Consider the following 55,939-nt stretch of genomic DNA (forward strand, 5'->3'; position numbering starts at 1 on the left):
TTATAAATTAATAAAAGAATAATTACTTGGAGAATATGGCTGTTTTTTCTGAACTAATTGATTTATTAGGAATAGCTCAATACTAGAGTAGAACTCTTCTGGTGACAAAATATATAAAATTAGTAGAATCATAAATAATATTATAACAAAACTAAATGTTTTTTTAATAAAAATAAAAAATAAAATGTTGATATAGCTAGTAATTATGTACGTATTATTCTCACACTATGGTCCTTTCACATTAATAAATTATTATAAAGATAAAAGTAAAAGATGCCCAAAGGGTTTTTCTACATTAGTAGGTAAAGCTCACCAACCTTGGCATTCAATAATTGTTATTTATATATACATATGATCATATTATATAATATATGAAATTTTGTAGTATACCTTTTAAAAGAGTATTTTGGTACACCCTAATCAGCTTTAGTATCTATTAAAAAATTAGTTTAATTTTTTTAGGGTAAATACCATTTTGGACCCTGTGTTTTGCAAAAGTTACAGATTGGACCCTGTGTTTTGTTAAATGACAAAATGGACCCTGTATTTTCTAAAATAGTAAAAATAGGACCCTGAGCTTAATTTTTGACAACTTTTTTTTTAATACAACAACTTGAAGACAATGCTTAATACGAACAGATACAAAAAAATGTAAACAGTTTTGTCATAGCACTTTTAGATCGGATTATAATTAAACTTTATTTTGACAAAAAATCAATTCAGGGTCCTATTTGTACTATTTTAGAAAATACAGGGTCCATTTTGTCATTTAACAAAACACAGGGTCCAATTGGTAACTTTTGTAAAACAGAGGGTCCAAAATGGTATTTACCCATTTTTTTATAATCTTTTACTTTGTACTTATTTGAAATTACTTATAATTTTTTAGAAAATTTCAAATAATTATCATGTCAAAATAAGGTTTAAACAATTATTTAATACATATAAAAAAGTAGCGCTTGTAACTAAATATTTAAATATTATTTTTGATATTATAAATTACTCAAAAAATTTTAAAAATTTACAAATAGTGTTAAATAGTCATAACATACGCAATCATGAAAAAAAATAAACTAAAAAATCTCTTAAATGTTAAAACAGATCGAGAGTCCACATGAACACCTCTTTAAGGGAAGTACTAAAAACATATCGATAATATATATACTACATGAACATTGTTAATTATTTGGTACCAGTGGTGCATAGTACTTTTTAGACGTATTTTTTGTGATTGGTTAGCGATATTTTCTAAAAATTATTATATTAAATTATATGAAACCCAATATATACTTAATTATACCAATATATATCACACCCAAAAAAATTATTAAGCATCACTAATTCATTTTAATATTTTTCATATATACTATATTATATAGTACAACTCTTTTGATGATGAGCTATGATTAATTAAATAAAGATCAAATCCTTGACCATATTAATTAGTAGTATAGTATCATTTTTTAAGGAGTATTATATAATCATCATCTATGCTGTATATAAAGGTGTGGCTCAATATATAGGTTTTGTTCAATTATTTATTTTATTTTAATTTAAAAAAGGGATTTTATTCTATAATGATATATCATATATATTATTGTATTTTATTTGTAGTGCTTCATTTAACAATAATTAAACGATCTTTATCAAAAGAAAAAACTATAATTAAACTAAGAACAACATAGTTCCAGCATAATTTTGATAGCTCATAAATATGCACATAATGTGCACATAATAATCTCAAATAATAATAATAATAATAATAATAATAATAATAATAATAATAATAATTGAGTTTATTAAAATTAGTTTCACATTAATACAGAAAAATAAAATAAAATGCAACAATGATTTTTTTAATATTATCCCCTTAAAAAATTTGTAATTAACACCTATTTTAATTAATTTATATTATATGCAAGATTATCCATCGATTGTTTTTTTTAGTTGTTTATCTAGTTATTTGTAAAATCATTATTTTGACATCTATATTTCTTCACTCATACCATACCAGTATAACTTTAATTTTTTTTTAAAATAAACAATATTTATAAATAAATAATTAAATATCACTGATAGATTATAATTAGTTAGATATGAGAGTGAGACACTCTCTCCCTCGCTTTAAATTTAGGGGTTTTCTTCTTTTCTTTTGGTTAAGACTGTCGCTGGCTTTGCGATGCAACTTTTTTTATTTATTTTGATAAGCAAGTAAGAATATTATTGCACAAAAAAACTTTACAAACAAAAATTAGTGTAACTAATTAGTTACACTCAATCTCTCTAACTAATCAATATCTTCTATACTTATGTTCTCTCTTTTAAAATTGCGATTTATTCTTTATGACATTAGCTTTAGACTGTTTTCGGCGGGGTCTGTCCCATAGTGTTATTAAGTTGGCATGAGTTGTGGTTATTGATCTTGTTTTTGTGAGAATTGTGTGATTTTAGTTCGGTTTAATTTTTTGGGCTTGGTTCCTTTACCCCTTAGAGTGACATAAATTATTATTTTTTTTTACATAATGATTAAAATCACTAAAGGAATTTACGAAGCTGACATTCACCATTGAACCAGGATAGTTTATTGTCTAATCAAAAGACATGTTTTATCAAATTCATGAGCTGCAGAAGTAAGAAAACTATATGAGGCAAAATTACATTTGAAAATTTAGATAATAAAACTATAACGTCTTCAAATGCACACGAAAAAAAGCTAGAGCTTCAGCTTGTAACACTGAAAAACTACTTGAGACATCACAAAACAAAAATCAAAATATAAATTGTATCAAGTAATACTAAATTCAATATAATAATATGTCAATAAAACACTAAACTTTCAAATCTTCTATCAAGTAAAATAAAAACTAATAAAAAAATTAAAAAAAAAATTAAAAAAAATATCAATGAATTAAGGCTTGGTAATTAAATATAAATGTTAGTATGTAGTTTTCGTACATAATTTTTAATTCTTTAAAAATGTAAATATTATTTTAGACTATGTATTTTGGAAAAATTATTAATTGGACTATATATTTTGTTAAATGACAAAATGAATCTTATATTTTCCAAAATTGTATAAATAAGACTCTAAACTATTTTTTTTATCAAAATAAAACTTAATAATTGATAATCTGATCTAAGATGTTGTGACAAAATTAGTTATATTTTCTGTATCTATTCATGTTAGAAATTGTCTTAAAGTTAGTCATATTAAAAAATAAAATTGTTAAAAATTGAGCACATAATCCTATTTTTACTATTTTAAAAAATATATGATCTATTTTATCATTTAACAAAACAGAAAATTCAATTAATAATTTTTGCAAAACACAGTCTAAAATAATATTTACCTTATTTAAAATTATAAACTTTATAAACACTATGTAACATCCAACTTATTAATTAATTATTTAACTTATTACTTTTATGGTTGAGTGAGCCTAATCTAGTAACTTAAACTATGTATATTTATAGAGTTTTTATAATGAGACAAAAAAACGTGAAGATTTATTCCAAAGCAGGTGAAATAAAAAACAATTAATATAAGGTTGATCATAGAATTAATATATTTAATTTATTATTATTGTTTTTTTCATCAACATTTATTATATTAAAAATATCAAGGAGAAAAGATCACATAAAATGGACAGCTCAGCAACGACGGTTGATCACACACCACGCGTATGTCACGTGCCTGCCAACGTCTGACACATTATACTCAGACATTTGCTTCGTGTCTCCCCATGTAATTTTATTTATTTTTAATAAAGAAATGGAAAATTCTAAAATAGTTCTACCAATAACAATATTGACACATAAGAGGGTGCAAAACAATATCAATGTCTTTTAACATTTCTCTAAAATGTTTTCATATCTGAAAAATAATTCTAGTCTAATTTTTTTTAATGACCGTTCATATTATAGTTATTTAAGATATTCTGTAAAATTAAAAAAAAAAAAATTAATATGCTGAAATTAAGATTCAAACTGTCTATGTTATAATTACAATGTTATCTCTGTAAAATTTTGAATAATTTAGAAAATAATTTATCACGCATGTTTAAAAAATTTCAAACCTATTTTCAGCATTATAAACTATTCAAAAATTTACAGAAATAATATTGTAACAAACATCAGTATGAAAAAATTAAAAAAATATATTTTAATATGTATTTTCAGACCCATAAATTAACTGCAAGGTTATAATAAGAGGTTAGTAACACTCCTCATATATATACCTATTTTTTCATATATCACAATACATATGCGTATAGTATAATTATACTTATATTGGTGTCTAATACTTTTGTAAATTATAATAGTGTTATTAGTATAATTTAATATCACAATCCTACTTGTTTTAATTTAATAAATATTATAGAAAATTACTAACTAATTATATGATAATATTTTATTGTGGTGTTAGACATCATGAGTTTTATAAGAAAAATGGTAAAAGATATTACTGGCGCCTAATATTCTTTTCTATGTCATACTACTATTAGTTTAATTAAATATCGGATCTTATATAATTTAAAATACAACATTTAAAAAATATCGCTAATTAATTTTATAGTGCTATTTATAAAAGGTGCTGAGCACAATAATAATGCAATGTTTGGTAGTTAATATGTAATAATTCCACCTGGTGAGTGGAGAGTGGCCACTAAGGAAGCTCAAAGGTTTTTGATAATTGAAATTGATGGGTGAATCATCAGCTGGTGAATCTATCCATAATCAAAACCAGTGGGAAATGTGTATGTGGACACTCAAAAACTATGAAAAGATGCTTCCAATTACGACCATTATTATTATCCAGACTTCTCTCACGTGTTATGCACGTGCCACTTCAAGAATAACCCACATCCATACTTTGTGTTCATACTACGTACGTACGTACGTACGTACAAATCAAAATTCATATTGGAATTCATAATAAAGTGTGTGTTGTTCATTTTAAAAACATTGGAAGCTTAGTTAGTTGGATGTTTGGTACACCGTGGCATGTGGTCGACACGTGGCTGGCACCCAACTATGCGTTCCCCCTTTTATGATCTTCTCAAAGTATTTTCTTTTTAGTGCCTTTCAATAATAGTATTAATAATATAGTAAATATTTTGATGAAAATTTAACTCTAATTTATAATTTAATAAAATAAAAAGTTTGATTGATAATTTTGTAAAACTTAATTAAAATTTTTGTTATTTTAAGATTATTAAATTGAAGATTTTTTATGAATTTTACTAATGAAAGTTTGACATAGATAAAAATTTAGAGAACATAATTTAGTATATATTACAATTTAGAGGGTACAATTTGGTAGATGTTAAAATTTCGGGGAACGCTTTAACACATAGACAATCACTACGTTAATAAAATTAAACGAAATTGGATAGAAGTTCTTAGATCTAATAATCTCAGTTAATATAGTTTGAAAAAAAATTTTAACAACTTACAAAATTTAAGAGACATGATTTAATACATACGTCAAAATTCAAGTTGCGAAACACAAAATCTAAAAACCAAATTAGTATTTACCCCATATATTAAAGAGATTAATGGAATTCATAATAGAAAAATGTTAAAAGACACTGTGATGTTTAACATTTTTCGAGATTTAATATCGTTATTAATGTAATTAAGTATTATTAACTAATCACAAGATGCAGTGTTAGGCACCAATAGGAATGCTCTTTATAATAAGTGTGTAGTTGATTTTAAGAATATCATTACTATGAGGTAGTAAAGTGTCTAACAGCATTATAATTAAGATAAACGCAATATTGAAATATACCAATAACGATATTACACCTCATTAATGTATTCAGTATCATGTGTGCCCTTTGGAAGCTTAATTGGACTTTGGTCCAACGTGGCATGTGGTTGACACGTGGCACCAACTACACATTTTCCTCCTTTTATCTTCTAACAAAAAATATTTTCTTTTTTCTTACTTTCTTTCTTTTGGAGGGAGACACTCTCTGATAGAGAATAAAACCCAAATCAAAGGAGGCAAGGATTTTGCAATAAAAACAGAGAGAGAGAGAGAGAAACAAAATAGACTGAAATAGAAATTGAAAGAAAAGACTTTTCCCCAATTTGGGAATGATTTTAGGGTTTTTGGAAATTGTACTAATCCTTACATTTCATTCCAATTCTCATCTCAAAATCCTATCTTTAATTAATGACTACGCCATTTTCGAGCAGTGATGGTGGTGGTGTGGCTGTAATGGCTGGTCCAGTTAATCCTCTCGATCCATCTTCATCGAAGACTTGTTTCAATGACTCTGCTATCGAATCCCCTGTGTTAATCTTCTTACTTTTTCATAAAGCTATACGCTCTGAGCTTGATGTTCTTCATCGTACTGCTGTGGGTCTCGCTACCAACCATGGAAATGGTGCCGATGTTAAGCCTTTGTTGGAGAGATACCACTTTCTTCGCTCAATTTATAAGCATCACTGTAATGCTGAGGATGAGGTGATGGTTTTGTTTATTGAATTAAAACTTGTTATTCTTGACCTTGCGTTGTTGTAGTTAATAGATAGTTGTGTAAAGTTTGAATTTTGATAATTCTTTGATGTTGTTAGAATTTTTTATTTGATTGGGGAATGAATGTTAGCTTGTAAGTTTTTCTGATTACATTTTCTGCATATAAGAAATCCACATGATTGGTCTTGAAGTGATGAGTATTTAGTAAGAGATTAAATTGAAATTTTCAACTCAGACACCATTAAGTGTTAATGTTGTTAAAATGCCAGCAATATTGAAAACATTAGTAAGTTCTAAAAAATATAGAATTGTTTTATGGTTAGTAAGACTAGCCATCTTTCTAATTCACAATTGCATGGATTTTGCAATTGATCAACACTGGAAGGAACTAGGCATTGCTGACATAAACATTCTATTAATGTAAGTTATGGTGCAATGAACCGGTGCTGTAACATTTTGCTATTCTAAATTGTAGGTCATCTTTCCAGCTCTGGATATACGTGTAAAGAATGTTGCTCGAACTTACTCTCTTGAACACAAGGGAGAAAGTTTTATTTTTGATCAGTTATTCAAGCTTTTAAATTCTGATGTGGAAAAGGAAGAAAGCTATTGGAGAGAATTAGCCTCTTGTACTGGAGCCCTTCATACATCAATTAGCAAGCACTTGTTTAAGGAGGAGGAACAGGTACTTGTTTGGTTTACTGTACTATTTCTGTTTTTTTTTTTGTTATCATTAGTTTTCATCATGCTTCAATAGATATATTGATAATATTGACCTTATACTACTTTGCAACAGTAGAGTTTATGAGAAATCAGGAACTTCCGATAGTTTAGATTTAGATCTATGTGCTCAGTCTACAAGTATAAATCGACTGTGGATGTAAGCGGTTTAATACACTAACTTGTTTTTAATTTAGTATTCTAGTACCATAGACAGAACACCTTATTTCTTTAGATGTAAGCTATTAAGTGTTCTAGTACCTATGCTTTTGAATTGGTATGTTTTATTCATTAAGTGGTATCAAGCAATGATTCTTTTTGTTGTCACCACCTGGAGAGAGTACATCTGACCTGTCAAGGTTGATAGGCTTTCATTTCGAGTAGGGGTGACTAATATAGGGAGATAGTGTACATGTTTATTAGTAAGAGATCTCTACTTGAGTAGGGCACAAATAGGATATAGCTACTTCACGACCCTTATTATAAAGATTCTACCCATATGTTATAATTTCAACTAGTAGACATGTAGGGTAATCATGGGACCATGACATGATAGGGTGAGCCGAGTATGCTAGAGCTTACTTTTGAATTTCTCAGGTCCTCCGACTGCTTATGGAGAAGTTTTCACATGAAGAGCTGGCTTCTCTGGTCTGGCAGTTTTTGTGCAGTATTCCAGTTAATATGATAGCAAAATTTCTTCCATGGCTTTCTTCTTCTATATCATCTGATGAGCATCAGAGCATGTGCAAGTTGTTGGGCAAGGTCATACCAGAAGAGAAGCTTCTGCAGCAGGTAAGGACTCTTACATGGACTTAATAGTATAGTTAATTAAACGATAATGGGCTGATCTTCACATATAACATGAAGGTTGTATTTTCCTGGATGGAAGGGGTAAAAACATCCGATACTCATAAACCTAGCAAAGATAATTCCACAGGTCAATGCCATGCTGTTGGGCCTAATGCTGTGGTCCGTCAGACAGAGATGGGACACAATGCATGTCAATCCTCCAAGATTGGTAAAAGAAAGCATATTGAGATGAATTGTGATCCAATGACTTCCTCCGTTTTAAGTCCTATTGATGAAATAATGCTTTGGCATAATGCTATAAAAAGAGAGTTGAATGATATAGCTGATGCTGCTAGGAAGATCAAACTCTGTGGACATTCTGATTTGGCAGAATTTAATAAGAGGCTACAATTCATTGCAGATGTCTGCATTTTTCACAGGTTCAATTTCTTGCTATGTTTCTTTTCTTACCTCATCAACATGCCTTTTATGTAAAGCAGCAAATTCATTGCGTAAATGCACAAATATAATAATCATCTTCATGGACAACATTTACTAATAGAAAATCTTTTTTCTGGATCATGTGTACTGCATGTATTAATTTGTCACCCCATTGGAATGTTTGATTCATAAATTGTTCTGGTTCTTTTATAATTAGTAAAAAACATGGTGAAGCATACTTTTAATTACTTAACGCTCTTATGAAATATGATTGCCTAAACTTTGTGGAATAAGTTGAGTTTATCTCTTTGACTGCAGCCTTGCTGAGGACGAAGTTATATTTCCTGCTGTAGATGCTGAAATTTCTTTTGCCCACGAGCATGCAGAAGAAGAGATTCAATTTGATAAGCTTAGGTGCCTTATAGAAAGCATCCAAAGCGGTGAGGCTAACTCTTCTTCAGAGTTTTGCTCAAAATTGTGCTCTCGAGCTGATCAGATAATGGCCAACATACTGAGGCACTTCCAAAACGAGGAAGCTCAGGTTAGTGGTCTCTTTGTTCCAATATAACAACGAGCTTAGATTATTAGTGAAGAAATTTAATTCACATATTTTCTTAGTTTCTTGAAATAGTAGTACCATAGGTGGGAACAAATGTGAGAATGGAAGAGTCAAAGGTTTTGCTTAAGTCAAAGGAGCTTGAAACCATGTAATTTGCTTACATTTCCTGTATGATTTTAGATATGATGAAATAGTGTAAACCGTTAAGGCTTCCAAGGGGTAGATGTGGGATTCGTAACTCATAATGTTTTCTTATTTGCACTAGAGAGCTGTAAATCATATAGAAATAAAGGAATTTTAGATATTTCTATATCTACAATGACCCTCTACTATCATGTTGTGCTGATAGGTTCTTCCACTTGCTAGAGAGCATTTTAGTCCTGAAAGACAGCGGGAGCTTCTCTACCAAAGTTTACGTTTGATGCCCTTGAAGTTGATTGAGTGTGTGTTGCCGTGGTTCACAGGATTACTAAGTGAAGAAGAAGCAAGTTCTTTCCTTCAAAATATGCAGATGGCAGGTTTTGTATTAGTTTTCAGCTCTTATTACTTTAAAATATCTTTAAAAACTCATCATGCCACCAATTTTTTTTTCTTTTAATAGAACCCCTTTCTAGTGTAATCTGACTTGCATAGTCATCCAATGCAGCTCCTGCATCAGATTTGGCGTTGGTTACTCTTTTCTCTGGTTGGGCATGCAAAGGTCATCCTACAAATGTTTGTATATCTTCAAGTATAATTGGTTTTCGCTCTACAAATAAGCTGAAGGGAACTGATGGAGGTCTTGGCGAAGCAGTTTCTATGTGCAACCCTGTTTGTTTCACCAAGGAGGAATCGTTAAATAATCAAGCAGATAGGGGATATGACAGTGTAAGGCCTGCCAAGTGTCAACACTTGACATCCTTAGAAGATACTGTTTCTTGTTTGCCAGGAGAAACGGCAAAGCTGCCTGAATTATCTTGCAGTAACCAGTCATGCCATGTACCTACGCTAGGTGTAAATGGGAGTGATCTAGGAGTGAGTTCTCTGGCTTCAGGAAAATCTATGCGTTCATTGGCTTTTGGACCATCTGCCCCATCCCTAAACTCGAGTCTGTTTAGCTGGGGAACAGATATAAGCTCTAGTGAGGATGGGTGTGCCAAACGACCAATTGATAACATATTTAAATTTCATAAAGCCATCTGCAAGGACTTGGAGTATTTGGATGTTGAATCCGGAAAACTTGCTGATTGTGATGAGTCTTTTCTTCGGCAGTTTACTGGAAGGTTCCAATTGTTATGGGGTCTATACAAGGCTCATAGCAATGCAGAGGATGACATAGTTTTTCCAGCATTAGAGTCTAGAGAGGCACTTCACAATGTTAGCCACTCATACACTCTGGACCACAAGCAAGAAGAAAAGCTATTTGAGGATATTTCTTCTGTACTTAATAAGCTTACACAACTAAATGAATGTTTGAATGGGGAATTTGCATCTGTCGATCGTAGTGATACTCGAAGAGAATATAATGAGCTAGCGACGAAGCTTCAGGCTATGTGCAAATCTATAAGAGTAACACTAGATCAGCATGTTTTCAGGGAAGAGCTTGAATTGTGGCCATTATTTGATAAACATTTTTCAGTGGAAGAACAAGATAAAATTGTTGGTCAAATCATCGGTACAACTGGGGCTGAAGTTCTCCAATCAATGTTGCCATGGGTAACTTCTGCTCTTACTCAGGAGGAGCAAAATAAAATGATGGACACATGGAAGCAGGCTACCAAAAACACGATGTTCAATGAGTGGCTTAATGAATGGTGGAATACAACTCCTGCTTCTTCACATACCGCAGTGTCAGATAATTGTTTATCAGGTTGGGAAGTTAATTAATTTTTGAGTTAAATCATTCTTTATTGTCTTGTATTTTCTCTAGGAGATTTCACATGCAATAAATTCGTATTATTTGAACTCCGATTTTTAAATTTCAGGGTCCAGTGTCAGTGAAAGCTTGGAGCGCAGTGACATCACTTTCAAGCCTGGATGGAAAGATATTTTTAGGATGAATGAAAATGAGATTCGATCAGAAATTAGAAAAGTCTCTCATGTTTCAACTCTTGATCCGAGAAGAAAAACCTATCTAACTCAAAATCTGATGACCAGGTATGTTTGTGTATTAACCATTTTGATCACTTTTGGCACACAAGTTCACATGTTTATGATAATTTTATGGGTTATATGCCAGTGGATACATAGCCTCTCAGCAGAAATCAACTCTAGCAGCTGATTGTTTGAACGGTGAAGACTTACTTGGATGCTCTCCTTCGTTTCGTGATTTAGAGAAACAAGTTTTTGGGTGTGAGCATTACAAGAGAAATTGCAAACTCCGGGCTGCTTGTTGTGGCCAGTTATTTACATGCAGGTTTTGCCATGACAAAGTCAGCGACCATTCGATGGATCGGTAACCTTCTATTTTTTGTTTCATCTGGCATCTTCAATTATTGTGCAATATATATATTTGATTGAGGATGTTATGTAATTAATGTGCAGGAAGGCCACAACCGAAATGATGTGTATGCAGTGCTTGCAAATACAGCCTGTTGGACCATTCTGCAAAACACCTTCCTGCAACGAATTCTCAATGGCAACGTACTATTGTAGTATTTGCAAATTTTTCGATGATGAAAGGTTTTTTCCTTGACTATAACCTTTCCACTTATAGAAATAAAAACATTATTAGATTTCAGATATGACGATATGAATTATCATTGTCCTTTCTGCAACTTATGTCTTCCTTTTGTCATATCAGGGAAGTTTATCATTGTCCTTTCTGCAACTTATGTCGAGTCGGAAAGGGACTTGGTACTGACCAGTTTCATTGCATGAACTGCAATTGTTGCCTGGGGATGAAAGTCCCCGAACACAAATGTTGGGAGAAAAGTCTGGAAATAAACTGTCCCATTTGTTGTGACTTTTTGTTCACGTCAAGCGCAACTGTGAGAGCTCTTCCTTGTGGCCACTACATGCATTCAGATTGCTTTCGGGTTGGTTTTTTTCCTTTCAACATATTCGTTTTTGATTCCAGTTCTCATGGTTGTTCCATATTTTTTCCATTTCTTGAAACCTTTTGAAAATGGTTGATATGTGATTAAGCTATTTTTTTCATCCTGTCAGGCATATACTTGCAGTCACTACATTTGTCCAATCTGTAGCAAATCTATGGGAGATATGTCGGTACGAATAATTTTAACTTTAACACATTCATTCACATTACAAATGTCTTGTGCTAAAATGTGTTATTTCTGGCTTTCGTTTTCTTTCAAGGTTTACTTTGGCATGCTCGATGCGCTAATGGCTTCCGAGGAACTTCCAGACGAATACAAGGATCTCTGTCAGGTAAATATTTCGGAATGACCCCAATGCTTTATCCTCATTTTCATCAGCTGAATCCCCGATAACTGACTTGTTATTGGCGTTTTTACAGGAAATACTCTGCAATGATTGTGATAAGAAGGGGAATGCTCCCTTTCACTGGCTCTACCATAAGTGTAAGTTTTGTGGTTCATATAACACCAAGGTAATTAAGGCCGAACCCGATTCCCTCTGCTCGTTGCCAAACCAGTGAAACCGGGTTTTGTCGAGGCTTTTATCTGTTCTGTTCATCATCCCACAATAAGGGCTGGTGAAACCTTGGCCCCTTTGTATGATCTTTAGATGTACCCCCAACATCTATATAGAAAATGGAAGAGTTCTTGCATAATTACGAAAATCTTTTTCGTATACGAAATTATCAATCTAAGCTTTTGAGCTGAGAGACTTGAACTTACAAAAATGGTGGAATCCCATGGATTTAGTTTTTGTTATATAGGCTAACTATGAGGAAAAAGGTTAAGTTGAACTTCACCTATAGAAATTTTCATACATCTAATCTAAGTAGTTGAGTTTCTAATGTAAACTTTAAAAAAGGAAAATGATTTTATGGAGTATGGACCATCATTGATACTTATAAGATTGGATTGGTACATACTCACAAGATTTTATAAGGTGATAAATAAATCACTATAGTATCTCTTCTCCTATCATACTCAATAATAGTTGTAAAATATTCCTCAAAAGGACAGCTTATCAAATATTCCTCCTCACAAAAATGTAAAATCGTACATGTATTAATTTAATTCAATTTCTTCCACAGTCCCACTATCACACTACTATCTTTTTTGTGGTGTTTCAATCAACTTTCTTTAGTATAACTAGTCTTAGTTGAAACTTGGGTATAAAAACTTGGGATTATAATGCATTTGTAGTTTTTATGACTTTTCAATGGGAAGTGTTTTTTTTTTATTTAAGCGTTTATATATTACAACATGTTTTACCTGGGACTCGAACCCAGGACCTCCAACACTCACACACCCACCTATGACCATTTGAGCTAGCCTCAAGAGGTTCAATGGGAAGTGTTGAAATCAAATAATTTGGCTATTTAAATTTTTGAAAGAGCACCAATTCTATGTACAATAATAAGAGATGGAAATTGGATGGGTAATGAGCGGGAAATGCAGTCTCCAATCTCGTTCTCACTCCCTATTTATGTCCCCGCCCCACTAAATCCCTAGCAGCAAGGCCGGCCTTGAGTTAAAATGGGATGTAGGCAAAAAAAAAAAAAATTGGACCTTTACTATAAAGATAAATAGTATTTTTAAAAATTATTGAAAAAAATGTGTATATTTTTTAAAAGACAATTTTTTTATTTGGGCTCCTAAAATGAGTGGGCCCGAAGCGCGGGCCTAGCCCGCTTATGCCTATGGCCGGCCCTGTTAGGGAGGCTAGGGTAGGGAAATCCCTATTGAGTATGGGGATCCTTTGGGTACTCATAAAGATTAAAAAAAATTATAACAAAATAATTTAGTGTAATTCAAAATGAAACTGAAAAGATTTTTGAATTTGAAATAAAAATTCTATTTAATTTGTACTTTATATTCTATAAATTATAAATGATATGCAAGTCAGAATAATCAACCACATATATTGACACCATGCTTGTAAGTAGTAACAAATTAAAGAGGATATTGATATTTGATAATGGAAATTGATGAGTAGAACACTATATTATAAAGTATTTATTATGATAGTGATATGAAAGATCAATCATCAACTTTGTAGCTAATAATTTTAATACGATTATACGAATAAATATTTAGAAAATTATATAGAAATTATATATTGCAGGTGAATATTGGGTGGGTAGTATATCCTGATTTGCCCCAAACTTGCTTCAGGTAAATAAAATTTTTCTGCATCCCTTTCCCATAACCTACTAAAGCGGGTACTTCCCGCTCCATTCAAGGTGGGCACCCACGTGTATCAATTCTAGTGGATCAAATTTCTATCTCTAATAATATTTATTTTTAACTTGAAATATAATTTACTTGTTTTAACAAAGTGAAATTTTATAGATAATGTAGGTTCTATTTTTAAAAATTAAACGAAATTTCAAAAAATTTGAAAATCAAATGAATAATTATAATAGCATAAATTAAAATATGATTTTTTTTTTTGCACGATTATGGCATTAAATATTAAATACTAATTTTTTAATCTGAAAAACTAAATTTAGCTAATTTAGACATAGTTGTAAATGTAGATATTATATAAATAATACAAACTTTAGTTTTGGTAATTATACAAATAATACAATTTATATTTTAGAATATAATTCTTCTAAAGTTTAGTTACTTCACTTGTATATATAAATACAAAATTCATTTTTGTTAATTACCTCACACAAATAATTACATTACCATTTTATTATTCTCACATAGAATGAATATTAAATATGTTTTATGACACAACTGAAAAGTTTACATGAATATTGATTCTACAAGTAGAAATAGAAAGTAATTATTTGTTTTAAAATTAAAAAAATAAGGGTGCCTTTGGAAAGCTACAATGTAATTGGATTTGTGCGTAATTGGAAGTAATTACACAATTTGACATGTTTGTCTGACCATGTAATTACACTGTAACTATGTAATTGGAACTAATTGAGGGGTTCTAATTGCACTCTCAAATTCTCATGACCCCCATGAGAATTGAATGTAATTACACTGTGTAATTACTAAAAACTTTCCATATTAAACATTAGCTACTAAAAAATATTATTTTCCCATGTAATTACTAACTATTTTGCCAAATAAAATTTAGAAATTCATATGTAATTACCACCTCATATCCAAATACACATTGCATTTTAAAATATGGTGTAATTACTACACTGTGTAATTACCACCTTAATAATTACTCTACTTAGTAATTACACAGTTACTTCTAAACGCACTCTAAATAAATTAGACAAAATACTTTAATAACATGACATTTTCATATTAATTCTTAAATTCTGTCGACCAAAATGGACAAATTCTGTTGGCTGAAATTACGTAATATAAAATAAAGGTTAAACTTAATATTAGGAATAACCCAATAAAAATAGAGACACACAAAATAACATAAATTAAATTAAAACAAAAAAAAAAAAACAAAATCAAATAAAATTAAAAAAAGCGACAAAAGTATTTATATCTTTCTTCTTCAGCAAAATCAATTTTTTTTTTTGAAAAACCCTAGCTCCATTTCCCTGTAATTTTTTGTTGAATTAGATCTTTTCATTTTCAAGGGGTTTGACTTGTTCATTGGAGTTAGATATATATCATTGCTTTTCTTGATTTCTTTGTACAAGAAAGATATAGCGATCCAATACTGCTTCGAATTCCGCGTTGTCTGCTGATATTATATATATATATTATCAAGTTCTCATTTTTATATATTTTGGGTGCTTGAATTTCTCCATGATTGGATCAATTTCTCCGATTCGGTTGATAATATTGTAGTGTTGAGAGAAATAGGGTTGAAAAGAGGGAGAAAGAAAGAGAAAGAGAGGGATTGCAGTGTATGGGGTTAGGTTCGAAAATGGAAGGAACTTCTGCCCCTGCAAATAGACGAGACCCGTATGAAGTACTCTCAGTTTCGAGGGATTCAACCGATCAAGAAATTAAATCTGCTTACAGAAAGCTTGCTCTCAAGTAAGCTCTTTTTCTTGATGAAAAATTCTCTTTCTCTCTCTTTTAGTATTGATTTGAATTAATTTTGAGATATGGGGTTTGCCAAACATTGCTTATATGAGGACCATTTCAGTTAATTATTGTAAATAAATTTTGCAGATTGTGAGAAAAAGAAAAGAAAAGAACACTTTTTTTTTACTGATTTCAGAGTTATGAAAATAAAATAATATGATTGATTAGTGTGATAATAGATGTGAATTTTTCTTAAGAATTACTCATAGGATGTGTGATGTTCAAATCTCTATTAAAGTAGGTGATGAAATAGTTTTGAGCTGATTGATTGTGTGAAGAAACCTTTCCCATCTATTGTTTTTATAATATAATTAGAAAATTTTAATTAGTGAAAATAGTAGGTGTAGATGTTTGAATTCTTTTTCTTGTGGCTCCTTTTATTGTTATTTCTTTAATTGTTTGTTACTTGAATCTTGGATAGGTATCATCCAGACAAGAATGCTAGCAATCCTGAAGCTTCTGAACTTTTCAAGGAGGTTGCTTATTCTTATAGCATATTAGCTGATCCAGAGAAGAGAAGACAGTATGATAGTGCAGGTTTCGAGGTGCTTTTACCATTTAATTTGTATGAATTTCATTTCTTAACATGAACATGATCATTATTGCTAATATACTAACCTCTGACATGATAATTTATTAAAGCATGCCTATGTGGGCATATGTACAATTTGTAGGAAGGAACTGTTTGATTAGGATTAATTTGGTTCTGCTCACATGTTCTTTAGTAATTGAAGTTACCAAAAGCTTGTCGTATAATTATTCTCTAATTCTTTCAGGCTCTTGATGCTGAAGGCATGGACATGGAAATTGACTTGTCAAATCTTGGAACAGTCAATACAATGTTTGCAGCTTTGTTCAGGTGATTTATTTTGATTCATAAATAGATTGGTTTGGCTGTTATTCCATATTTACATTATTTCAATCTTTTTTTTTTTGTCTATAGCAAGCTTGGTGTCCCTATCAAGACTACAATATCTGCTAATGTACTTGAAGAAGCTATGAGTGGGACTGTTACTGTCAGACCACTTCCAATTGGAACATCAGTCAGCGGAAAGGTGCTTGTTTAGTTTGCTATCATGATGGATTTCACATTCTTTCTTTGTATTCCTTATTCTTATTTGTTTCTTGTTTCAGGTTGAAAAGCAGTGTGCTCATTTTTTCGGTGTAACAATCAATGAACAACAAGCTGAGGCAGGGATTGTAGTAAGGGTTACTTCAACTGCACAAAGCAAATTTAAGGTAATCTATTACAAATATTATCCTTATACTTTGATTTTACCTTTTTTTTTGTCTGCTTCGTTTGTACGGTTGATATGTTAATACTAAAATTACAGTCACATTGATGAAATTTTCCAGTTATTGTATTTCGAGCAAGACGAAACTGCCGGTGGTTATGGTTTGGCCCTACAGGTACTATATCGTCATCTATGATGGTTCAACATTTAGTTTCTGTTCTGTAACTTGAAAGTCGTAATTGTTTAATCTTAGATGACATTGAAGTGTCTAGAACTTTGGTTTCACTTAAAATTTAGATAATATATTTGTTTTTCCATGTGCATTTTTGTGTAGTAATTTAACAATTCAATCAAATGGCTTGGTTTTATAATATTTGGCAATTGAATATAAATATTGCTATGCCATGTCCTCTTTCTATGTTTGTTAGGAGTGGGAGAACATAGAAAGAAGTGAGAAACATATATGATCTAAGGAAGAGGAAGAAAAATTCTGCTTTTATTATGTTAGGTATGAACGGAAGTACAGGACCAAAATTTTCTTCCCTATTTGGTAGAAGGGGAGAATGGAAAGAAAGGATGAACTTTTATTTGTCGAGTGAGCACTCTACCACGTATTGTTTATTTCCCTCCTAAAATCTGTCCAACTTTTGGAATCTTGGACAATTGTTCAAGTTTTGGATTTTTAATCTTGTGCTATGATTTTGTTAACTAAAGGAGGAAAAAGTGTGAAGAGGAGGGTTAAGTGATAGGATTGGAAAAGAGAGAGTATTGATCATGTAGGTATCGACTTAGGTATTCTGTTAGCCATTGATACTTGTGTCCCAAATGGCTTGGGTAATGTCCCTTACTCTTTGCTCACGACCCTTCCTAAAAGAAGTTGGATGAGTTATGATTCTCTGGTTTGCTAAGAAGCATTTGCTTACCATATATGAAGCATCAAGTGATTTGATAGTTTGACTCATAATATTGCATTTGTAAAGATGATTTAACATTGCTGAACTAGCTGAAATTCGGTAAAATCAACCAAGTTTCAATATATTACTAGTTATGTGTGTCAAAACTCGTTTTGTTATCGTGTTCTAAGAAGTGGCTAAAGGTATCGCTCTCTTATTTAACAGGAAGATAGCGAGAAGACAGGGAAAGTGACATCTGCAGGGATGTACTTTTTACATTTTCAAGTTTACAGAATGGATTCAACTGTGAATGCGGTATGCTGATTCTTTATCGTATGAGTTTGTTTCTGTTTCTAGATCTCGTTACCTTTGAAGGGGTTAACTCGAAGTTTGTGATTATTTATCCATATCGTGGTGCAGTTGGCAATGGCAAAGGATCCCGAAGCAGCTTTCTTTAAGAGATTGGAAGGTCTACAACCTTGTGAGGTTTCAGAACTAAAAGCCGGCACTCATATATTTGCTGTCTATGGTCTGTTATCCGACTGCTTCATTATCTTGCTTAGAACTCAGTGTGTTCTTATTTGCTAATTGCTTATGTAATTTTTACAGGAGATAATTTTTTTAAGACTGCTACCTATACGATCGAGGCAGTTTGTGTGAAGACATATGAGGAAACTACGGAAAAGCTTAAGGATATTGAAGCTCAGATTTTAAGAAAGAGAAATGAGCTTCGCCAATTTGAGACAGAGTATCGAAAGGTGATGATCCTTTTATTTTAACTGTAGGTTTGTAATGGCTATTTGGTCATATGATTCTGTGTTTGTAATATTTCTATATAATCTTTCTAGGCATTGGCTCGTTTTCAAGAAGTGACCAACAGATACAGCCAGGAGAAGCAATCGGTAAGTTTCGATTGCTCTCTGTTTAAATTATTACTTTTACTGTTTGGATGCTTGAAACAACTTATTTCACCGATCTTGAGAGGTTAATGAGGTCTCTTTTGGCTTATTAGAATTTTTACCATCTGAACTTTGATATGTACCAAATTGTGCCTTCTGAATTTTTTAGGCCGTTGAAAATTTTTCCCGAACTATAAAAATTGTTGGATTCAAAGATTTTGTCTAATGGGCAGAAGTCCTTGAATCTAACAATTTTAATAGTTCAAGAGAATTTTTAACGACTTGAAAAGTTCTGGGAACAAAAATTCTAATCGGCCTCTTTTTAATGGGATAGGATGCTAGTTTATATAACACCGTAAACCATTATTAAAAGGTTAAACCTTCATATCATTTTATCCCAACCTTACATTGCCACTTTGCTACTCAGGTGGATGAGATGCTGAAACAGCGAGATAATATCCACTCCTCGTTCTCTGTTACTCGGCCTGTGAATAATGGTGGAGGAGCTGGCAGTGGATTAAGTAATGGGAGTGGCAGATTCCCCGGTGAAGATTCGAAGGCAGAGTCTCCAGGGGAAGATGATGGGAAAGACAAATCAGCCAAAAAGAAATGGTTTAATCTCAACCTCAAAGGATCAGACAAGAAACTCGGTTGAAAAGGTGCTTTGAAACTTGTTTTTCCTTTTTGTTTTTCGATTGAAAATGGTGCCTATATCGATCGATCTGTACTTAGCGCCCTCTTCATTTGCAGCAGCCGCCAACAGCTCAAGCAAGGTCTCCTCCGCCTTATATTCAAACGTTCACAAAATGTTGTTCATTATGCTAATTTTCCCATTTTAAGTTGTGTATGCAAAATTAGTTTTATAGTGTTTGTATTAATGTAATTCATATTCATGTTTTTGCATTGACTTGACATCATCATCATTGATCATCCAAATACATGTAGTTATATCAAGCTTTTTGATTTTTGATTTATTTTATTTATTTGATTTTCATTTTTCATGTTTGGTTTGAAGAGTGGTTGGTATATAATCCTGTAAATGGCAAATGCAAATCAGAAAGTAATTATTTGTGAATTGACTTATTGTGAAAATGAACCTTTTTAGGTTTTTTATTTTTATTTTTTCTTGCAGTTATCTCCTTAACATAAATGACAATTGTTTAGAATTTATAGTTTATTTTATTTATTGGTAGTTTTTATTAATATATAACTAGGTAAATATTATTTTGAATTTTATGTTTTGTAAAAGATATTATTTGGATTTTTTATTTTGTTAAATAATAGTTTGAATTTTTTATGTTTTAAAATAGTATAAAATAATATTTTAAATTAATTTTTTGTTAAAATAAAATTTAATAATAATTTGATATAAATGTATTTATATAAAATAAGTTTTGTATCTATTCTTGTTAGAAATTATTTTTATGTTAGTAATCTTAAAATAAATTATTAAAAATTGAGTTTAGGATCTTATTTATTCGAAATATATTAGAGTTCACTTGATAATTTTTGCAACATAAGGAGTTTATAATAATATTAACTTTATACAATTTTATTTTTATTTTTTTGAGAAAAAATATTTTAGTAAAGAGTTATTATTGAAAATTGTGAAAAGATGCTTTTGTATGACATTATAATTTTATCTTTAATGAGGTTATTTATTACTGCAAAAAAAAAAGAAAAGCGTAATCATGTTCAAATAATAATAAAAAAAATAAAAATAAAAGAAGCTAAAATGGTTGGGAAAATTTAATTTTGTTAGTAAAAATGACATTTGACTTCTCTTTGAGTTCCAAATGTGGTTAATGGCCCTTTCAAAAAAAAAATGGTTAATGGCGACACATTCTAAAATTGTTTCACAAATTTAAAAGTAATAATTATAAAGAGCACTATTGTTTTATAATGTTCTAATATTTAAATTAAATTTTTTATCTAAACAAATAGATTTTTTTAATTCTAAAAGCTTAAAAAAATAGGCTATAGAAGTTAACGTAAATATAATAATACACCACCCGAGGCTAGCTCAAGTGGCCATAAGTGGAGTGGGTGTGTGTATTGAAGGTCTTGGATTCGAGTCTCGGTAAAACATAGTTGCAATATATAAACGTTTAAATAAAAAAAAAACGTAAATATAATAATATAATATAATTATATAATGGGTAAATACTATTTTGGACCCTCTGTTTTATAAAAGTTACCAATTGGACCCTGTGTTTTGTTAAATGACAAAATGGACCCTGTATTTTCTAAAATAGTACAAATAGGACCCTGAATTGATTTTTTGTCAAAATAAAGTTTAATTATTATCCGATCTAAAAGTGCTATGACAAAACTGTTTACATTTTTTGTATCTGTTCGTATTAAACATTGTCTTCAAGTTGGTTGTATTAAAAAAAAAAGTTGTCAAAAATTAAGCTCTGGGTCCTATTTTTACTATTTTAGAAAATACAGGGTCCATTTTGTCATTTAACAAAACACAGGGTCCAATTTGTAACTTTTGCAAAACACAGGGTCCAAAATGGTATTTACCCTTATATAATGTACCACTGGTATTTTTCTCTTCTCATTAGTTCTTAACAACTTTTTTTTTTTTTTTTTATTTTGTTTTCTAAGGCTTTATTTTGCTTTTGTATCTCTATTATGGATTATAGTTTATCTCAATTTCTTCTTTTTTAAATTACAACATCACATCGAACTTGTTAAATGGTGTTTTTTCACTGTCTTTGTACCCAGCTTCTGTGATAGAAACCTCTGCCCATGAATCATAATATTCAATTGTGTATAACTCTACGGTTTTACCATTACAAATATGAATAAGAAACATTAACTTAACACAATAGGATTCCTGATACAACACTAGTAAAGTAAAAGAGCTGTCTTTCATAGTAAAGTTCTTAGTTTTCTATTGATATAAGCATTACCACCATAATCAATTATACACTTGGTTTTGTTACTTTGATGTTTTCCTCTGTTTTTTGTTGGTTTGTTCTTTGGATTTATGTATGTTAAAGACCCAGTAGCATAAATTTCAAATACAGATGATTTTGGGATTTGTTAAACCTTTAAGGTTCTTGATATTTTGCAGTATTAGAGTAGTGTAATTTTCTTGCAAGCAAGATGATGGGTGTTGAAGAAGAGAATGGAACACTTGAGAAGATTGTAATCCCGGCTGAACAGGTGAGTTCAACTGCGAGTTTTGTTGAATTTGATAGTTGGGCCACAATCCACATTGGTGTTTAGAATTTATGTTTTTTTTTCTCCTAAATGAAATACTAATTTATGTTTTCATTTCATGTTTCATTTTTTTACAATATTGTTTTGTAATTGCAACAGATATTTGATGAGCTAGACATGAAAAAAAGAAGTATCTTAGAGGAGAAGGTGCTAAGTATAAGGTATGGTTACTTATTTGTCATTCTGTATGGTGTCAGTGCTTGGTTGTTGATTTGCTTAAATCAATTTCCATTTTTGCAGGCATTGAGCGATAAAAAGTTGAAGGGGCAACTTGTGAACAGAGAAGAGTTGTATGGCAAGTCTGCAGATGTTGCTGCCAAGACTGAGAAGGTGAAGCTTTTACTTTTGTAATTAGTCGGTTTGTTACAATATTTGGACATCAATAAGAGAAAAATATTTCAAAACTAGTGTCTATGATATGATCATCTCCTTTTGTTTTCCTCATTTGTTTTAAGCTTATGCCAAGTGTGGAAGGCTTCCTTGAGACTGAAGGAAAAGAGAATTCATGGAGGATCAGACAGGAAGATATTGCTAAAGAAGTCGATCTTTTAAGTTCACGAACACAGTTTGATATTATTTTGCCAGAGGTAACAACAAGAACAACGGTTCTGTTATTGAATCCATAGGTTTTTTCTTGAGCCGTCAATGTTTGTGTTCTTTGAAAACAATTTATGAAGATTGGATAAACTTATAATACACCAACAAACAGTACTAAATAGTCCAAATTTATTGTTTATTTGGTTGGTATTTGCAATTTGATCTTTAACTTAATGTTCATTAGCTTTTGCGGGTGGTTGGGTTCTCGGGCATGTGGGAAAGTAAAAACAAACCTATGTTTGGTATAGTTTTAGTAGAGGGCTTTTTATTTTTGGGGTTATCTCAAATGCCTTTAACACTTGAGAGTTTGAGATGCCTTAATTTTAACTCCTCTCAACTAAAACCAGCCGAGTAAAACTCTTAAACCAAACACCCCACAAGTGTTTTTTAAGAAGGTTTTCCCCAAGGGCCTTGTATCTTGTTTTGGCCAAATCTTTGGGCATTAGTTACTAAGCATTTGCTATTCTGTGATCATTGCTTGAAGGTACTAAGTTTTACTCAATCTGGTGTGTTCATTCTCTTTAATCATTATTTTTCATGCATTTCATATGGTATAGGATCATGGCTCAGTTTTAAGGCTTCAATTTTTGAAGAACCATTTCCTGTTGGCATCAATAAACAAATTTGGACAACTTCATTATCAGGATGTAACTATGGGGGAGATGGTAGGTAATTACAAGACGGGGTTAGGCCGAACTGATGTGATGCAAGTGAATCCATTCAATTCAATGCCGTTGTTGCTTTGGGTCATTCGGGTGGTACTGTTAGCATGTGGAAGCCTACAAGTTCTGCTCCTCTTCTTAAGATTTTGTGTCAGTACATTAGATACATGAACCATTCTATAGTGAAAGGATACCATATGAAGATGTTTTGGGCATAGGACACTCGATGGGCTGGTCTAGCATTCTCATATCATCAGGTTCTGGAGAACCCAACTTTGATTCTTGGGTTGCAAATCCATTCGAAACATCTAAACAACGACGAGAGAAGGAAGTTCGTTCTCTTCTCGACAAACTACCTCCTGAAACAATCATGTTGAATCCCACAAACATTGGTTCAGTGAGGCTAATGAAGAAGAAAAATGTAACGAAACAGGAGAAAGAGGCTGAGATTGAGGCTGCTATTGAAGCTGCCAAAGATACTGAGTTTAAGTACAAAACAAAAGGAAAGAATAAGCCAAGTAAGATGTTATCTTGATTGCATTGTAAATCAGTCCTTTCCTATTGATGGTTTTCCATATGTTTTACTTGTTTGAAATGAATTAATGGCATGTTTACTTAAAGGGAATGGGAATGAATGGTATGGTATTGATTCCTATACCATTGTTTACTAAATTTTGGAAAGGGAGAAAGTAGTGGGACCCACACAAATTTGGGAGAAAACAAAGGGAAAGGTTCTCCCCCCATTTTTATAGGGAATACCTTTCCCTTTCCTAGCTTAAATTATTCTAATTTTAATTTTATTAATTAAAAATAAAAAAGACAAATATGCCCTTTAAAAATCTATAAACAAAAAAATAATTACATATTCTAATAATGGCAATTTTGTCAAATTAAAGCATTCCAATTGCCTTTCCTAGTTATGTAAACAAAATTATATGATTCTGATTTTCTTTCCGGACAGTTTAGTAAACAGCATAATAAAATATTGATTCCGATTATTTTCTATTTTAAACCGATACATTTCTCCCATTGATTATTCTGATTCCAATTACAGTTTAGTAAACGCGCCATAAGTCTAAATCAAAAATCATGCTAAGATGATCTAATTCTAATCCAACACCATGTATTTATGTGCAGACTGCAGAGCAAACTGTTTCATTGGAAAGAACATTCAGAGCAACCAAAGAATGAAATTAAATATAAAATATATCTTATTTCCAATATATAACATAATTAAATTAACAAGTCCCACTGAACTTGCTACAAATATTATTATAAGCTAGCTTGGCCGAAATGTGTATAATCTTTAGTTGAAGTTCTCAGACACATGGTTGGTTTAAGTTTAACACAGTCTTATCATTACTTGCATATTATAGCACTCGTGAATCAAGGTCCAGCAAAAAAACATAATCAAACTCGTAATATAATCACATATTAGTTATTATTATATATTTCAAATGAATAAATATAAATTTTTATGATATAGAGAAAAAATAAAAAAGTTAATGTATGGTGCAAAGTAAAAATTGAAGGTAAAATAAATAAAAAATAATTACATAAAAGATTATTTTTTGTGAAATTTTTATATTTTTACGTTCGATTTTTTTTTTCACTTTTTTATGATGCTCTATAAAAACAGCACAAAAATTACATAGGAAAATAACATCTAAATAACATCAAAACAATAATAAAAAATAACATACAAATAACAACAAATTAATTAACAAGAGTACAACATAAAAATATCGTATTTTTTATAAATAAAATTATGAAAATCATAAAAATGTTTAAAATTTCGTATAACCTTATTTTTATAATATTTTTTTTGTTATTTTTGTATAATTATGAAACAAATGGGGTTTTGGTGATGTATTTTAAAAAATAGAGTAAAACATTGATGTGAGTGCTCCAATTCTTCTTCTGTATCCAGTAGGGATGCACATTTCTCCTATGAGGATGAGGTTCTGCAGGGATCCGCTCCTAATGGAGCGACCATTCTCCGTCTAAATGGAGAATGAGGCGGGGACAGAGATTACTTTTTGTCCTTGAATGTTACATGGGACGGGGACGAGGATCATACTCTCCGTCCCAACGGTCACCCGTTTAGTATTTTTTAGTAATTTTTTATAATTTATAATTTATGTTTGTATTTTTTAGTATATTAGTATTCTATGAATTTTAACTTGTGTTTTTTTAATAATAATTAGTTTATTAAATAATGATCAATGTGTAATATTCTAATTTTTATGTAGTTTTATATTTTTATATATTTAAATTTTTATTATAAACTTTATATTTTTATTAGGTGATTGATCGTCCCATACCCGCTTCTATTAGGGGATTCTCCATCCCATCCCCAATAGAGAAATAGTGGAGACATCGTGATAGTAATTAAAATTCTTGACGGGGATGGGATGAGGAGAAAAGGAGCACTCATATAAGATATTGGGCTTGTCAAAGCGTAGGTCCAATGAAGGCCCAAAAGATATTGGGCCTAGATTATTTGGGCTTGAAATGTAGACCTAGTAAACCCTCTTCCTATATAATGACACCCTTCGCTATCGAAATCTCCATTCTCATCGCCGGTGCAGCATAGGTTAACTTCTTTAACTCAATCACGCTTTTTCTTTCTTCTTTCAATTAGTTTTTGTTCTTGATTATTATTATGATTATGAGAGATTTGGTTTGGTTGCGATGATTGTAAAAATTCCTCGTACTGATTGCCATATGGGCATGACAGACAACTTTACACCCATAGAATATGAGCACCAACCATTTGATTTCTTTCATTTTATATATTTGAGTTGATTCACATGATAATAATCATGGAGCATTTTATTTTACCCATAATGCTTTGTGGTTGAACAACTCGTTATATTAATATATGGGTGGTGTTTAAAGCCCTAATTTAATTTTGTGGATTAGGGTTACGCACGCCTCCATATTTTGATTTGAAAATTGTGGTCGCACATAGATCATCCTTGGGAGCCATGAAAATGGTTTTCTAGGGTTTTATTTGTGCGTATAATGAAATATATATATTTCGTTCTGCTTGAGTCTTCTCCTTGGATTTTAATCAATCAGTGGAGTTGTCTCCAATGTAAACGAATTACATTTTACCTATTTACTGTAATTCCATAGTTTTACTGATTAGTGGAGTTGTCTCCAATTTGGGGGTATGATGGATTTGATGTATTGTTAAGGTTATGGACCATAAGACCTAGGATTGAACTATAAAAATGGAGGAGAGGGCTACTAGTGTGACTCCCTCTTTGAGCTTTACCAAGAGAGCTTCAACTCTGCCCTACATGTTTGATAATGCTCAATTCAAGTGGTTAGTTTGGGGAATGGGTTAACACCAAAAATTCACATATAAGCCATATTCATGTTTGAAGATATAGGAAAACAAGTATGTATTACCACTAGCCCACTTCTTTGAAAATGAAAATAATTGTCAAGACTTTTGGAAAGTCATTAAAGAGATTGCAGATTTGGGTAATGTAGAATGCCTTTTGGGAGAGGAATACCCTTGTTAATAGTAAATCGAGGTTTTATCTATGGACCAATTTTGTGCAATGCAATGCAACAAAAATCATCATTGAACCCACCAGTTCTAAGAAATGATCCAATAAGAAGAGTTTCCTTTTAGCATGTTGATAACAATTTTAGAGCCACTTTCTATTATCACAAAATGAAAGAAATTGCAAACTTGGAACTAAAAACCCCATTGGTAATTTCTAGCCAAGGCCAACACAATTCATCTTTATTCAGTCATCAAGATTGGTGTGAACTTATGCTTTCAATCAAAATATTTAGTAACACTTATAACCCCTAATCTTTTTTTCATTTTATATTTATCTTCAAGGAATGGTGGGTTATCTCCTTTTTTTTCATTTAATATTTTATTAGAGGAAGGAGATTCAAACTTTATGTGTGGTACTACTAGGCTATTTCTGTGACTACATTTAGGGCTCGTTTGGAACCGTATTAAGTCAGGTTGTATTGTATTATATTGAATTGTATTTTATGCAAGTATTAATTTTTATGGACACCTAAATATATAATATTTTAGTATAAATTAAAGTTTAACATAGTATTATATAAAAATATGATATATAATCCAATTCAATATAATACAATACAATACGACTTAATACGGCGTTCCAAACGAGTCCTAAAACAAACATGTAAGCAAACCATAAAGGGTATTATGAAAAAAAAAAAAATAGTAAAAATAGTAAAAATGGTAAATTTCTGAATGTAAAATTAGTTTTGGAGTCCATTATGTTGGAGGAAATTACACTCTATACCCTTTTTATATTGTCTTTTTTTATTTTTACCTTTTTTTTTAAAATCTATCATTTTTACCTCTTTTTTTAAACATTGTACTAATTTTGCCCCTGTCACTTCAAGATACTCTCCATGTGATTCTCTTATGTAAGGGTATTTTGGGTACAATACATATAAAAAGAGGTATGTTTCAATAAATATAAAATTAGAGGTAAATTTAATTAATTGATGAATAAAAGAGGCATTTTTCAACTTATGTTGTTCCTTTTGGGCTTTAGTATAGTTTATTATCTTTTGGGCTTTAGTATAGTTTATTATCTTTTGGGCTTTGCCTAATCTACCCAAATTTGCTGATTCCATGCTAAGTCTATCTTATCTATCCAACTTTCACAAATTTTACATATATTATGGATTTTTTTTTTCTTTTCTGATTTCTTATTTTTGTTAAGAGAAAGTTGGTAAAAAATTTCTAAGAAAATTATCTCAACACTTAATTCCTATAATAGTAAGATGTCACTCTTTGAAATGAACAATAACGTAGCACAAAAGAAATTTTATTTATTTATTTATTAACAAAATTATATAGAGTTTAATTTGAATATAATTATATGACTAATAAATTGACATGTTCATTTATGATTGGACTCAACTATACATGAACTCCAATATTTAGTCTTTGATTAAGAGGAAATTAGGGTAAAGTGTCAACCCTAATTTGTTCACTAATCCACTTCAATATAATTTTAATAATAAATTAAAAAAAAAAACCATTAAAATTTCATCTCCAAACCGACAAGAACACTTGCTAATCAAGAAAATAATAATAATAATAATAATAATAATAATAAATATGTGGTGTTAAGAAAAATGGAATTATTAATATATAAAATATGTGTAGCTATAACTATATATATATAGGTCAAAACAAAAGAAAAGAAAACGATATTAATTAATAAATTAATTATTATGAAATTATTAATGGATTAAAAAGAAATTAAAATATTGGAGATTGTGTTTGCAAACATGGGCAAAACGAAAGATTACAACATGTGTAATATGGAACCTAATAATTATGTTAATTAAGTTATTAGATTTTGTCTTTACTTAAGAGATTAATTAATAATGATCTGACTAGATGTTCAACCACTTCAATCATGTTCCATAATAGTATATATATATATATATAAATATATTTATATATAATTATTTTTTAATTAATTTATTATGGATACGTAAACTTGCACCATATACATATATACCCACAGAGTGTAAATGTGAACAGTAGAATAATATTACTTAAAAAGTACATATATATTTATATATAATTATAATTAACAAGAAACTGTCATGGTAACTATATTTGAAAAAGGAAGAGCACTACAAATTTTGTAATCTATATAAGTATATATATAATATAAATGGTAATATATATAATTCAGGAAAAATAAAGGAAAAGCATACTACAATTTTTGTAATATATATAACTTTTTTTTAACTATATAAATAAAAATTTTATTTATAAATAATAAGAGAATAGTTTGCAAAACATCTAATAATATTATGACAAATTTTATTTCATATTTTAAATATATATATACTATGTAAGAGATAGTAAATGAAGCTAAACAACAATATATAAGTAGGTTTTCTATTTAGTTTATTAAAGCAATATTTAGTCAAGTATATATAAATAATATAAAAATAAGAAAAACATTTAATCCATTTTTCATCTCTAGAAGATCTCTGTTTTTTTGAACAAAAATTTGACTTCAAGTAATAATAATAATAATAATAATAATAATATTAATAATAATAATAAATGTCTAATTTTAATTGTGAAGTAAGTAGGTAAGAATAAATTAGAAAAAACATTTAATTTGTTTGGTTTTTTTGGAGGGGGAGGGTTAGATTAACTGATTAAAAATTGTACTTTATTAATTTCATCCTTAATATTGTGATCTTTTAACAAAACTCCCTTGATGATATCTATATTATTTTTTAAAACTATATTTTATATATATTATATAATTTACTATAATCCATAATTGAGATCTAAATCAAACCCAAGGGATTAGATCACCTATGAGAAGACTGGTCCCACAAATAGAAAGAAGCCAAATAAGGCAGTTGTAAGGAGATTGAGATTGACACTATGTACAAAAATAAAATTAAAATATCATTTAATTTATTATAATAATTATAATTATTAATATTATTCCACTATTTTTTTAATAAAAATACTTTTTGCTAAGGACTTGGGCCTCCATTGGTTAAATTACTAGTAGAGTATGCATGTGGCAAACTAGGTGGGTATTTTAGTCTTCTTGATTACACTTAATTAATCACCCCAAAAAAAGATATTAATTGTTAATTTCTCCGAAAAATAGAATAATAATAATAAATGAGTTTTATTTGTATCTCATCAAATAATAGTACAATTCATTATTAAAAAGAAAAATAAATTTAAATAATTTCAAAAAATTACTCTTAATATTTTTTTAAAAATTTTCCCGATCACATTTTTTTATGTTATTTCAATACTTATTTTGAGTTATTTTTATATATATATATTTTTTATAAATTATATATATTTAAGAAAATTTCATATATTTTTTTATTTTATTTTTTTTTGTCATAATATTTAAAATATAATTTATTTTTATTTGATAGGTATATTTTTTAAGAATATGAACTAGAAGAAAAAACTTAAAAAAACTTAATACAATTAAAGATATAAATTTTATATAAAATAAAAATTATTATAATAGAGTATCTTTATTAAACGTTTTTGGGGTGTAAATAAAATTTTCTTAATAATAATAATAATATGTAATTACTATTTTTGCCCTTTGTTCTAAAATATGAAGTCTAAGTAGTCCAACTTATTCTAGTAGTTGAGAACTCTCCAAATGGTGCAAAAATAGTATATTAGAAGAAAAATGATCATTAAAAATAGTAAATACTATACTAATAATTAATAAGGTTAAGGTTAATTATATAATTAGGTGCTTATTGGGATTGACCAAATTAAACAACAAAAGTAGTACACCTCAGAAAACCATTGAAAATTTAGCCCATATGACTTAATGCACATATACACAATTCTATTTGAAGTTTGAACTTGTTAATTATTATACATTAATTAATATAAAAAACTACATCTTTGTCTTAACTTGTATGTTTAATGTAGTAAACTAAATATATATATATGATCAATTAATTATAGTTTATGTTTTTGGTTTGGACAGATCCACTCACTTGGATCTGTCCAAAACAAATGATAAAAATTCGTCCAGAATTTATGGTATAAAATATATATTTATTTGTTTAAATAAGCAATTATATATCATCAAGAGGGGTTAGGAAAAAAAAATATATGCTTGAAATTAGTTGAAACCCATCTTTGTAAGACATCAATAGACCAATTCACGCATGCATATATTACTATAGTAATTAATAAATATGATCAATATTTTATTGAGAGAAATATAATTGTTAAATAGTATTAATGGTGTTTCGTATTATTATACGTATTATTACGGGTGTAAATGTGTAATAATTTTATTTTAAAATATTTATTTTATTAAATGATAATTTTAACTCTTTAAATTTTTTAAAATAAAATATAATAATTCTTTGAACTCAAAATAAAACATAACAATAGTCAAGTTTCTGTTAAAAACTATCTCCAGATTAATTATTTTTAGTTATATTAAAAAAAATTGAATTCCATGTATTATTATATATAATTTTAAAAAATACATGGATATTAAATTATTTATCAAAACAGACAATACAATTTCCATGTTAACACACAATTGATTTGGAAAATTTTATAACACATTATTTCAACATATTAAAACCCTAGCCTAAATATATAAATATATTACAAATATATTTATTATCCCATTTATGCTTCCTTTCGGTCATGCAACAACCTACTTATATAGCTTTAAATTTAAATAGACAATAAAAAGGAAAACCTATTAATATATTTAATTTAATAAAATTATAAATAAATAAAAAAAGATAGAGATTGTGGTGAAATGATAATATTTTGGATAGACTTGTTGTTAAAACCCATGTGGGGAAAATATATTAATGAAAATATTTGTTGTTGTAGTGTCACTTCTAAAGAAGAGATATATAACTGATTTTGTACATGTAGACTAGAGAATCCAATTAGACAAAATTAATTTTATATATTATAGAATTAATATTATATATTTATATAAATTTTAATTAGTTTGTCATGTCATCATGTGGAGGTGTCCCCTAGCTATATGTATGTGTGTTTAAGCTAAAAATGTATAGTTGTGGGGGATGAGTGTTGTGTATATATAGCCGTCTAAGTGTCCTAATTTGATCATTATTTTAATTATTATAATTAATTAATAAATAAAATAACATTTAATTTTTGTCTCATTGATTGACCCTAAGTCCCCTCTAGTGATCCAAACTTATTTCACGGGACTTCTAATTAGGAAATTTAAATTATTATTTATTTATTGAGACATTCTAGACTATATATAATCTAGGCATAGCATGAAAAAGCTTATAATAATAATATGATTAATATATTAATATTATTGTTAATTAATTAGGTTTAAAAATTAACAAGGGGAAAGTCACTTCACATGACTTAAAGCTAACTCCACCCAACCTTAATTATTATTATTATTATTATTATTATTATTATTATTATTATTATTATTAACTTTTTTTCATATTAAAAGAAGTAGGTAGTGTCACTTGGAATACATGGAGAGGCTAATTTGAGTCTCACACACACTCACTTCACATTCTTTTTAATTATTAATTAATTAAAAAATTAAATATTAATAATGCTTTGAACATATCCAAAAAAAGGGATTTTCTACTTGAAAACTAAGTCATATTAAAGGGCTTATCTTTATTATTATTATTATTTGAAATTATTAATATTATTTATTATAATCCTTTTTGGATCCTTCCAAAAAGTAATGGTTCACAAAAACAAACAAAAGATGATTAGAAAGTTAATGGAGTTACTAATATTTGATAGGATCATGTCTCTCTAATAAGATTAATTAATTATTTTTTATTCTATAATGAATTTATTTATTTTTTTTGGTTAAATTTCCTTTATAAGCACAACTTGGTGGGCCTTATTAGCGATTTGGGCAATCTTTAAACGATAATATCGGCATCATTTCAATCAACAAACAATAACAAAAGAAAGAAAAGCATGATTAATGCTTCTTAAAAGTGTTTAATATTAGATGGTGGAATTTGGAAACCATTACAACAAGAAGAAACCCATTGTTAAGTAGACAGTTGTTTGTAATTAATCATTAACAAGATTAAAACATTTGATTGGCCAATATTTTGTACTTAATCTCTCACCATTTTTATAGTTTTTTTTTTTTTTGACAAAAGAAGAATAAACTTCATTAAATAATCAAATCGTTCATCAATACAGAAATAAACTCCGAGGGAGCATATTGCTCACACTCAAACTACGATCAGCAATAGAACAAGTGAATCTTGCTAAATAGTGAGCTCCGTTGTTTGCAGACCGTTTAACAAACTTTAAAGAAACAAAACAATCTTTCGATTCATCCAACAACTTTTTGCATTTAGTAATACTTCTACCAAAATAAGAAAACATGGTAGAAGAGCTACAGATAGATTGAATAGCAACAAGGCAGTCCGATTCTACTTCCACACGGCTCCACTGTTTATCTTTAATCCAATTCAAAGCTTCATGTATACCAAGAGCTTTGGCAACCTCAGGAGAAACAACTCCTCTTACACATTTAGCTTAGGCTTCCAACAGTGTACCATTATGAGTTCTAGCAACACAAGAGTAGCTGTAACAGCTGGTTGAAGAGAATATTGCAGCATCGGTATTAATCTTAATCGTATCAATGTTTGGTAAGGTCCAATGCTCATTACCATCTTCGGGAAACAGTAATCCTAAAGATGGATCGAAATTTTTATCTTGAGCATAAAGCCATTGATTAAGAACCGTTTGTGCCAAAACTACAACATCCTTGACTTCAACATTCTTTTGATTCCACACCAGTTCATTTCTACTCTTCCAAAGTGCCCAACATAGCATAGCCACCAGCTGTCTACTTCTTCCACTCCAATTTTCGAAAATCAAATTCAGCCAACTAGGAAACGTGCCTGCCACATCAGTAGAAATACCTGGTTCTAACTCTGTCCAGCAAGCTCTAGAGAAAGAACATGTGACTAAAATGTGGTTTATAGTTTCATTTTCGAGATTACAGAAAGGACACATAGCATTGACAACCACATGCTTTGTTTGGAGCTGAGTTTTCGTGGGAAGGCAATTAGTAGAGGCTTGCCATAAGAAATTCTTCACCTTTGGAGGGACTTTTAAATTCCAACACTTCCGCCAGAAACCTAAAAGATCAGGTGTTGCAAGCTGCTGCTTCCCTTCTTGAATGGTAGCATAAGGACTCTTCACAATATAGTGTCCCAAGTTTTCTTTCTTCCAGTACCAAATATCTGGCTCTGTGACTTGAATAGGGATGCTAACAATTAAGTTAATATCTCTCTCTCATTGAAGATGCCATGGAGTATATCCATATCCCATTGATCTTGGTCTATGGACATTAGTTGGGATACCTTTTTGTCAAGAAGGGAATCACTTACAGTGTGCACATAAGGGTCTGAAATATCGGGCGACCAAGGGTCATTTAGAATATTTACTGATGCACCAAAACCTACACGAATGCAGCTCCTTTTTTGAGCAGTAGTTGAGCTTCCATAATGCTTCTCCACACAAGACTTGGGCTGCCACCTATCTCAGAGATAGCTGAAAGAAAAGAGCCATTGGGGTAATACTTGGCTTTAAACACCCGGCTAACAAGAGAGTGAGGTTGTACCATCAATCTCCAACCTTGTTTTCCCAATAGAACCACATTAAAGTCATAGAGATTGTGAAAACCCAAACCTCCTTGCAATTTAGGCTTGCACATACGATCCCAACCCATCCAATGAATATTCTTATCCTTTTTGGAAGAAGAACTCCACCAGTATTTGCACATAGCACGCTCCATCTCTTTACTTGTTTCAATTGGTAACAGAAAGACGCTCATTGCATAATTGGGGAGAGCTTGGACTATAGTTTTCAGCAGTATTTCTTTACCTGCCTTTGACAAAAGTTTTCCAGCCCAGGACTGAATACGCTTTTGCATTTTCTCTTTCAAAAACCCCAGGATTGCTGACTTTTTCCGGCCTATTATATTCGGGAGGCCTAAGTAAGTGCCATGGTCATCAGCCTCATGTATACTCATATCACCACAAATGGCGTCTCTTGTATGAACATCAGTATTTCGGCTAAAAAAGATTGATGACTTGACAGGTGTAACGTCCCCGCTTCAAGCCTCCATTGGGTCCTTACACCCACGGAAATAATGGCTCTTATACACGAGTATGTCACTCTGGCTGCATCATGGACTGATGACTGACCCTACAGACCAACACGAGTGTAAGGGGAAATACCGAGTAAGCTGTGCAATCCCACATCGCCTGGGGAAGGTCAAGTGGGATGATTCTGAGACTATGTAGGTATGGGACTACACAGTTGAAGAGGGCTTAAATGGATTGATTGGTACTACCTATATCAACAAGGTGCATCTTGTTTTTCGGTAGCCCATCTCGAAAGAACTCCACAGTTAAGTGTGCTTGGCTTGGAGCAATTTTAGGATGGGTGACCTCCTGGGAAGTTTTCCTAGGAAGCGTGCGAGTGAGGACATAGCACGCTGGAAACACTCGTGTTGGTCTGTAGGGTCAGTCATCAGTCCATGATGCAGCCAGAGTGACATACTCGTGTATAAGAGCCATTATTTCCGTGGGTGTAAGGACCCAATGGAGGCTTGAAGCGGGGACGTTACAACAGGATTTATCTTTTGTCCCGAAGCTTGCTCGAACACATTCAGCAACGATTGCACATTGGAAGCTTCTCTCTCATTTGCTCTACAAAATATGTAGCTATCATCTGCAAAGAACATGTGGGATACAGTTGGAGCCCCACGAGCAATTTGAATGCCTCTTAACTGCTGTCTGTGCTCATAATGCTTCAGTAATGCCGAGAAGCCTTATGTGCAAATAATGAACAAATAAGAGGATAAGGGGTCTCCCTGACGTAACCCTCTCCCAGGAGTAATAGAGCCAAATAATCGGCCAGCATGAGCAATCTGGTATCTAGCCGAGGTGACACAGCTCATTAGGAGAGAAGTTGTATGATTATCGAACCCCATTTTAGTAAGAACAGCTTGCAAATAACCCCATTCCACTCTATCGTATGCTTTGCTCATGTCAAGTTTGAAGGCCATGACTCCATTTCTTCCTGCAGTTTTTCTCTTCATGTAGTGCATTATCTCAAAAGCAACCATAACGTTATCGGTAATCAATTGGTTAGGAGTGAACGCACTTTGAGTTTCAGATATAACCTTATTAAGAACCAACTAAAATTATTGCTAATAGTATTAAGAGTAAGATCATTGCTAATAGCTACCAATGAGGTCAAAGGTCAATCTTGAGATTGGGTAGGTCTTAAAAAAAATTTATTGGGCCCGATTTTAAAAAATATGTGGTATTTTTAAAAATTAATAAAAAAAATATATATATAAATTTAAATGAAAAATATTTTTTTAGCCCCTAGGCTGGGTGGACCCTAGGCACGTCCGCTTTAGCCCAGAGTCGGCCCTGCATGAAATGATGCCTTAAGAATGATTATCGATATTCTATAAAAATTATTATATTGAATCACGAAGAACCTAATACTTAGTACTAATAGTCTAATAGTGACGTATACTTAATTAATATTACTGGTATCTTTTAATAGAGTAATAATATATGTAAGTATTTATCTAAAATATGTATCAAAATATTATACATAGTGTGGTGATAATTTCTTTATGCTAATTATATTTATTTTAGATGAAATTTATTGTCTAATAAAGCAGTGCCACATCAATGTGTGTCATAACAACATACATGAGGTGACATCTAGCTATTTTTATAATAATTATTAAAAATAATATGTTAAATCTGATATTAAATTATACCAATAATTTTATAATATATTTAACACTAAAGACAGAGAGGTGTGTTTTATTATTTCTCAATATAATTAGTATAATAGTAGTATTAAGTCTAGTTATAATGAGCTAATTCAATTACACTCTTTTCAACAAAAGAGAAACGCTAAAAGGTAACTATTATGTCAAGCAACTTCACCAGGTATCATATTTTTATTGGTAGAGTTGTATATCAGGTCGATCTATTTTACTTTAATAGTAATTATAAGGCTATTTAGAATTTTTGCCTCTTGAACTATGACATATGCATTATTGTATTTTTGGACTTTCTAGCCTATTACATATGGACCCTGAACTATTATGTAAATTAGTCATTTTGTTAAGTTTTGATTACATGTGGCAAATAAAATAATGACATAGTTGTTTATCCAATTGACACATTAGCGCTATGTGTATAATTTAACATTAAAATATAAAATTATGCATTTAAAAAAATCATTAAACTAAAAATTAATTATTGATTAACAAAAATACGTAAAACTAATAAAAAAAATTAAATTATTTTTTTAAAATTAATTACACACGTAGTGTTGACATGACATTAACATGACAACTGATTAAGCCGCCACATCATTATCACAAAAATATTAAGTACCGCTAATACTTAATAACAATATTACAGTCAACAAAAAGAGTAGTGGCTTTATTGTAGGGGCCACTTTAACCCAAAGCAAAGGTTGTTCAAATAGTGAGATATGGTCCAATCAAAGAAAACCCAACTCAACTCACAACATGTCTTTCTGATCTTTCTAATTAACCCTTGATCAGTGGAGATCATGTTGCTATTATAATAATAATAATAATAATAATAATAATAATAATAATAATAATGCTTCTCTTCTAGCTAGCTGTATAGTCTCTCACTCCTCTCCTCAGGTCATTATTTTGTCCTATATATATATATCTAATACTATATATAATATATAGCTTTAGGTACATGTATATAGGTCTTTTGTTACGTAGGAGTACTATATATATAATCTCTCTTTCTTTTCAAAGTTGAAACTAGGGGATCATGCTAATCCAAAGCTTGGTGAACTGATTTTAATAACTGTCGGATTAATGATTGATTAATCGAATGGTTATTATTATTATTAATTATTAAAATTTAAGTGTATATATATAGATATAATAAGCCCTAAATGTATAAATTAAATACTATTAATTTAATAAATAAATATATACATTGCAATTTTTAGTAAAAGAAACAAAATCTTAGTTCATATATATGTCCATTAATTCCTCAATACCTTATCTTTTTATTAAACATGAAACTATCTAATCTCAAATTTTATGATATTTTTGTTTGATTAATAATATATATGTATCATTAATGTTCATATATTTATATGCATGCATGATCCAACAATTTTCTTTAAAAAAATTATCTAATTTCATTATGAATGAATATAACAAACAAACAACTCACATAAATCAAAAGACTAATATTAACAACAAAAGGAAAATGTATAGGTTGTGGAAGGCCTACATATATATATTTATATTTTAATTTTTCTAGTTATAATTTTGTAATTAATTTTATTTTTCATTAAAATTTTATAAGAAAAAGTAGTTCAAAACATACAAGACATTATATGTTTGGTTGTATAATTTCATGTCTTCTTATTTAATTACTAGATAAATCTAGAGAAGTAATAATGACAATTTATATATGTATTTATCGATGTTATTTAAACCCAGGCCGATCTTCAGCATAAGGAGATTAGATCTGTGCTTAGGGTTTACACTTTTTGAGGATTTAATTTTATTTTAGGTAAAATTAAATGTATTGTAAACAATAAATATTCATAATTAATTAGTTATGGTGTATGATATATTACATAATGGTATGAGTTCGACTTCTATATATTATAGACATTGTCCTATATAGAATAAATATGGTAAAATATTGAACTATATATAAAAGCATGACTTATACTTATTATTAATTAATTTTGAAATGGAATCTCATAATTCTCAACACTATAATCTTAAGCACGTATAGTTCAAAACCCACATCTATCTATTATACTACTCAACAATAAAACTCAAAAGAAAAGACTTTTAATTAGAAAAAGAAAAAAAAAAGTGTTCATAATGGAAAAGAGTACACAATTCAATAATAAGATGAAGCCAAGAATTAGAACAAAGTTTAACTTGGCCACCACTGGTCCCAACAACTATATGAACCTCTTCAACCTTTAGGGCAACACGTTTACATTACAAGGTCACTTCATGCATTTTATATATACTCATAAGTATTATTTATTTATTTATTATATAATATATATAATTTTTTATTTAATTTTTTGAGTGGGGATCAACTCCTTGAGCCCCATAGTGGGAAGTAAAAGTGGTCCATATATATAATTATAATTATTTAATTAAATTTAAATGTTTTTGTTGTTCTCTACCATCATCTACAAGAGAAGATCATTAATAAATAAATAAATAAAAATTACAAAAAACATTGGATCCATGTACATATGATAAAAGCAAAAAAGAGGTTAGGTTTAGTAGTACAATCAAAACACATTTATAGGCTTAATTATTTATTTAATTAATTAATTATATATAGAGAGATCCTAATCTAAGTCCCTAAATCTATTTTTATATAATATCTGGCCTCCAATCATTCATGTTTGGGAATTTAAATTATGGACCCCATAATAATATAATATTATTTATATATATACCTGAAAAAAATAAAATAAAATAATTTAAAATCATCACATCATCTACCTGCTTCTACAACTTAATATAACTAAACTACTATACTTATTAATTAATCAATAAAAAAAAATAGTAATCAACCACTGGTTGCCATGACTAATTTGATTAATTAAAGATAATAAATTAAAATTATGGAATCTAACGGTCAGAAAAGAATATAAGCTTTAGTACATAATTATAGTAGTACTAGTCTCCAAAGGTAATGGATCCAGATCATGGGGAAGAAGATATTATATATATCAAATGAGAATAATTATAACTTTTTTTTCTTTATATGGGAAAAATTGACTAAGATCTTATTAGGGTTTGAAAATTAATAGATATCATCAACACATACATGAGAATATATAAAAGAGGAGACAATGGTGGGTCATGTTTTTGAGTTGTGATCAAGACTTTGTTATGAGCTTTTGAATTTGTCTACATACATTATATATATATATTGAAGTGGGAGATGTTATTACAAACCCAATCACACTTTCTTTCTTTCTTTCTTTCTCTTTTTTGTAGTTAGTAAGATTTGGAGAGATCTCTTCCAAAGGAAAGGAAAAGATAATAGGATAAGTTATGTGTTTAATATATATATATTTAGTACTACTATTATAGTAGTAGTATATATTCATAATAATAATCATGATATAATATTAGTAGTATATATTAGTTTAATTTTTTGTTATGATCATGTATACATGTTGTAATAATTTAGGTAAATTTTTAAAAAATTCTGAGTAATTTGCAATACAGAAAAATAAAATTTATATATTTTTTACACGTGTGATTAATTTTTTAATCTTGAGATAAATATTTGTTTAAATTTTATTTTTAACATGGTAAATTATTTTAAAAAATTTAAAAATTTATAAATAATCTTAAAAAAAATTACAACATATGCAATTATAAAAAAATAATTTTTTTTTTTAATATACCAAAATAAATAAAAAAATCTAACCGAATGACTATTTCACTATAAAAAAGGTCATTTTTGCCAGCAAATTTTTGTACTGGTAAAAGTTTGGTATTGCGCTGGTAAAATAGAATTTACTTCTGATGTGTTGGTAAATTAACGTTGGTATTAGAACTTTTGCCAGTAAAAAATAAAAACTGCTGGCAAAAAAGACTTTTTCTAGTACATAAATATGCTGGTAAAAGTTAGATTTTAGCCACTGCAAATGTGTGCCGGTAAAATTTTGACTATTTTATCAGCGTAGTTTGCGAAATGCATGCACTGATAAAAGTAAACCAGTGCAGTAACAAACTATGCTGGTAAAAATTATATTACTTGTTGTGTTTATTACAAATATTTCCTATAATATATTTGTTGTATATATATAGAGATTGATATATATAAGATTTGAACGTCAATCACGCAAATATCTTAAGCAATAATTCATGATAAACACGTAATGGGTTGGGACCCCACTTAAGTAGTGTAAGTTGTCTCTAAAAACAAACATCTTCAATCAAATATTAACATCAACAACTCATGGATTGGATATATAATAATATATTATTTAAAATAAAAATATATATTAATTAATTAATAATGTTGTTGTGTACTTGAAGATGGATTTAATTAGAATAATAACATAGTGTTGATAATTTTTTTATAGAATATGAAGAGGGACATAAATAAAAAATAAAATTGTAAGTGAAATTTATTAAATTAAAAAATAAAAAAGATTTTTTAAGAGATTACATATACATTGCCCACCCTTGTGAACAGTTCTTGATTGTATTCCTAATATTTATTGCTATATATATATATCATATATATTTGTATGTTTCTCATATACAATACAATTAAAAAAATAAATATAAATATATATTAATTACTCTAATTTATATTATAAGTCTTATATATTTAAATTTCAAATAAAAATATGAGATTTGGTATTACATATTAGATCAAGGACAAAATAAGGACCCTTATAATTTATTTATTTTTTCACATTGTATTTTTGAAATAAAAAAAAAATACGTACTACTCAAACAACATTAATATTCATAATATATTATATACAAGTTTTGTGTTAATTTTTCAACTAATTATATATATATATATATTATTGTTCATATTTTTTTTAAAGAAATGATAATATGCTTAAATAAACACTATAATTAAATACAATATTTTTAATTAAAAATATATAATATATATATATATGAAACCGACAAATTAGGATTAAGTTATAGATATTATAGTTTTAATTAAAATAATTAGAAATATTTTTTATTTATCTTAATTAAAAATATTATAGAAACGCTCTTAATAAATATAATATATATTTTTAATTAAGTTACATATATTATAAGTTATAGGATTCCCACCTATGCTGAATAACTTTTATAGCTATTTAAACTAGTTTCAAGTAATTAATTATCTTTTAAATTACATTAATAATAATATAACTAATAAAAGAGTTTATATTAAGGGTGGGTGAGTGTTGATCATGTTGACTTTATTAACCAAAATAATAAGTGGCAAATATAAATATAAGGTAGGAATGTGGAAACATGCGTATCTTAGTAGCTAGATATCAATGATAAATACGATTACGACACGTGGGCCATATATAGTGGAACTGACGGTGCTAGATACATCTCTCTCTCATATTTGTTTAGGATCCCAGGAATCTAAACAACATAATAACCAAACCCCAAAAGTGCTTCCATGCATATATACACATGAGATCTAGAGAGAGAAACAACTTTGACTTTTTATATATAACTGTTCTATGTAATTCTGTATAGAACTATATATATAGAGAGAGAGAGAGAGAGATTAATTATAGTGGGTGTTGTCGGCTCCTGACATTATTAGCCAAACCCAACACTGGTGATCAATAGTGGAAACTGTACTGTAAGGGCAAAATTGGAAATTTATCACTTTCTTTCTTACTTTTATTTTCTTGGGATTTTTGTGTATTTTGTAGTAATATAAGGGCTATTTTAGCAAAAATATATTTTTGAAGGGCTGGACGACAATAAAAGTATTTTGAGGGGGGTAAGAGCAACTCCAAGGAGCCCTCAAATTTGAGGATGCAGTGATTAATCTTCTCCAAGGTAGCACCATTTTGAGGTGATTTATGCAGTCTTTGCTACAGTGCACTGCATATATGCAGTAGCAACTGCATCTTTTTTATTATTATTATTAATAATATTTAATAGCTAATTTTTGTTTATATATATTGTTTAATATTAAAATACTTTATATTTTATTAATATAATAATAAAATATATTTTTTGGTATAAATTTTAGTGTTGTGGTTGGAGTGGAAATATTTTTTGACACCAAATTTAATGATAGTGTAATACCAAATTTAATGTCTCCTTGGAGATGCTCTAACAATTACTATGTATTGAGTACGGGTATTTATCGGTTAGTTTGGTTAAATTATATATAGTGTATATTTACTAACTTAATATAAATATCAGGTTGTAAATTAATATCTAATTATAATTTATTTATTGTCCAATGAAAAAATAAAAAAAAATTTAACCTGTCTAATAATTTTATTGATTTGGTTAGATTAACCCGATATTTATTTATTTATTTGTTTTTTTTTTATTATTATTGTTTGATTTTAGTGTTCAAATTATTGGTTTGAAAAAATAGATGTATAGTATGCATATATTAAGATTAAAAGAGTTATAGTTTAAATTAAGAGTAAATACTATTTTGAACGTTATGTTTTGTAAAAGTTATAGATTGGGCTATCTGTTTTGTTAAATGGAAAAATAGATCCTATATTTTTTAAAATGATACAAATATGATCATAAACTGATTTTTTATCAAAATAAAACTTAATATAATTACCCGACCTAAAGGTGGTATGACAAAATTAGCACTAAAGCTTAGGCACTAGTACTTAATATTCTCCTTAGTATCATATTATTATGGTGTAATAATTAAGTATTAGATCTTATATATAACTTAAGAAAATATTTTTAAAAAATATCGCTAAATAATCGTAAATCACCACTTATAGAAGATGTTGAGCATTAGTACCCAATAGCAATGCTTAATTTGAGCATTACTATATTAGGCACTAGTGCTGCTCAGCAACTCTAGACATGTCGGCTTACGATTGACTATCGATATTCTTTAAAAGTTATTATATTAAAATATATATTTAATTGGACCAATAACGATATTAACACGTAGAAGAATACTAAGCACCAGATATACTTTTAGCATCTTTCGCTGATCAAATATATTATTATTGGAGAGAGGTAGGTATCTAACATAGGCTTGAGGCTTCATTGGGTTGCGTTCTATCTATGAGTTCTTATCACTATTAAACTCCACCTAGTACTATACTCTGCAGTGCAATTCTCTCTTTCTCGATCTTTAGTTATATAAATATTATTCATATGAATTAAATAATTAATGGAATCTTTGTCCTTTACCTATTTCATGGTCTACCAAAGCCTGCAACTGCACGTACTTATATATGTATTTAATTATATATATATATACTTGTATGTCATGCATGCAGTTGTTAGGAAGTCTCGTCATCACGTTACTAGAACTTATTGTTTTTCTCATAAAATTATTGGTGCACTATATATTATAAAACACTCCATTTTAATTTAAATAAATATAAGTAATGATATATTACACTTTTTTTATACCATTAAAAATATATATTTTAATAAAATTAAATAAAAAATAATATAAGGTCGGTTACTAATTGATTACTCTTCTAAAGAGTAAGACTGTTTTTCTATATATTTTAAAAAAAAATTTATCTATAAAATAAATCATAAGTTTGTAAAACTTTGTCAAAATAAAATAATAATAATAATGAAAATGAAAATTCCTAAAAAAAGTAGTTGAAAAAATTATGTATAAGAAGACCATTAAAAGTGTAGCATATATATGATAAGATTTTTGTAGTATAATTCCTCCAAATAAAATTTATAAAAGTTGTTCTAATTATGGAAAGTTATATGTCATTCGGTAAGACATTTTTGAAAGTCTAACTTATCCATACGGAAGAAATCTTGTGGAATGATAGAATTCATCCAAAATGACGTTTCTAGAAGTTTATCCTGTCCACTCTGGAAGGTGTCTTCAAGAAAGTTAGTCTTTCTCTGAAAAGGGATTTCGGATGGCTAGCTGTTCCATCCTAAAAGGAAGTTCTGGATATATAGTCGACTCCAGTTGTTGCCTTTTCTATCTAGGAAGTTCGTTCAACGTATGCTCCGGTCTTTCTTTCAGAAAGTGTACGTCTCATCCGAAAGCACTTTAACTTAAGCTGATGTGGAGATATTGTTATGAGGAGTTTATTAAGTTTATTAGGTCGTAATTAACCAATAACAACTTGGCATTTGCAACCACCGAATTTCCCTTATCTATAAATACTACCAACTTATCATTTGAGGGATGAGATCAACAAACGAGTTTTGAGAGGCGATTTCGAAGAGAGAGATTGAGATGTACAAAGAAAAGAGAGAGATTAGGTTTTAGATTTGTATGAAGAAGATCTTCTATATATGAAAAAAATTCTTGGTGTAAGAGTGTGAGAGATAAACACTTTGAAAAAATCCAAACAAGAATCAATCTTGAGTAATAATGTATTGTATCATGTTCTTGCTCAATTAATAAATGAAATTTTGGTGGTGTTCCAACTAAAGTAAAACAATAGATCACATCAATTTATATGACTTGAACCAATATATATTTTGGTATTAATTTTATTGTTTTATTGTTTTCGTAGTTTTAAATACTTTGTTTATCATCTCTTATTTTTATCTTAGATTCTTGTTTGTGTGAATTATTAATCTTATCATTGCTAATTGTTTATTAATTAAAGATTTAGTTGATTTGATTCATATTCGTTGTAATTTTTCCACATTTTCTATACAATTTGAATACTTACTTAGGCCACCAAATTGTATTTGTAGTAATTGTTAAAATATATTTAGTAAGAATTTCAGCTACTACCTTAGGGTATTAGGATAAAATCAACTTTCCACTAATATAAACATATTTCTTTCTTTCTATAATTCTTGCTCAAGTTTTAGTAAAGGGAAATGACCCCTTAATTTATATTATGATCATATTTTCTAACCTAATCGAACCGTAACTCTCTTATAACTTTGGTGTCAAACATTCATCTAAAAAATAATTACAAAAAGTACTTTACTTATATAAAAAGAAAAAACAATTTTTTTTTTTTTTTGATGATCTTCAGTTTATCCACTCATTTAGTAGACAGTCTCTACTAAAATCGGAAAATAAATTAATTTATGAATAAAAAAAAAATTGGTTTGAAATCAATTATAATAAATATGAAATATTCACCTAAAAAATCAAGTTTGTGATTTTATACAAAAACATTCTAATACATTTGAATTAATTTCTACATTAATTTAATTATATATAGATCTAATTTAGCTAGGGAAATAATCAATTATGAGAGCAAAATATTAAAAGCCAAAAGTAACATGCAATATAATTTAATGTGATCAGGGAAGTACTGCATGGTACAAAATATACATAACTAGTTCATTGAACTTAAACCATGAAAAATCAAAGCTGAAAAAACAAATTGCATATGCCAAAACAAGATAGGACTATATATACATATAAGGTTCAAATTCATGATCTAATTAATAAATAAATAAATAGTATATATTTATATATGTAAGACAAATTAAAATCAATCATACAAAACTTAATTATAGTTTGAGCGCCGTACCATGATGCTCCAATCACATGCATCACATTAACTCTAACCTTTTTCTATTTATTTGGCCAAAAAACACACATAAACAATTCACACTATTTAAAACTATACGCATAATAGAAACAAAGAAGAAAATAATTGTTACATAGAATTGGATAGTTGGATAGTGTCTTTTGAGTTAATAAAATTGTAATTTTTATTCAGTTCAGTACAAAGTCAATTAATTATTATTATATAGGCAAAGAATTTTTTTAAGGAACCTAAGTGTAAAAAAATTGAAGGAGACCAATAAATAAATTTTTAATGTAAAATAAAAAAATTACAAAATTATCACTTAAAAAATTCAAAAAGAAATATTTGGAGTGGCCAAGACCCCATATGGAGCATGTAGCTCTATCTTTGTATGTAAGACAAGATTCTAAATCATGAATTTGGACAAAAATATATAATATCACTTATTTCTAAAATTTCATTCAATAATTCAAAAATTAAATCTAATTATAAATTTAAATCATGTAATAATGTTTGAGACGAAAATTATAATTTTATTAATATTTAACAATTATTAATGCTAATTAATAAAATTAGATTACATACTATCATTTTATTTGATTTTTATTAATAAAATTTTATAATTTATTTAAAAAATAATAATTATATAACGGGTAAATATTGTTTTGAATATTGTATTTTATAAAAATTATTATTTAGACTCTCTATTTTTTTAAATAACAAATTAGACTCTATATTTTTAAAATGATACAAAATAGTACCTTGTCCTTAACTGACTGTCCTTAACTGACGAAACTGAATATACATTTTTTGTATCTGTTTATGTTAGACATTATCTTCAAGTTAGTTATATTAAAAAAAAATAATCTAAAATTAAACTTAATGTACTATTTTTACTATTATAGAAAATATAAAATTTATTTTATTTTATAAAACAGAAAGTGTAATCAGTAATTTTTGTAAAACTTAAGGTTTAAAATAATATTAACCCTTATATAACAACAACAATAAGAGAAATACTAAAAGTTAGTATAGTACTTGGTATCCTTGTGAAACATAATATCAATATTAATATAACTTAATATCAAATATTAATTATTTTATTTTAATAAATATTATAAAAAATTACTAATTAATTATAAAATAATAATTTACTAAAAATTAGGATTGTCTTTACATAGAATTAGACACTTGGAAAGATAGATATAACATATATATAGTAGTTGGGTTTTACATGGGCCCCCAAACCCAAAGTGCTCTCGGGTCGTGTTCCCATATATTTACAACACTCACTTTTTTTTCCTCCTTGGGATGTCCGCAACCATCTCTCTCTATTTCTATTTCTATTTATATTTTTTTTTTTTTTTAAAAAAAAAAAAACTTTTTCTTTTCTTTTTTAAATATTATTAATAATAAATAAAAATTAAACATGTGTGTATAAATACCCCTAACTCATGAACCAACTCCCTTATTACAACCCAAAATTTTCTCTCTCTCTCTCTCCATTTTTTTCGGTGTTAGTTTCTTTAATTTCTCTCTCTAAAATGGCGGAGCTAGAATACCAAATTACCAAAAACCCAACTCCAACCACCACGCGCTTAAAATTATTCGGCTTCAACGTACAAGACGACTACGAAGAAGCCGTAGCTGACTCAGCAAAAACGACGCCGTCTGGTTCACCGGAATCCGGCAACGGGTTTCAGAACTCCGGTGACCGGAAATACGAGTGTCAGTACTGTTGTAGAGAATTCGCTAATTCCCAAGCCCTAGGTGGCCATCAAAACGCTCATAAAAAAGAAAGACAACAGCTTAAACGAGCTCAGCTTCAAGCGAGCCGAAACGCCGCCGTTTCTTACGCTAGAAACCCGATAATCTCGGCTTTTGCGCCGCCGCCGCATCTTCTTTCGCCAGCTGGACAGGTAATGGTACCGGCGGCTTCTCCTTCGTGGGTTTATGTTCCGCGTTCGGCTCCTCCTTTCCACGTGTCGCATGGCTGTGTGTTTCCTCCTGTGATGAACGGTGGGAGAGGTGCGGGTTCAGTTGGGTTATCGTATGGTAGCGATGTAGGGGATAATTCTACATTGACGATGGGTTCTCAGGTTCAACAACAACAACAACACTCACGGGCCCATAATTTAAGGGTTGATGGGCCTTCGTTGAGTAGATTTTCGAAAGGAGATGGTGGGCCCAATTTTGATGATGCATTGGGCCTGGACTTGCATCTTAGTCTTGCTCCTGCTGCTCCTTGAAATTTTTTGGCTCGGCTTAAGTTTTGAATTATGGCTACCAGTGAGTAAATATGGCTGATCTACCACTTCTAAGCAGAGCTCTTAAAAAAATGAAGGGTAAAATTGGAAAAAGAGTTGTTGAAATATGGCTCATCATGTTAAGAACTGGATCGGCTCAATGAAGTTTAGCCAAGTTTCATAGCTTTGCTTTGAGATGGTTACTTTTTAGATACTGTTTTTTTGGGGATGGCTTGAACTTGGCTCAGTAAATTATTCGGCTCGGCTGGGAAACTCGATCTCGATCATGATAAAATGGTTAATTTATTTTGCTAGAGTTGGATGGATATTTTGTACATTTTTACATTTTTTAATTTATTTTTTAAAAAATTTGAAAGTAATTAATTGATCACTCGGACATCACATCATTATTTATGTTTACTATTGTTTTTCCCTTTGAATAATTTTCAACTTTGTGTATATATTTAGAAATAGCATTTTTTTTTTTATATTAATGGGAGAGAATAATATATAAGATCTATGAATTATTTTCTCCTGTAATTCGGAAATATTATAATATATAAATATACAGAGCCTATATATATATAAGGTACATCAAATCTAGAACCAGTCCCTACATAATATTAATGCATATTTTCTTTATGTATACTAAATCTACAAAAAGAAATGATGTAGAAATTGAGAATTAATGCTTCAACAAATTATGAAATTAACTTAATTATTACTGGTGTTGTTTCTCTTAATCATAATTAATTATTTTTAACCCTATATATAAGTTAATTAGTATTTTTTTTAATAATCTGATGCATAAACATCTCTAGCTTTTAAGGGGTGTGAATAAAATTTAAATAAGTTTTTAAACAATTTTTCTATTTTTTTGGGGGCCTTATTATAAGATAAATATTTAAATAAAAATTCTCAAAAGAAATTAAAAAGAAGCTAGGAGAACTTTTGGGCTGAAAACCTTGGCAACAATCCTAATTTTATGTAAATTTAATACCATCACATATTCACAATATATTATCTTTGCTCTAATTAAAGAGCATTGTTATTGGTACTATTTAGTTTTTTTATAAGTGACACCATATACTTAAATATACCGAGAGTTATGATACTAAAGAAAGTACTAAGCACTAATAATATATTCTAATGTTTTCAAAAAAAAAAAATAATATATTCTAATTGAGAGGTTATAACTAAATAGAGTTATACTAGAAAAGAAAAATTAAAATACTAAAAAATATCAATGTAATAATAATAACAATAAATAATTATTAATACTATATTATAATAGAATTATTTTAGAGTAAATATATTGGTAATACATATATTACAATTTGGAATAAAATTATTAATTTTATGTAAATAAATTTACAAAACATATGTATATATTTTATTAAGATGTAATTATTCTTATATAGAGGTATACTTTGTTAATAAAGAACTTAGAAAATGTATAACTAATTACAATTTAGAGGTTATTCTTATTTATAATTGGCCCAAATTGGGACTTGATTTTTTTATAATAAATTAGAGGTTATTCTTGAATAGAGTATTCTTAAATAGAGGTTCTACTGTACTTAGTTTTTGTATAAGTGACACCATATACTTAAATATACCGAGAGTTATGATACTAAAAAAAAGTACTAAGCACTAATAATATTTTTCAATTGCATGCACATTCCTAGCTATATATATAGGATAATAAAAAACCAAAAACACTTTAAATGGTTATTGCAACTTTATTGTCATTAGGTTATTTTGTGAATATTATTCTATATAAAATATAGGTATACATAGTCCTATAATATATACATAAATTAAAGACCAATGCACTTGCATTGTCACTAAGCAATAATAATTAATGCTTGCATTCCATACCCTTTCAAAAATTAATAAAATTAATACTTGCATTGAATCACGTACGCTTGAAGGTTGTGTGTTTATAATATATATATAAATTTATATAGAAAGGAAAATCAAACCCTATAATGGACTACTAGGGACGAAAATATGGATCAAACATAATAATATGATTCGAATAAAATAAATAGATTTAAGTTTAAGTTATTTTTGAATTGACACGCCTAATGTAAAAATACAACACCAACTTATTTAAATGTATACACTAAAAATTATGCCCGCGGCAACCAAAAATAAGATTTTTTTTTTGAAGAATAAAACATAATGAGATCAATATTGTTTACATGATTTGTGTTGTTAAAATAATACTTTGGATTATATGGGTTGTTTCTCTCTTTATTTATTACTACTCATAAAACTAGCTAGTTGATATAAAATAGACTTTATTATTTCTTTCAAATTAATAAGAAAAATAAGTACTTACTACTTAGGGGTTCTCTAATTTAAAATTTAAAAAATAGTGGAGTTAAACATATATTAAATATCACCTTATATATAATAGTGAGATACTATAGATTATGATAATTCTTTTTAATAATTTAATAGTCTCCTTATATAAAAAAAAAATTAAATAATTTATTTATAATCAAAATTTATTTTTATATTAATAAAAAATAGAGAAATTACTTTATATACTATTTTTTAATTTGTTTTTTCAAATTTACAGTTTGGGTTGCTCCAGTAGTTTCTATGTGGGTTGCTATGCAGATTTGGATTGCAATTTAGGTTGTTTCATTAGTTGCTATAGGGGTTTCTAAGTAGAATTTCGTAAAAATATAAAAAGAAAAAACTGTTTTAAAGTGTAAAAATGAAAAATTACAAAATAAGTATACTTTTTAATGTGATTTTTATTGATGTGATTAGAATGTATAAATAAATGGGTAATAAAATAGTATAGTTTTGTTGTTAATTTAGCATTAAATATAAATTTTACTATTAGAGTTATGTTCTTTGTATATTTATGTCAAATATTCTCATTTGATGATTATGAACAAAATTAATCAATGTTAATTTAAATTAATTAAACGAAAAGCTTTCTACAGCAATAGAATCTCCAATAAGATATGAAGTACTTCTCAAGATTTAATTATATATACATAAGTACACAACATATCTTTATAGCTTGGTAGGTCTAAGCTAAAGAATTGTCCACACCAAATTGAAAGATCTCTTGAAGAATAAATATCTTGAATTTTATTTTATTTTAACGATAAAATTTTTTATATTTTAATTTTTATACATTTAATTTTTTAATTTTTTTTATAATAAAACTTTCTTAAATTTATTTTTCTTTATAACTTTAAATACCAATTAAGTATACTTGACAATAAAACTTCCAAATTAATACAATAGTAATCCCGTTGATATATAAGAGTGATATCTAACACACTTTTATTTTTTATTTTTTACTCTTTGTTTTAGAATAAGTTTAGGAATGTCTTTTTTTGTATTTATTAATCAAAAATATTCTCATATATATTATATTTTATTAAATGTACTTAATTTTTTTAAGTGAGTTGCTTAATATATTTTTACTCTTCACTTAAATATAGCGCATAATTTACATTAATATAAGTGATATATTGAAAATATCATCTATAAAATAAATATATCTTAAAAATATAAAAATGAAAATAAATAAAATAAAATAAGTATTATGTAATGTTGATTAAAATCCACTTATAACCAGTCCTTTTACAACAGATATCCACATCAGCAACATACAAACATATACAAATAAATGGACTCAATCCTAGGTGGCTTCGCCTCTAGTGGATCAAGATTTAGTAGTTAGTTACAACCGAAATTGTAACTAACTCCTAAACCTTTGATCAACCGACTCTACAACAGTATAAAAACATGAATCAAAGCAAATAAACCAAGAGCTACAACATAGAAACAGATCAGAGAAGAGATAGAGAGAGAGAAGAAATAAACCCTAGTTTTGAGGCTTCAGCTCCAAGATCCAGAGATGAGAAACCAATTCTCATGGTGAAGAGCTCGAAGGGAGAAGTACATGCACAAGGAAACAAAGAAGGAGTTAGATCGAGAATAAATCAAGTGAAAACAACAAAAACATAAAGTGTAAAAGAGAGAAATCGAGTTTACCTGGTCGATTTCTGTGACAGGAAGCTCCAAATCTTGTAACTCAACATTTTGATAGTGGATATCAAGCTTCTATCTCTGAGAAGAGCTTGACAGAGACGTAGCCCAGATTTGGGTGAACTCTGAAACAAATCTATGGTGTTTTCTCTCCTTATTTTTCATTTTCACTCGTTTAAACTAATTTGTGCTTGTGTGGGTGTGAATCTGGGTTTTCTAGCCTAGATTCGAGCAAGTTTTTGAGCAGAACTTGCTCTGCTAGGGTTTCGAGTTTGGGAGGCTGAGTGTTGTGTTTGTGTGTCTTGGGTTTCTAGACTCTTCGAATCAGAGTCTTTAAACCTAAAGTTCAATACGACATCAAGATTGGTGTCGTGGGATCTAAACGGTGCCGTATTAGTCTAAGGTTAAATTAGACTAGGAAAGGTCAATTTTGACCTTTGATACTGATATAAATGTTCTTGTTGGTGTAGGGTGAATTGGTAAAAATCCTACATGTAATTTTTTTTAAGTTGTGCATTTATTACACCTTGAACAAGAACAGAAGACATAGTACTAAAATACAGCATTGTATTGGCTCTTTGTCACCAAATACGACAATTAATTCATCTGAATGGAATATTTTCTAACACATATAATTAATTAATTTAGTACTGATAATATTAATTAATTAAACTTAATTTCTCTCTTTTATTTTATTTATTTATTTTTTGTTTTATTTCCAATGTAAGACACTACAGCATGTGTTGTCAGTCAGTCACCATTGTTTGTGCATCGTACGTACGTAGATATATTATTAACCTTATTAATTACAAAAATAAAATAAAATAAATACTATATATATACTACTGTTCCAATAATTACCGACACCATTTTTATACAAAATAAATAAATAATATTGGAAATTTCTGTACTACATTGTAGCTATTCATGAATTAAAAACACTTTAGAAAATTAGGTTTAAACGTTTACTTATTAGAAAAAATAATTATGTATGCAATAAAATAAGTAAATTTTATTTATGATATTATAAATTATTTAAATTTTTTAAAAATTTATAAATAATCTTAATAACTATAACGTACAATTATAAAAAAAAATTAACTATAAATTTTTTCCATATGCCACCAAATAAGACTAGATTTACCAGAAAGGATGCACTGTAGAATTATTTTTCATTTTTAAGGTTTTATGTTTTGCTTTATATTGGCAAGAGAATTGTAATTAAATATATTAGGTTATGTATTAAATTATGTCTCTTAAACTTTTTATGCTGTTAATTTTTTTTTTCGAATTATTAAGATAATTATTGGATTTAAGGACTTGCTTAATTTTATTAATCAAAATAATATAGATGAAAGTTCAGGGGTACGATTACTTATCAAAGTTCATGGAAAGCACAATTTGGTACTTGTCAAAGTTCGAAGGGCACGATTTAATACATGAACAATCGTCACGTCAGTAAAATTTACTTGAATTGGATAAAGGTCCTTGAATTTAATAATCTCAATAGTTCAAAAAGAATATTTTTAACGACCTAAAAAGTTCATAAATATAGTTTAGTACATATAGATAACAAAAATTTTAATTAGGTTATATAGTATTCTATAGAAGAAACCGGTGAATTATTACAACATTATCTATTTTTTGCATATTTTTTTAGTAATTTTATTTTTCAAATATATGAATTAAATAAAGATGAATTAATCCAACTATAAGTTTCTTTTTTTCTTTCTAAAATCCAACTAAGTTTGTTGGTGCCTTCTTTTCACCTTACATTTTGACTAAGTAGAAATAGATCAGAAGAGTTTGATGGGAAAGTGGGGCCAACCAATCACATGCACACTTATAATTATACCAATCTTAAAATTAAATCCCCACAAATTGAATCCAAACAGTTTGATTGGATATTGAATAACATATATCTAACCCTAAGTGTGTGTGTGTGTGTTCAAGTCAAACACCATAGTCTTTCATTGTCTCCTATTATATATATCATTATTATTATTAAGAGACAAGTACTAATAATCTAGGGTTTGGTTGATCATGTCTATATATATATATATTATATATGTATAAATTGGAAAGTTTGCTTAGAAAATAATTGAGAAAGGCCAATAAGATTGAATATTCAAAAAAGAGATATGTGGGTTCTTTCAGTTGGCCAAGTTTGGAGACTCTTGTGTGTTACACAATCCTTACGTGTAACCACGAAAACTAGAAAAGAAAAGAAAAGAAAAAAATACATATAATGCATGACAATTAAGCAATATATATATATATAACCAATTAATCTACCTAAATTATTATTAATTTATATAATATATATTATATATATCAACTTTCAACACTACTAGTACTCAAGAAATAGCCTCAAAATAATATTATTGGTTAATTATATTTTTTATTGTTTAGATGCAGGCTATGTCCATCCCTAAATGGTACCTTTTTAATTTCGGTGCAAACTTTAATGAGATTATTTAATAATAATAATAATAAATTTAAATGAAAGACAAGGGTTGGTATTTTAGACCTAAAAAACTAATTATTTTGATGTATATGTCATTATAAAATTTTTTACTTTTAGTCACAACAAAATTTGTGATTAAAAATAGAAAAATTATGACTAATTATAAATTATCATTCTTATGTTGTAACTAAAAATTTCATGACTAAAGGTATTTGTCACAAAAATTACAATTTATTGTAACTAAATATATTTTTAGTCACAATACTTGTTGTGACTAAAACTAAATTAGTAACAACTTGTAACTAAAGACTATATTTTAGTCACAAGTAACATTTTGTTGTGAATGAAAGTCATATTTAGTCACAAAAAATTATATTGTGATTAAAAAATTATTATTAAAAGTATCAATTTTTTGTAGGAAATTTTCGGTAAATTATGTATCCGTTTTAATATTTAAAAAACTTTTTTAGTTAATTTTTTTTTTTTAATTGTGTACGTTTAAAACTATTAACGATCACTTATAAATTTTTTAAAAAAATTTAAATAGTTAAAGAAACAGTCGTAAATATTATTTTCGGTATTATAAATTATTCAAAAAATTTTAAAAATTTACAAAGAATCCTAAATAACTATCATACACCATGATAAAATAATAGACTACAAAATTTTATTGAGTATCAAAACTGATAGAAGGTGTCCACTATATATATACCAAAAAAGGAAGGTTTTTTTGGT

The 55,939-nt window shown here is 28.7% G+C and overlaps 4 protein-coding genes and 1 non-coding gene across 6 annotated transcripts; all 5 read left to right on the forward strand.

Annotated features, from left to right (window-relative positions):
* The first annotated feature begins 5,952 nt into the window (after positions 1–5,952).
* On the forward strand, positions 5,953–13,163 carry LOC115712987 (zinc finger protein BRUTUS). Its single transcript, XM_030641442.2, has 14 exons — positions 5,953–6,478; positions 6,966–7,175; positions 7,808–8,002; positions 8,078–8,439; positions 8,759–8,981; positions 9,349–9,517; positions 9,646–10,848; positions 10,964–11,135; positions 11,218–11,433; positions 11,523–11,660; positions 11,782–12,016; positions 12,147–12,206; positions 12,297–12,368; positions 12,457–13,163. Exons 1-14 carry the CDS (start codon positions 6,185–6,187, stop codon positions 12,595–12,597), a joined length of 3,690 nt encoding a protein of 1,229 aa, XP_030497302.2. The 5' UTR covers positions 5,953–6,184; the 3' UTR covers positions 12,598–13,163.
* Positions 13,164–15,538: 2,375 nt separating this feature from the next.
* On the forward strand, positions 15,539–20,100 carry LOC115712683 (chaperone protein dnaJ 15). 2 transcript variants are annotated; one of them, XM_030641013.2, is made up of 12 exons: positions 15,539–16,048; positions 16,521–16,644; positions 16,876–16,958; positions 17,043–17,154; positions 17,234–17,338; positions 17,456–17,509; positions 18,453–18,542; positions 18,648–18,756; positions 18,837–18,985; positions 19,076–19,129; positions 19,554–19,785; positions 19,877–20,100. In XM_030641013.2, exons 1-11 carry the CDS (start codon positions 15,918–15,920, stop codon positions 19,779–19,781), a joined length of 1,239 nt encoding a protein of 412 aa, XP_030496873.1. In that variant the 5' UTR covers positions 15,539–15,917; the 3' UTR covers positions 19,782–19,785; positions 19,877–20,100. The 2 variants fall into 2 exon arrangements, with proteins under 2 accessions (XP_030496873.1, XP_030496874.1); XM_030641014.2 differs by having other exon boundaries at positions 19,880–20,100.
* Positions 20,101–22,246: 2,146 nt separating this feature from the next.
* LOC115712397 (uncharacterized) lies at positions 22,247–24,216 on the forward strand. Its single transcript, XM_061113051.1, has 6 exons — positions 22,247–22,303; positions 22,460–22,507; positions 22,601–22,690; positions 22,816–22,947; positions 23,515–23,622; positions 23,783–24,216. Exons 1-6 carry the CDS (start codon positions 22,247–22,249, stop codon positions 24,152–24,154), a joined length of 807 nt encoding a protein of 268 aa, XP_060969034.1. The 3' UTR covers positions 24,155–24,216.
* A 2,088-nt stretch (positions 24,217–26,304) lies between these two features.
* LOC115715474 (small nucleolar RNA snoR8a) lies at positions 26,305–26,389 on the forward strand. The gene has a single exon (XR_004011343.2). It is a non-coding gene; the product is annotated as a small nucleolar RNA snoR8a (small nucleolar RNA).
* Positions 26,390–47,927: 21,538 nt separating this feature from the next.
* LOC115711983 (zinc finger protein GIS3) lies at positions 47,928–49,170 on the forward strand. Its single transcript, XM_030640187.2, has one exon. It carries the CDS (start codon positions 48,010–48,012, stop codon positions 48,712–48,714), a length of 705 nt encoding a protein of 234 aa, XP_030496047.2. The 5' UTR covers positions 47,928–48,009; the 3' UTR covers positions 48,715–49,170.
* Positions 49,171–55,939: the final 6,769 nt, after the last annotated feature.

This window comes from Cannabis sativa, chromosome 4, assembly GCF_029168945.1.
Source record: "Cannabis sativa cultivar Pink pepper isolate KNU-18-1 chromosome 4, ASM2916894v1, whole genome shotgun sequence".
Taxonomy (NCBI): domain Eukaryota; kingdom Viridiplantae; phylum Streptophyta; class Magnoliopsida; order Rosales; family Cannabaceae; genus Cannabis; species Cannabis sativa.

What these genes read in the sequence shown, in the direction of transcription:
- LOC115712987 (XM_030641442.2), top strand. Translation starts at nt 6,185, where the DNA reads ATGACTACGCCATTTTCGAGCAGTGATGGTGGTGGTGTGGCTGTAATG. An exon ending in AAGAGAAGCTTCTGCAGCAG is followed by an intron (nt 8,003 to 8,077) that starts GTAAGGACTCTT and finishes TATAACATGAAG; the next exon opens with GTTGTATTTTCCTGGATGGA. An exon ending in TCCAAAACGAGGAAGCTCAG is followed by an intron (nt 8,982 to 9,348) that starts GTTAGTGGTCTC and finishes TTGTGCTGATAG; the next exon opens with GTTCTTCCACTTGCTAGAGA.
- LOC115712683 (XM_030641013.2), top strand. Translation starts at nt 15,918, where the DNA reads ATGGGGTTAGGTTCGAAAATGGAAGGAACTTCTGCCCCTGCAAATAGA. An exon ending in CTGCACAAAGCAAATTTAAG is followed by an intron (nt 17,339 to 17,455) that starts GTAATCTATTAC and finishes GAAATTTTCCAG; the next exon opens with TTATTGTATTTCGAGCAAGA. An exon ending in TTGAGACAGAGTATCGAAAG is followed by an intron (nt 18,986 to 19,075) that starts GTGATGATCCTT and finishes TAATCTTTCTAG; the next exon opens with GCATTGGCTCGTTTTCAAGA.
- LOC115712397 (XM_061113051.1), top strand. Translation starts at nt 22,247, where the DNA reads ATGGGTGTTGAAGAAGAGAATGGAACACTTGAGAAGATTGTAATCCCG. An exon ending in TTGTAATCCCGGCTGAACAG is followed by an intron (nt 22,304 to 22,459) that starts GTGAGTTCAACT and finishes TAATTGCAACAG; the next exon opens with ATATTTGATGAGCTAGACAT. An exon ending in TTGCTGCCAAGACTGAGAAG is followed by an intron (nt 22,691 to 22,815) that starts GTGAAGCTTTTA and finishes ATTTGTTTTAAG; the next exon opens with CTTATGCCAAGTGTGGAAGG.
- LOC115711983 (XM_030640187.2), top strand. Translation starts at nt 48,010, where the DNA reads ATGGCGGAGCTAGAATACCAAATTACCAAAAACCCAACTCCAACCACC.